This window comes from Papio anubis, chromosome 18 (assembly GCF_008728515.1).
Source record: "Papio anubis isolate 15944 chromosome 18, Panubis1.0, whole genome shotgun sequence".
In the NCBI taxonomy this organism is placed as follows: domain Eukaryota; kingdom Metazoa; phylum Chordata; class Mammalia; order Primates; family Cercopithecidae; genus Papio; species Papio anubis.
In genome coordinates, this window is record NC_044993.1 from 18,852,660 (window position 1) to 18,924,748 (window position 72,089).

The 72,089-nt window shown below is 43.9% G+C and overlaps 1 long non-coding RNA gene across 1 annotated transcript; it reads left to right on the forward strand.

Annotated features, from left to right (window-relative positions):
• The first annotated feature begins 28,605 nt into the window (after positions 1–28,605).
• LOC101016191 lies at positions 28,606–43,353 on the forward strand. Its single transcript, XR_641617.4, has 2 exons — positions 28,606–28,807; positions 41,043–43,353. It is a non-coding gene; the product is annotated as an uncharacterized LOC101016191 (long non-coding RNA).
• Positions 43,354–72,089: the final 28,736 nt, after the last annotated feature.

Here is a 72,089-nt window from a genome sequence, read left to right on the forward strand (position 1 = left end):
AGAATATGGCAAAAGTGAAGGCGTGGTGCCTGCAGGATTAAGTCACAAGGACGGCGGCCTCTCACGCTCGCTTCTCCATCACTTGCTCTGATGTGAGCTGCCCTTTGAAGTGGTTACATGGCAGGAAACCGAGTGCAGCCTCTGGCCAAGAACCCATGAGGAGGTGAATCTTGCCAACGACCTGGTGAGTGAGTTCAGAAGCAGATCCTTCCCCATTCAAGCCTTGAGATGAGGGCAGCCCTGGCTGACACCGAATGCAACCTCATGAGGAACCCAAGCTAAGCTGTGCCCAGATTCCTGCCCTGTAGAAACTAAGATGGTAAACATTTCAAGCCACTAGGTCTTAGGGTAACTTGTTAGGCAGCAATAGATAACTAATGCAGATGACTCCTCATCCATATATGCAGACAGTGTATGCTTTAGGGGACAGTTTTACAACAGGTATGGACTGTAAAACAACTCTGTGTCCAGCTATGGGAGGCACCATGGCCTAGTGGCCAAGAGCAGGGCCTCTGAAGTCAGACCACCAGGATCTGAATTCCAGCCAGAGGACTCTGTCAGTTACGTGCCTTCTGGGATTCAGTTCTTCATCTACAAAACAGAGGTAATAATAAGAGTCACCTTATAAAGTGGTTGCAAGGATTAAACTAGATAACACTTGTACGTTGTTTCAAACAGTACCTGGTCCATAATAAGTATTTAATAAATGCAGCCTATTATCACTCTTAGGAGGATGATAAGAGAGGGTATAATTTTTGGAAATTGAGCATCTTGCTTTCTGCCTAGGGAGATGCCACAGCTCATAAAGGAAGATGATACAAGGTAATAGACAATTAGGTGCTACATCGTGTTCTTTAAGTTCTAAAAGGAGTTTAGAAGAGGGTTTTTGTTTTTGTTTTTGTTTTTTTAACAAAAAGGGCGAGACTCCCCTGGAATGTTTCACAGTGAAGCTTTAACTAGGCAAGAAAGATTATTAGACTCCAAGTGGGCACAAAAGGAAGAAGTAGGGAATGGCATGAGCAGAGAAGCAGAGGTAGGGACACAGGGGTGAATAAGAGGGCAAGAGGCTTGGCTGGAGTAGAAGGTGAGTACTGGGGGAAAATGACATCAATTAGCGTAGAAACTTACACACCATCGGCAAAGGCTCAATCTCAACTCTAGGACTGGGGAACTCTGTGGCTAGCTCAGTATTTGTGAAAAGTGCTGCAAACAGGAGAGTTTTAGAGGCAGAAAAACCCGAAGGCTGAAAGGTGCCATGTTCTTAGGACTGGAGACCAGAGGCTGGCTGGCTGTGTCTGTGAGCCCAGGGGCATTGGGAAGGAAAGGCACCACGTGGGGATGGAGAGGCCACCTCTGCCGGACCAGCTGTAGCAGGGAACGTCTGGAGCTATCTTCTCTCCGGAAATGGGTGAGTCTGAGAGTAGCCCCCATTACCCACAAGCCACTGAAGCCCCGAGGCATGAGTGTCTGCAAGTTGGTGCGTGTTTAAGGTCAAGGGAACATTGATTTCTGCCCTGAGTTGTGGCAGAAGCCGCTAATTTGATAAGACAGAACATTAAAGATTCAGTGTGGATGGGTATTGATCATGGGGGTGGTTCTTGTTAGATGGGATTTTTTTAAATGATCAAATAACTATTGGTAGAAAACTAAGTAAGAATGACCCACCCGAACCTACCTTGTTTGAGGTGCTGTAAACCTGAGTAAGACATAATGCAGTGATTGACTGCACAGTTTTGAAGGCAGAGAGATGTGGGTTTGAGTCTTGAGTTTATCACTTATTAGTTGGGTGGCATTAGATATGTTACCCAAATTCTCTGTGCCTCAGGTTCCTTACAGGGACAATAAGACAGTCAATATCTATAGCACGAAGTCATTGTGACAATTAAACAGCAAGATACAGGTGACAATAATAGTATAATAATAATTGCAACAACATAACAGTGGGTTGTGTATAGACTAATTTAATTATCACAACCACCCAATGAGGAAACTTGCCAAAGCTTACACAGCATAAAGCCGAGATTTGCTTTGTTTTGTTTTATTGTGAGACGAAGACTTGCTCTGTCACCCAGGCTGGAGTGCAGTGGTGCAATCTGGGCTCACTACAGCCTCCGCCTCCAGGGTTCAAGTGATTCTCCTGCCTCAGCCTCCTGAGTAGCTGGGATTACAGGTGCCCACCACCATGCCCAGCTAATTTTTGTATTTTTACTAGAGATGGAGTCTCACCATGTTGGCCAGGCTGGTCTTGAACTGCTGGCCTCAAGTGATCCACCCACCTTGGCCTCCCAAAGTGCTGGGATTACAGGCATGAGCCACTATGCCCGGCCCTATAAAGCCAGGATTTGAAGTTGGGTAGTCTGGGTTCAGAGCTGGCACTGTTAACTCTGGAGAATACAGTTTTAACATAAGACTGCAGTGTCTGGTATATGATGCTAAATAGATACTGAATAATTGACAGCATATATGTTGATAGGAGACCTAGAAGTCCATGCTGTCTCTTACTTTAGGTCTTTACAAGCTGCTGAAATCATAGTTCTGATTCTGGAGGGCCTCACTATTTTTCTGATGGGACAATGCAGGGATCCATGAAAAAGAAAGTAATGAGAGGTCATAAGCCACCCCAGCCTCCATACTGGATGATGGAGACAAGAAGATAAAAAGAAAGATAATGAAAAAGCAAAAACACACATATAAAAGCAAATAAGGAAATGGAGGTAGTTTTGGCATTTTGAGTTTGAGATGTAGGAAAGCTCATCAAAGCTTGGAAAGTGTCAGCAAATGCCACATTGCATGCCTAAGTCCTGTTCCCAAGAGCATCGTTTGGTCTGGAATAACTAAAGGACTCTGGTAGGCTGGCACACTGGTGGCCCCCAGTGAACCACACTTCTTGGGATTCATGCCCTTGTTTGCCTCCTCCCATACCAACTCTGACCTTGGCTGTGTGATTTTCTTTGGCCGATGAGACAGTAGCAAGCTCAAGGCAAGTAGAGGCTTGATAGGTGCTTGCACTTGGGGCTTGCCCTCTTGGAAGCCAGCCACCATCCTGCAAAGATGCTTTGGTTTGAGTGATGAGAGAGGGACCACAGAGCTTCAGCCTAGCTCACAGCTGAATTGCCCAGCAGAAATCATGGAGAATACCACCATTGTGGTTTTAAGTCACTCAATCTTGAGGTGTCTGGTTATGCAGAAACAAACAACAGAATCAATGATTTTTTCTCTCTTAAATATAATTTTCAGTTACACATGATATATAGGAATCTATTCTTTTTTAAAAAATAGAATACTATAGATAAAGGCCGAAGTTCCATCCTCAGTCTTGGTCTCCTTCCCCTCATTGTAAAAGTAAGCAAATTAGGGGTCTGGTGTCCATCAAACAAAGATTTTTAAAGAAACTGTCACATACACAAATATGTACTCATAGATAATACATCAGTTTTTGAGATTACTTCCTACTGCAACTTTGGGGCAATATTGTAAGCGACTGCCTTGATGTACTTGAAGATGAAGGTGACAGTTCTCCCCCATAACATGTGGTACAGTTTGGCCAATAGGAGGGGTTTCTCTTTTTCAACATTGACATTGTCTGAAAAAAAAAATCAACTTGCCCCTAATCATGCTGTCCATCCGTCTGCCCTCATGCTTGTCATGAAACCAAATCAACGAGCCAGGGGATTTAGGAGCCAATTGTCATTTCTCATATCCTCATGGAGGATAAATCCATCCGGGACAACTTATTCCAGCATGATTTGGGAGGATGACAGCTAAGAATGGTTTGGTTTTCCACTCCGGGCCACATGCCTCCTTGCCTTCCTTGCCAACCCCCACCCAGTACCTCTGTTCCCTGCTACATTCCCTACGTAAGGAATATTTGCATCTAGGAAGAGGAATCAGGAGAAGCTCAGGTCTCTGAGAGGCACAATGTTTTGTGTGAGTTTGCAAACGGGACATGGGGGCTTCCAGAGCTCCCCCCCCCATTATCTACTTTGGAGTCTCCTTATCCTGGGGCAGCCAAGATCAGGCTTGCTGCCTGGGGGCTTGGCCACCCATGGGATGGCCCAGGAACCGAGTCAGAGGCCAGAGGAACAGTTGAGAGTGTCTCTATCTAATTCACACCTTGGCACCAGCTCACGGGGGATGGCGCATCCAATTTACAGCAGGAGCGTCTAATGGGTGTTAGGCCTCACCAGACACACACCGCACACTTCACAGAGTGTAAAGAAGGATCAGTGAACATCCTGCAAATGAGTCACAAAGAAACATTCAGAACCACCGATGAGTTCATCTAATATTTCAGTACCTAGAATGTGAGCAGAATGTGCGGCATAATATAAGACAAGGCAGGGCAAACAGGGTACCTGCCCACCAGCCAATGGCACTGTCCTCATGACTGTACAGTTATGAAGCCATCCTTATCTCCTGGAGGTGAAAATGAATCATAACATCACTCTAATATGAAATTAGGGGGAGGGCAGATAGGCTGTCTGAATTAGGAAGCTAAAATAGCAAACAGACTACTGTCAAATAAAACTCCTGGCAGGTTTGTATCTCTTTCATTATCATGCTTAGTTTATATACAAGTAAGAACTACTAAAGTAACCTATAGGACCTAAAACATTTTTGGTAAAGGTGTTGTATTTGATTAAACAAATGATCACGATACTTTGTAACTCATTCCATCAAGAGGTGGAGTCTATTTCTCCACCTGGGATCTGGGCTGGCCTCATGCCTTTCTTTCAGCTGTAGAGGACAGCACAAAGGACACTGTGTGAGTCCCGGTGCCCAGGCCACATGGAATAGAACTGAGGCACCAGGCTGATGGTCAGCCAGTCCCCAGCCAACCTACCAGTTCACAAATAAGCCCAGCTGTGATTAAGTGAGCCTGGCTCAGGGCAGCAGCAGAGCAACTCAGAGGACCCAGATCAAATTGCTGACCCACAGAATCACACATTAAATAAACGGTTGTTGTTTCAAAATAGAGAGTTTTGGGGTGGTTTGTTATGCAGCGAAAGCTAACTGTTACATATCTTTAAAAGACTCCAAATTCTATTGACTTGTTCAGCCAACATCATTTCAACAATGCAATCTATGAAGAAAGACACTTAGCATCGTTTTTCTCTCATTTTATCTCCATCTCCTTACCCTGTGCATACCCCTGAGTATGCACTCAACTATTTGTTGAGTAAAACAATAGTGTGAAATAGACTTCTCTTGCTGGCACTTTAATTTTTTTTTCCCAAATGAGGCAGGGAATAATGATAAATACAAGATAAATGAATAAAATAGAAAGGAAAAACACAATTAGACTATGTCTTAATTATGCAATATTCTTAATTAATGGGGTATGGATTGATGAATTTTAAAGCATCTGTGAGCTCCTTCTATCCACTCTTCAACAAATATTTACTTAGTACATGATTTGTATTTTGCACTATGCTCACCCCCAGGATACAATGGATAAACAAGACGGATAGCATCCTTGGCCTCATGGAGCTGTAGGAATGTACACCATTAATTGTGCCTAACATAGAATTAATTTCATGTTAGGACCGTAGGTAGCTACAGTTCTGGTCGCGGTAGCTCATGCCTGTAATCCCTGCACTTTGGGAGGCCAAGGTGGGTGGATCACTTGAGATTAGGAGGTTGAGACCAGCCTGGCCAATATGGTGAAAGCTTGTCTCTACTAAAAATACAAAACTTAGCCAGGCATGGTGGCACGTGCCTGTCATCCCAGCTACTTGGGAGGCTGACGCACAAGAATTGCTTGAACCCAAGAGGCAGAGGTTGCAATGAGCCAAAATAGTACCACTGCACTCCAGCCTGGGTGACAAGTGAGTGAGACTCTGTTTTAAAAAATGGAAAAAAAAAACCAAAAAACTTTAAGTAGCAACAAGTAAAGTTATGGGTACATATAACCATAACAAATGCTGTCTCATCCTGGTACAGGTATTTTCTTGCCTGTGATTTGATTTCTGACTGGCGTCTTTATTATTTCCTATTTATTTAAATTTTATAATAAATCCAGCCATTCAACCAATATAGTAGTAGGTATACATAATAGAAACTAAATAAAAGTATTTCCTGACCTCGTAGTTCTTTCGGTCTGGTCAGGGAGACAGAGATTATATGTATAATCACTCTACTAAGCAAATAATTACAAATTAACCAAGTTCTACAAAGGAAAGCCCCACAGTGTGGTCACAGGGTAGCAATGGCCTAGTCTAGCCGGGGAACTCAGGCATAGCAAGAGGCTCGGTATAATGGCATCATGACTCTAGCTGGTGAGTTTTAGGACATTCTTGTTATATAAGGTTTTAAGGACTTGGGACTGAGTTTTATGGAGTCCATGGACTTGAACTGTTGGCTTGTAAGCACCCTGGGACTGTGTGGTTCCGTCTCCCTTTGTCTCCCATCTCATAGTTGCCATTTGTGGGCATTTTTTCATTCATGGGAGTGCTATAGCTAAAGTCTAGATATTGGGACAAGATATCATGGATTTGCTTCCTGTGCCCCATTTCACATGGGTAAGCCACTGAAACCTCTCTCTGCCATCGTCTACCTGTAAAGTGAGGACATGTGCCACCTCCACCCCACCCCCTCCTTTTTCATTATCGGCCCTCCTTTGCCATGTGTCCTTAGGGCATCTGGGGTGCCCTGTGGCGCCTCGCCCCCCTCCCAGGCATGTGGCGAAGATCACTGAGACGATGTTTGTGAAGTGCCACGTGTTCCGAGAAGAGAGGCGTTCTCCAGAGGAATTCCATGAGGCATTGTGATGATTACTGAGCCTCTGTGGAGAGACCTCCGGTACTTGGCATGGTGCCACCCCCTTATCTGGAGACAGCTGCTGCCTGGCCGCCCGTGCATTTGCAATCAGAGGCTTTTCTGCTTCACATACAGATTGCCTGGGGCTGCAGCAGGCAACAGGAGGGGATGCAGACGAGAGCTGGTGCCCACACCTCTGAGCTATCGGTCATGTTTATTCATTCAGCAAATATTTATTGAGTGTCTACTATGAGCCCTTACATGAGTCTAGACATTGCTGGGGCATGAAAGCCTATAATGGAGGAGAGAAATTGTTTATGACTTGCTAGCTATGGGGCTCACCACCGAGCCAAATAATATCTCATTAATCCCTTTACAGATGAAGAAACTGCTGTTCAGTGACATATAGAGAGGCACAGAGTTAGCAAATGATGCAGCTGAGACTTGGTTTGATGTCAGCCCAATTCTAAACACTGTGATCTTTCTAGTTTTGCTTCAGGAACTTACAAAGATGACCAAGATCTCCATCTCTACGGAAGCTGAGATCCTGAAACATGGGCACAGATCTGCATCAGCCCTCTGGCCCCCCGCTCACCAAAATAGACACAGCCTGTAGAAAGTCACATTCCTCCCCTCCCGATCCTGGAGCTACCTTCTTAAAAAACATCTTTCTTAGGCTTAGGCTTGATAGAGATTCCCAGGTGCAGGCAAGAGGAAAGGGTGTTCCAGACAAGGAATCAGCGCATACAAATTCATAGCGGCAACAGAGATTTATCTAGAAGAGGGGACTTGGGTCTGCTTGGTCAAAAGGAAGGAACCCAGGAAAGGGAAAAATCAAAGGTACAAGAGAAAACAAAATGGAATAATTGATGGTGGCAGGATGGGATCAAACCAAACATCCAGCGGAGGTGATAAAGAAGATGTTTTCTGCGCAGGCAGGAAGGTTAGATGCAAGAACATTTAAATTAAATAAAGGCAAGTGATGATCACTAGGACACTCCAAGAGAATGGAAAAGGTTTGGCAATGGGAATTATGTTGGCAAATCCTTTGCTGAAATGTTATTTAAAATAGCAAAAGAGTGGAACTACCTCAGTGTCCAGCAATAGGGGAGTACTGAGGAAAATTCTGAGAAGGATACTGGATGGGATACTAAGTAGCTATTAATAGAGATCATTATGAAGATCTTGTAGCACCATTTTTTAAAAGGTTCATGATGTAATACAGTGGGGGAAAACCATAGAAAGTAAAATTCTGCTCTATTTTGATTCCTAAGTGGAAAAAAACAAAGAAATAGATGAAAAGAGAAAGACAGGGGCTGGGCATGGTGGTTCACACTGATAGTCCCAGTACTTTGGGAGGCTGAGGCAGGAGGATTGCTTGAGCCCAGGATTTTGAGACCAGCCTTGGCAACCTAGTGAGACCCTGTCTCTACAAAAATACAAAATCAAAACAAAAAAAAAAAAAAAAAAGAGAGAGAGAGAGAGATAAACAAGTCCACAGAGCAATGGTTCCAGAGTAGCCCACAAATCCCATTAATTACGTGATATTGTCGGCAAAAGTGTGTGTGTGCACATGCGTGTGTGTCTGCATGCAATGCATGGGTCAATTTTTCCTGAGATGAGGTGACAGCTCCAAGATTTCATTACTTCCTAAAAGGGTCTATGATCACATCAAGACTATAGAGGAAAGTTTGAATCATTGTACCACAAAGAGTGTTCATTTTTGGTTGGGATTCTAAAGTTCTTTGAAATAACTAAAAAGTATTTTTGCCTAACATCTAACTCCCAACATTCTGACGACCCACATTACAAATGATTTGTGTGCGGGCCCAGGCATTCCCTCTGCTGGAGTCAATGCTGACACACTCATACACACTCACACACAGGCACACACACACTTTCTCTCGCACAGTGAGTAATTTTCATCTGCTCTCCCAGTTCTTCCCGGTTCTCCCTCACTAGGGAACACTTCTGAGGAGCAAAGGAATCTCTTACGAAAATCATTTCAGGAACTACATAGGGCTTTATGAAACATTAAATCCCGCCCAGTGCATGGTCATGGGAAAATCGAGATCCATGGCTTTGGGAGCAATCTGAGGTACTCAAGGCAGAAAGAGATCCCATGAGGCTGATGAACCAAGATGGCTCACCGCCCAGAAGACCACATGCCCTTATATCAAGGTGGCACACTTCACAGCATGCAGCAGGAAGAACAATATGCAATACAGAAAAGAAACATAACCACTTAGAAAAACAAATGTTCCACGGCTTTTGAATAATTAAAAATGATGGTACATTTGCCTGGGTCTTGTGTTCAAGCCAGCTCACAGAGACATGAAAACATTCTGGTGCTATTCTGGTCCAGTTCATAGTCCTTCAGTCCCCAAATGTTTACTGGCCACCTCCCACATGCTTGGTTTCTCTCCCTTTCCATCAAAGAACAAGAAAATCGTGTGGCTGTGGGTGTGGAAAGAATAAAAGGGATTAAGGATTACAGATGCTGGCCAGCCTACATTGGGCTTGAATACCTCTGCCACCAGGCAAATCAACGGTATCCTCTGAGCCTCATTCCTCTCATCTGTAAAATGGGTGGCCTTACTTATCATGCAAGTCATATGAGAACTCCGTGAGTGAATGTATGTACGGCACCAAACACAAGATACAAGCACGTAGTAGGTCTACTCTGGCGTATACATAGAGGTAATAATTAAGGAAGGTCTTTTTTTTTTTTTTTTTTTTTTGAGACAGAGTCTTACTCTGTTGCCCGGGTTGGAGCGCAGTGGCATGGTCTCAGCTTATTGCAACCTCCACCTCCTGGGTTTTCAAGCGATTCTCATGCCTCAGCCTCCCGAGTAGCTGGGATTACAGGCATGAGCCACCACACCTGGTTAACTATTTTTATTTTCAGTAGAGTCAGGGTTTTACCATGTTGGCTAGGCTGGTCTCGAACTCCTGACCTCAGGTGATCCACCCACCTTGGCCTCCCAAAGTGCTGGGGAAGTACAGGCATGAGCCACGGCGCCCAGCTGCAAAGGTCTTAACACTACATCCCCTTTTATCACCTAGGTTGTTGCGCAGATTAAATGAATTAATGAAGTATGGAAGAGCTGCAAACCAAAAAGCCTCCGTAAAATATGACAGAAATATCATGATATGAGTAAGCTCCTAGCCTGTGTAGGTGTGAAGCCGCCTCGTTTTCCAAAGGTCACAGGCTCCCCATTTTACTTATGGTCTTTTCTTGTGCTTCCAAGGAGTGTGTGAATTCAGTGGCTGTGGTGAGCTTTTTTTCTAGGCTCTAGCTGAGCCTTGGATGAGTTTTATCATGCTAAGGGTCAACATATCCCCAGACAGAATCGTATTTTAATTCAACAGCATTCAGTAGTTATTAAACTATGATAAATGCTAAAGTGGGAAAGATTACACTTAGACGTAAGAAGTGTCACTTGAATCACTTAAAAATATTATAATGTATGGCTAATTGCACCTTGACTATATTATCCAGTGCTGTGAAAACACTTCAGATCCTTAAGTAAGGTACCATTTAAATACCTATTTCGGTCTGTAATGGGTAATATTCTTCAGTGCAAAGGTTGTTAACGGACCCAATATTCATTGAGTATCTATTATGTGCTAGGCACTTTGTCCACATTAATTCATTTAATTCTTGAAACAATTAACTCATGGAGGCAATTATTACCAGCCCCATTTTACTGGTAAGGAAATTGAAATTCAGAGATGTCAAGTGACTTGCCTAAGGTCACACAGCTGATAAATGGCAGAGCTGAGATTGGAATCTGGGAAAACCATCTCCAGAATCCACTGTCACAGACAGATACAATGTGACCTCTGTGACTTCTCTGCCTTGGTGTCCTCACCTATAGTATGGTGACAGTAATTATATTAGGTTTCTGTGAGGACTGAGATGAATAAGAAAAGCTCAGAACACAGTGCTCAATAAATGAAAGCATTATTCTCTATTGTCGTTGTCTCCTGAAATGCCATTCTAGCACACTTAAGCTAACAACTCCAGGGCTGGGGTTCGATTTGGAGAGAAATACTTTCTACTCGCCAGCATGGATTTAGTAGGGTTGAAACAATACAGTGCACAGGTCTAGGCAGCAGAACTGGCTACATAATTTCCATGGTCCATTGCAAAGTAAAATGTGGTGTCCTTGTCAAAAAACATTAAGGACTTCAAGATGGTGACAGCAGAGCATTGAACCGAGCACTGGGTTTGTAAGCACCAGAATCTCTGCAAATGCACAAATCGAATGCCGATGAAGCCAGCACCTGTGGTGGGAATCGAGGCTGCCTTAGCTACAATCTGTGGTCTTGGGGAATGCAGTGGAACTTTCTGAGCCTCTCTGATTGCTCACCAGTAAAATGAAGACCATTCCTGCCTCACAGGTTATAGGAAGAAACAAACAAGCTGTTGGATGAAAAAGTCCGGCTCCACCACAAAACAGCAGGCCAGCGGTTCTCAATCCTAACTATGCACCAGGACCACCTGTGAGCCTGCTAAAACTATAGATTCTGGCGGCTCTTGCTCCTGAAGATTTGGATCAGGAGGGCAAGGCTGTGCTTCTGTGTTATTAAAAAATTCAAGGTGATTCTGATTGTGCTAACAAGCCAAAGATATTCTTTTTTTTTTTTTTTTTTTTTTTGAGACGGAGTCTGGCTCTGTCGCCCAGGCTAGAGTGCAGTGGCCGGATCTCAGTTCACTGCAAGCTCCGCCTCCCGGGTTCACGCCACTCTCCTGCCTCAGCCTCCCGAGTAGCTGGGACTACAGGCGCCCGCCACCACGCCTGGCTAGTTTTTTGTATTTTTTTTGGTAGAGACAGGGTTTCACTGTGTTAGCCAGGATGGTCTCGATCTTCTGACCTCGTGATATGCCCGTCTCGGCCTCCCAAAGTGCTGGGATTACAGGCTTGAGCCACCGTGCCCGGCAAAGATATTCTTTAATACAAGAACACTAAGCTTAATTACTTAGAATTAGGATGGTCCTTTCTCTCATCTCTCTCAAGATTATAGTCAAGGCATATTTGCAGGGCCAATCTTTTGAAACTCACCTATGAAATTGTTTCAATATATCACTTGGTCACACTGTTTGCGATATGGCTCTAGGCACACAAAAGATCCCTTTTATACCACTAGACATGGAACGATTCCTCACTTGCAACTGTGATGTCAAGGCCAAAGTTTTCACACTAAGGTCCGTGCCTCCCGCCCCCAGTCTTCCGGCTTCTTGCTGCCACATAACCAGAACAGACCAGTGCCAGTGAGAATGGGTATACCACAGCAGCCTTTCTTTGGAAACACCTCAATCCACGGAGAAAACTGATCATAAGGTGATGGCTTTCATGCCACCTGGCACATGCCGCTATAACTCAGCTGCACTGTCACCTGGGTGTCAGCTTTGGGAGTGACAGAATGGCCACATCCAACAAGTCACGTGCATCCTCTCATCAAAGTCATTTAATTTTTTTATTTTTTATTTTTTAGCAGACTGTGTCCTCCCTGAACAAAAGTAGTAATGAAGGTTTGAGCATATGGGGAGGTAGGTTTAAGACATTTGAGAGCTTCAGGGCAGTGGTGACAAGGCAAAGCTGGCACATGCATGTGCCATTAATGGGGTGTCATTTGGGTGGCACATAAACATGAATAGGAAGCTCAGCGCTCCCTGGAGTGGCTAGCTGGGGGCCAGTAAAGCCCATGTGCTAACCCCGTAACATGATGCAAGCTCAACTCGAGTTTCCAGGCGGTAATTTTCAACCTACTATATATCCCGGGACTGTCAGTGTGATTACCAGGTTATGACGGTCAACTGCAGAAGGCTTCTGTCCCCATGGTGCCATGCACCACTCACCATCCTGATCCAATCAAACGGCCATCCTGGACTGCCATGGAGGCCGCTGGCTCCTTTCTTTTGGTACTTGACTGCTTAAAAACTCAACCGATATATGCCTCACTGGCCACAGGTCTGTCCTTCACTTTCTCTTTTTCCAGTCATCTCGGACGTAATGGGTTCTTCCCTGTTTTCCGGACAATCTGTGATGGATGTATGGGTGGTTGACAACCCAGAGGTGCAAGATGCTTGGGAATGAAGGGAGCAAAGAAGCTCTTTGAGATGATGCTCTCCTGATTGGAATCCTTTTGGGAAGCCAAGTTTTTCTCTCTTAAGACCTAATCATCGGTCAGGTGTGGTGGCTCATGGCTGTAATCCCAGCACTTTGGGAGGCCAAGGTGGGTGGATCACCCAAGGCCAGGAGTTCAAGACCAGTCTGGCCAACATGGTGAAAACCTGTCTCTACTACAAATACATGGTGGTGAGTGCCTGTAGTCCTAGCTACTCAGGAGGCTGAGGCAGGAGAATCACTTGAACCCAGGAGGTGGAGGTTGCAGTGAGCAGAGATCGCACCACTGCACTCCAGCCTGGGCGAGAGAGCGAGACTCCATCTCAAAACAAAAAGACCTCATCATTGAATTGTAGAATGTTGCATATGCAAGAGTTCTTAAGGTCAGTCATTCCAACCCCAAATTTTTTACTTTTTATTATTATTATTTTTGAGACAGAGTCGCCCTATCACCTAGGCTGGAGGGCAGTGGTGCGAACTCAGCTCACTGCAACCTCTGCCTCCTGCCAACTTCCAATTGTATAGGTAAAGAAACCAAGGCCCAAGTAAGTTAAGTGAGTTGCCCAGTGTTAAACGATAAGAAGTGGCACAGGCAGGGCAGGAAGCTCCCTCCACCAACAGAAACTGGTACACAGTGTGTACCACTCAGCCCATCTTGGTTTGCTGCAGCAAGCACTAGTGAGGCTCACAGAGGCATCATCTATGGAACAGGAGTTATCCTTTATCATGCTTCCTTTAAATATGGTTTCTTCATCCTCATGCTAAGCCCATTTTTCATACCTTTCTCCACTTCCTGGTTTATTGCTGCCTGGTTTGGGGCCCTGAAGTCAATGTCGCTGGTAAATAGTTCAAAGTCTCTCTCGCTGATCGCGATGCCCTTTCCCTCCCATTCAAGGTCTCGGCCCAGCCCCTCTGGGCGAGCAGTTAAGATTTTCAGTGGCTATGAGCCCCCTTCCTGGACCTCTCCACTCTTTTTCAAGCCTAAACATCAGTGCTGCGTTCACATGCACATGTCACGCGAATTTTTCTACTCTTTCCACTTCCAGCATAGCTTCTATTTCCAAGGAGTCAAAGGGCTTTTCAGAGTCCATAAAAGTCTATGTACACAATGGCATTTTATACTCAGCAGTCTTCCCTGGGACTTTTTCATTTTCTGCAGGTGATCCCGAGTTGAGAAATGACTTCTAAATCCTGTCTACTCTCATGGCTGATTAAAGTCCCGAAGTCCCTGTAGTCCGCCTACCAGTACTTTTGTGAAGATTTTGCATAACTACTGAAAACAGTTTAAAAGATCATGTCTGTGATCTATTAAACAAGATTTTTTTTAAGGGCGATAAAGGGTTGAAAAGGAACATGTGAGACAGAAATGTCTGCGCTCTGCTTATTATACATTAGAAATTATAAGAATAACACGTTTACTACTAATTACACAAGTCATTTATCACGAAGCTCTTGCCAGAAAACGTATTTGAATTTCCCCAAATTCAAATAAAGAATTAATGGGTAAATAATTTATACTCAAGTAATTATTTGCAAGACTTTATTCAAACTAGAATTTAGTCAAAGTTAATTCAAAGGTTTTATTCCTTGCATCGTGTAATAAAGTTGTTGTTTAATTAGAATGACAACTTGCTCCTCTAGGTAGAAGGAAGGGAAAATGTAAATTTCAGAGATGATTTTCTCTGGCTGCTCAGAATAACCACCGCCAAAATGGCCCATGATTTTGAAGAAGGACAGGACCTTGGATGATTCCAGTGACATTGGAGAGAAGCACAGAATTTCCAGATGAATCAAAGTCCTGGGGCTTAGGGGGATTTCTTCAGAGGGCCGACACAAAACAAAAATAGTAATGAAACCCTCAAAAAGCTCACACTCATCCATTAACACAAACTCAGTGACACCTACATCCGAAACATACACCCTCGCATGCAGACACCTTCACACACACCTCTTCCTGGCTAAAATAAATAACAGTCCCAATCCCCACCCCTAATGACAAAACACATCCCAGATGCTGTCAAATTGCTTTCACAGAGTTTAACGAGTTGAACATCCAGAGACATACTTGTAGTTGCCACTGGTCCTGAGACTTCTAACTTTTCCAGTGTGAAGAATTAGAGACACCTGGGCCTGGGGACTTAAGTTTGTGGGGTGGTGGTGGTGGGGCGTGGGGGTGGAGTGGTTCCAAAGTCTCCAGATCCATTTTCTTTAAGAGAGAGAAATTGTCAGACTGCTTTTCACCTTCTACTTTCTCACCATTTGGGTAGCTATTCACTCCCTAGCCCTTTGGCTGAATTGCGCTGTGTTTTATGAAACATTGCTCTCAGGTCAGGAGTTTTGGGTGAGATGGATCAGATAGGCAGAGACTAACTGCATTCTCCCCCCACTGACCCCTAGGTCAATGAGCATGCTGTGGCAAATGGTCCTCAGGAAATGGATCTTTGTGGAGGCAATATGGAAGAGCCTCTTGATAGTGTCCTGTCCACGAGAGATTCCTTCAGGAGTGACCCCCAAGAGTCTTAGCAGATCAGGATGTGAAAACTCCCTGGGGTCCTGTTGCCTTCCAGTTCAACTCCTGCTAGCTAGAAAACCGAGCTACCACCAAATGAACTGGATTGCTGAAGAAAACTGAAAGCAGAAAGTATAGGTTCTGCTAAGGACAGGTGCACAAGATTATCTGTGTTCAAAGAACAAAATGAGGCGGTACATGATAAAATTCTCCTTCTGTGCCTCAGGCCATGCCTCTGAATATGTCTTTGGTTTAGAAATTTACAAAGAGGGCTTCACAAACTCCCATCTCTGACATTCCTATGATGTACGATTTCCCTACACAATACAAGAAAATGTAACTGGAAATTTTGAGTTAACCCTTCAGACTATAAATGATTGTGCAAACTTTGGACTCAAATGACTCACAAAGCTATTGAAGAAAGTTATGCTGCTAAAATAAACGCTATGTTATTGCACACGAGATTGACGGGATCTGCAAAAATCAAAGCTACATAGTATGTGCACTCTCGGGATGAGAACGGGGATGGAATGCAGCATGCATGGGGTAAATTGGGATGCAGCAAATTTGCCAGATCCTCCAGCCCTTCTGCAGGTCCATCAATGCAGAGTCAAGAAAAGCAGTTAGCGGAGAAAATAAGGGAGCTGGCAACGGGAAAAATGTGAAGCAAAAGAGAGCAGGTAGGTTATTTCTTAAAGAATGACTTGTTTGGAATTTTTAAACATATATACAAACATATATAATTGTATAGTATAGGAAATTATACAAATTATAACTTAGATTTTTTTCATTATAGAAAATAACAAGCCTCCATGTATTCATCACTTAGCTTCAACAATGATCAAGGCCAGTCTGGTCATTGGCCATTCAAGGCCAGTCTTGGTTCATCTATTCCTCCCACTCTCCTTTACTTTATTATTTTGAAGCAAATCTCAGACTTAAAATTTCATCTGTAACTATTTCAGCATGCATCTCTAAAACACAGCGATACAGTTTAAAAACATAACCAAAATACCATGATTACACCTAAAAAGATTCCCTTAATGTCATCAAACATCCAGGCAGTATTTAAATTTCTCTGATTGTCCTGTACATTTTACTTTTGACGCCTGAATTAGGGTCCAATAAGGCCCATACATTACGATGGTTGATAGGTCTTTTTAAGTCTCTTTAATCAATGTGGTGAACTTTCAATCTCTTTTTGTCCGGGATTTTTTTAAAAACTGTTGTCGAAGAAATTGGGTCATGAGAGCTATAAAGTTTCACACACTGATTTTGCAGATTGCATTCTTACAGTGGTGTTTACATGTTCTGCTGTCTCCTTTCTCTCTGGTAAATTGGTGGTTAGATCCAATGGCTTGACCAGGTTAACTTCTTTGGCAAGATTGTGTCATAGGTGATGGTATGGATCTCTATCAGGGGATTTCATTGCCTGCTTGCATCTCTTTTCTTGATGTGAACAGTTATTTATAATCATTGCTTATACCCGTTAATTATTTAAGGTTCACAAAATGGGCATCTTTTAATTCTATCATTCTTTCTCTTCCTCCTCCTTCTCCTTCTCTTCTTCCCCCTTTTTAATAAAGCTAGAATACTTCTATAAAGAGAAATTTTCCCCTATTTGGTTACCTTGAGGTTTTGGCTTTCGTTTATTCATTCTGAATCATTATAAACTCATGATTGAAACATAGTTGATCTGTGCATTTCAATCCATTGAAATTCATGGTAGTTATTACTTTTGATAATCATTTTGTGTCGTCTTTGGCTAATGGCACTTCAAGTTGACTCATGCATCCTTGCTTTTCGATGTGACAAAATGTTCCAGGCTCATCTTGTGTACTTCCTTCCTGAGATTTGAAACTAGCCATTTCTCCAAAAAGCCCTGGGCCCTTTTAGTGAGAAGTAGCATTTAGAAACCATAATTTAGATGTTAGGGTTGGTCACTACTAATGGGTTAGTCACCCTTTCCAAGCTTTTCAGTGAACACAGCAAAAATTGTAGACACACATACACTCTATGTAATATATAAAATTTTATATAACTATATAGACATTTATAGATATTTAAGATAAAATACATTATAAGTTTATACTGACACTTCTCATTCAAATTCAAATTCAGAGTTACAAGTTTTTATTTAACTTTATTGATCCTTCAGCTGTATCTCCTTTTCTTCATGCTAAAATAATTTCAATTATCCATGACAATAATCTAAATATTTATTTGCTTTATCCCATACTAGACACCCAATAGTCCCAGAAAAACAGAAATCCAACCATCGGACATCATTACTGAAAACAGCTTACTGTTTTTTATAGGTCTTTTTGTCCTTAAGGATGTACACCAAATTACTATGCTTTAAAATAATTTAGATGGGTCCTTCTCTGTGATCATGCCATCCATTGGATATACTGTTGGGTTCATTTATTTCATGTTGATTTTGATTTGAAGGATGGCTTTCTAAATTTTACTTTTGGTTTATATTTCTGTAAATATCTACATATGTCCAAAGTCAAATGTATAAAACAAGGTATATTCAGAGAAGTCTGTCTCCTTGCCATCATGGCTATCTTATTCCTCCTCCTTCCCACTACAGGTAACTTTGAGATAAGTTATGGCTTATTCTTCAATTGGTTTCTTTTAAACAATATAGACAGCTGCCTTTTTATGTTAGATTTTATATAATTTTTTTGTTATAGAATCAGCAGTTTTATATATTATAGAATTAAGTTTTCTAAACTGTTGCTGGATCATAATTGCTGAAGTACAGTTTTAAATCCTAGAACAGTTCAAATTTAAGAAGGTTATTACTGACTTGTTACAATTCTTTAACACTGTAGAAAATGCTTGAAAAATTCTTAAAGGTTCTGGACCATTTTCACTCTCTGACCTTTACTCAGCTCGTCCATAGAATTTTTCAGCCACGTCAGCAAGGCTTCTACCAACTACTTGCTGAACTTTAATTCATTTCATTTTCATGAAAGGAAGGAAATCCCTTGAAATCATTGATTAGTTCTTCTAAAAAGGCACAGCCATCTGGGACTCTTTCATGTTTGTTGTGTGAGCAGCCACGTCGTGCTTTTTGCATCATTGGCTGGAGTCAATGTTGAAATCTTAATTCATGGTGTTTATAAGGGCAACAACTGTAGGAGAAGATTTACGCTTTCCAGGAAGTGTGGTTGAGGGGCGGATGGAATGTGGCAGTTGTGAAGAGGAGGATGTGCATCCTCGGTGTCAATGGACGACATAGATGACCCACCTTACATTTGATGTCCTGCTGAGCAACTGACTTCTCTGTCTTGACAATTATAAAGCTGGTTGGAGAGTTGCTCCATGATCTAAGACATTTTACTAAGCTGCCAATATATTGGGATAAGACCTTCTAATTATTGCCCTTTAATATCCTGGGCTTTGCAAAATAGTAACTCCAATTTTTCCAATTTTTTCAGAAACATTTTCACTACCATGACTACTTTTTTTCTTTTTTTTTTTTTTTCTTTTGAGAGAGAGAGTCACTCTGTTGCCCAGACTGGAGTGCAATGGCACCATCTTGGCTCACTGGAACCTCCATCCCTCACATTCAAGTGATTCTCCTGCCTCAGCCTCCTGAATAGCTGGGATTACAGGTGCACGCCACCATGCCTGGCTAATTTTTGTATTTTTAGTAGAGATGGGGTTTTGCCATGTTGGCCAGGCTGGTCTCGAACTCCTGATCTCAAATGATCCACCCATCTCAGCCTCCCAAAGTGCTATAATTACAGGCATGAGCCACCATGCTCGGTCCATGGCTACTTTTGATTCCTATAGCAGTGCCCCCAGTGGTCTCCCTGCTTTCACTCTGTCCCCCTCGCCCAAATCTGTCCCGCACATAGTGACCATCGAGGAGGACTCAGACCTACCAGGTATTAAGACTTACCATAAAGCCATAGTGATTAAGACAATATCAGCACAGAGATGGACAACTAGATCAATGGAATAGAACGGAGAGACAGAAACAGACCCTTGCACATTTAGATGCCTGCTTCATGACAGAGGTGGTACTGGAAATCAATGTGTAAAGATGAGCACACTGTCTCATGCACATCTTTCCATCTCAGCTGCCATTCACAGACATCACTTTTAGTAGCTACATGGTACTCAGCCATATGAACATACCATCATGGCACCACCATTCATTTCACCAATCCCTATCCCTTAACATTTAAGTGACTCCGGTTTTTTTTTTTTTTTTTTTTCCTATTACAAATAATGCTGCAATGGAGATTTTTGTATTTAAAAATGTTATACACATTCTTATGTCCTTGGTTAGGATTAATTCATCAGATGGAGCTAATAGGTCAAAGGGCTCAGGTATTTTGGGAAAGCATGGTCCACATTTCTTTCCTGAAAGGTCTGCTACTCCCACTAACAGCCTATGAAAGAGTCAACGTGCTTCCTCTGACAACATGGAATATCGTAACTTTAAAATCTTTTGGCATTTCTGGAGTAAGGAAGGGTAACTCGTAGTTGTTTTAATTTGCATTTACTTGATACCACATAAAGCTAATCATTCCTCTCCCGCAAATGATTGACCCTTTAAGGTTTTTCTTTTGTAAAATATTTGTTTTTGTTCCACATGGTTACTAAACTGCTTTTTCTGATACCACGCCAATCCACCAGGTATGCCACTGTGAAATTACTACCTCTAAGCAACTCTTGAGTACCTGGTTTCACTGTTCTAAGAAATTCTAAAGGTTAAATGCTAAAGGTTAAAAAAAAATATAAAAATACGTACAGATAAATTTAAGATAAAAGACATGCTTCTTGCCTCCTGCAAGATAAGGGCCAAAGTCTTTCACCAGAGGTTGATCTGCACCAAACTAACCTCAGTATTCTCTTCCACCATAACCCTCGTCCTTGACCAACTTGGTCTGCTCTCTGTTCCTTCTCCATGTGACATATTCCTCCCCCCATGCTTTGGCTCTCATTGCTCTCATCTCAGAATTTTCTTTTCACTTGCTCAGTTTCTTATCTCCCTTTATGCCAAGCTCAAGTGCGTTATCCCCTTAAATCTTTCCCTGGGAGAATATCACCTCTGACCTTCCGAGATACTTACTGTAGTACCTTCCCATGCTTCATGCCATCTACCTTTTTAAGATTGTTCTTTTGGGGGCACATGTTCTAACTGAAGTGTAAAACTCTCAAGGAAGAAGACAGTACACCTTGAGGTTCTTTTATGCTAGTGTTTCGTACAGTCCCAAGAACTCAGTGTGTGGATGATTCTGATGATCCCATGAAGGAGGATCTGTCAATGGCATGTTGGGGAGGGGGAGATGAGATTTCTATACCTTTATATCTGCATAATCCCAAATATTTTTATGATGTTTTTACTGAATTTTCAGATGTTTAATGATAATACAGTCACGGAGGAGTAAAGGTATTAAGGGCAAGTACAGGTTATAGTGAAGTCTGCTGAAGTTGGTAAGTAGCCATTATTGGGTCATTCTGGAATGCCATGGCTTTCTGCTTCTGTTGACCCACAAGCCCCAATCTCAGCACAGGCCCCAATCTATCACCCCACAAGCCCCAATCTCAGCACTGTATTGTGGGCTGGCAGTCTCTGGACAATGGAAAAGCAGCATACAAGATAAAATGGAATAAAAGCCAAGTTCCACCTCTGCTACTTACGGGCTGTGTCTCCATAGGCAGGCTACCTAACTCTCTTCACTCACATACCAGAGACAGTAATATATTCCCCAGGATTCTTCTGAGAATGAAGTAAGACAATGTGTATAGAGCAGGCAAAGTTATCTCCGCAGAGCCAGAACTCAATGCATGGAAGGTATTAATGTAAGCAGAAAGGAAGAGGACCCTGCTGGTCATTTCTGTCTTGGCATGAAGCAAGAGGTTGGGTCAACATGAGCAAAAATAAAGTCAGGCATGTCCAAGGTAATAAGGGACAAAGGGTGGAGTCTTATTTGGGGTCCACTGCTAAAGTACTTATCCTACTCTGTAGGGCACTAATTCCTGTTCCAATTCAGGGGGTAAATTAGGATGGAAATTGCACAGTGTATGTGCAATGCTTACTTCTGACTGAAGGGAGCATCCAGGGCTACTGAGAGTCACTGGAAACAACAACCAGAAATTTTGGAGACTAAAAACACAGTAACTGTGAAGCTCCTGGAGGAACTCTAGAGTATAGCTACATTAATTGATTCTGCAATGAAAACTGGCAAAGGAGGGTGAAAATGCAAAGTATAGATGAAGCATAACCAAGCAAAAGAGAAAGCAAAAGTAGCAATGTGGACATCAGAAAGAATGAAATTTAAGGTTGAAGGTATACAACAGAATGGAGAATGACATTATATAATGTTAAAAAGCACAGCTGATAAAGGAGATATAATATCCATAAACCTGTATGCACCATACAACACGACAGTTAAATATATAAGGGAAAAAGAGCTTAAAATACAAGATTTTAATGAAAGTAAGAGTTGGAGTATCCATACACATCTCTCAGAATTAGACATATTTACAAGACAAAAATAAGAACAGAGGGAATTCAATATTTTTTAAAGAACTCAGTAGAATAGATAACTTGCTAAAGTTACATTATCTGAGAAACTAGTGAAATGCACTGACGTAACAAAATAAAATCACCGGCATCAATATTGAGAAACGTAGATAAAATTCCCACTTTTGTGTTGATATATCTGAATACCTAGAAAGCCCAAGAGACTCTAATGAAACACTAGCCAAATAAATTAGACAACTCAGTAACGATAGTAAAGATAAATACACAAAAATCAATTGCTTCACTCTCCACTAGCGTTAAGCACCCAGAAATGAGAATGGGAAAAAATGACAAGAGATTAAAAGGTTTTAAAAACTTTAAAAATACTTAGAAATTTAACATAAGAGGAACTTTGGTGGTCAGGTGCAGGGGCTCACACCTGTAATCCCCAACTGTTTGGGAGGCCGAGGTGGGAGGATGACTTGAGCCCAGGAGTTTGAGACCAGACTGGGAAACCTGAGACCCCATCTCTACAAAAGGAACTTGGACCCAGAGTTATATATTCCTGGGGTCACTATATCCTCACCAGTGAGGTCTGAATTTCAATCCTGGGTTCTCTATTCTATCTTTGCTTGCTGTCTTTCAGTCCTAGATATAGTGGCTGCTTTTTGCATTTACTATTCCTATCTTCCTTAGAGTCTTCTTTTTAACTCTTTTAGTAGTTAACCACTATTTTACTAGTTAAAATCTTACATAGATGTTCCCTGTTTAAATTACTGGTGTGGTTTCTTTCTCCAGACCCTGACTGATGCAGACCTATATGAATAAACTATAAAATCTTACTGAAAGATGCCCAAACAAGAACTAAACCAATAGATATTTTCTCAGATAGAAAGACTTACTACTGTAAGATACCTTTTCTTCCCAGAAAACACATATAAACTTAATGATATTCTAATTAGAATTCCAGTAAGATTTTCATTATTTTTGGAAATGGATAAAAATATCTTAGATTCTGATGGTAGGGTAATTTTATGAACAGCTACAAAAAGCATGAAAAATAAAAATTGTGATGAGGGATATGACTACCTGTATATAAAGCCACAGTAATCAAATCTAAGTGGTTTGGGCAGAGAGAGAGAGAAACAAAGAGATGAGGGGAAAAGAATGGAAAAATTCTGGGAAAGATCTTAGGATACATTCAAATTTCATCTATTACAAAGACAGAATTTCATTTCAGAGGGCAGAAAGTGGTTTATTTAAAAAAAAAAATGGGCTGGCACCAATGACTAGTCATCTAGAGTAGAGGTTGGCAAGCTTTTTCTATAAGGAGCCAGATAGTAAATATTGTAGACCAGGGATATCCAATCTTTTGGCTTCCCTGGGCCACATTGGAAGAAGAATTGTCTTGGGACACACATAACATACACTAACAATGACAATAGCTGATGATCTAAAAATAAATAAAAAACGAAAGTCCATGCATAGATCTCATGTTTAAAGAAAGTCTACCAATCTGTGACAGGCCACATTCAAAGCCATCCCCGGCTGCATGCAGCCATGGGCTGCGCGTTGGACAAGCTTGCTTAGACTTTGGTCTAAAACATTACGGTCTCTGCTGCTACTACACAACTCTGCCATTATGGTGTGAGAGCAGAGCTAGACAATACATAAATGAATGGGCATGGCTGTGTTCCAATAAAACTTTATTTACAAACACAGGCAGCTGGCCTGTGGGCCATAGTGTGTCAACCTCTGGTTCAGAGGGAAATAAAGTAGTCCCCCATTTCTGACCAAATACAGAAATAAATTCCCGATGGAACAAGGACTTAAATGTAAAATAGAAACCCCTTAGAAGAAAAATCCAGATGTGATAAGGTGCGATCGTATTACGAAGGGTATCCATCTTAAGTCAGAAAATTCAGAAGCCATAAAGGAAAAGCTGGACCTATTTGAATTTATAAAAATGTAAAACTTTTATACGACAAAGATGTTATATACAAAGTCTGAAGATAACAGATTTGAGAAGAATGTTTGCAGTACGGATGACTGGTATCTCTAATCTACAAAAGGCTCTTACCGATTGGCAAGAAAAAGACAAACAACCCAACCGAAAAATGAACAAAGGGTATGGATTTTAGTTTAAGTGCAATTGGAACCCTTGGAGGTTTCCAGCAAGAGAATGATATGATTTATGTTTTAAAAAGCCCACTCAGGCTTCTGTGTGGGGAATGGATTGTCGGGGGCAGGAGGCAATGAGGAAACCAGGGAGGCTGGCTGGGATGTTTTTGCAGACTACCCCACTTCCCCCAAGAGAAGGCTTAATAGATGTTCAATAAATGTAGGCTGATTTTTGATGAAAATGTCTATGCCGTGCCCCGCTATGGCATCTAGGCCAGGGGTCCCTGAGCTGACTCCTTGACCTTCCCTTGAGGGTGTGTGAGGTTCAGAATGTGGTAGGACTCTTTTCAACTTTCAATAGAAACAAACGTGTGTCTCTGGTTGATGAAACCCAGGAGCCTGGATGAGGGTTACCCCTGAGAAATCCTGCCATTCTTGTCTACGGCTCAGTGCGGTTGCCCCTCTTGGCTCTGGTTATGGAAAGGGGAGGCAAGAAGACCTGTTGCAGTCTGAAGGAACCGGTGAATTCTTAGTCTAACGAGGCAGGACACAGGAGGAAGGGGATGAAACCGACAAGGAAGTGGATCCTAAACTAACACAGGAGATGACAGAGCACATGCCTGGACACTCCCCACATTCCTACATGAGGAGGAGGGGGTTGTACTGAATAATCTCTTCTCTTCTCATAAGGCTTGGGGACCCAATGACTTAACTGCAAGTCATTGGTCCGCACGTGCAGCCAACAGTTTTCAACCGATAAATAGTCAAAACGAAGTAACAACTTGCTTCACCTCAGCTAGGAAGCGGGTTTGGAGACTCTGGCCACCCACCCAGCAGCTGGAACAGGAGCTGGAGTGACAGGCAGCACAAAGAAACGTCCCTCCCTCCCTCTGCAAGGTTTAGGAAGCCCAAGGCAAAAAGCTGAGGCTGTAGAGCAGCACTGGCCCTGGAGCTGGTAACTCAGGCTCGGTGGCTCCGTGCAGAGCCTCTGCTTTTTCAAATGTAAAATAAAAACCATCCTGGACAGGAGGGATCTCTGGAGAAAAATGAAAGAACGCACACAGACGAGAGCTGCCGGGGAGAGGCAGCGGAGCTGACATTTTCTGCAAAGGGAAGAGAATAGCATCGCCGCAGAGGGACCCTGAATCCAGCAACAGAGCTCTTGCGGCTTATCTTTGTGGAGTCCTCTCTGTTGCCCGAAATCCCTTGTGGAGCAAGCACAAGAAAGTGGATCCGAAGGAACTGCGGGGGTGAGGAGTGGGCAGTGTTAGCTCCCCTCCAACTCTGCCCCTCACAGCTGCATCCGGGCAAATTGAGGATGCTCTGTTCTCCATGACCAAGCCTGTGTCTGGTTTCCCAGGGAGATGGGCACAATGGACCCTGCTTGCCAATGATGCTGGTCTTTAACAAAACAGCAGTGCCTCATGCTCTGCACAAACACACATTTCTGCACATCCAGAAGAACGCATGCCTTCCGAAGAGCATCTGCCATGTGGTAGACACTCAGGAAATTCAGGATCCTGCAATCATTTTAAAGGCCTCCCAATGGCGGGTGCTCCATAAACACACTTCGAAGAAATAAATGAATGAATGAGCAGATTATTTTGGAATCATGTTCTAATAATCCATCTAGGTATGTAGACCCCCAAACAGAGGCAACAACCATGTGAATTCGATTCCTGCCATGACGTCAGGTGCTCTTGGCCAGGAATTGGCAAACTGCAGCCCAAGGACCAAATCTGGCCTGCACCCTGTTTTTATAAATAAAGATTTATTGGAACACTGCCACACCTCTGTGTTTACATATAGTCTATGGGCTGTTTTTGAGCTGTTAACAGTAGGCTGACTTGAGTAGTTACAACAGAGATCATATGGGCTGCAAAGTCTGAAATATTTATTACTTGGCTCTTCACAGAAAAATTTGCAGACTCTTGCTCTAGGCAACTTCCTGGATATAGAAGGTCTGAGGTGAGGTCAAGGATTTCATGTTTCTAAGCAGCTTTCACTTGAAGTTGATGCAGTCAGTCTTGGAGCCACCCTTTGTGAAGCAAGGTTTTAGGCACTCTCTTTTTCCAAAACAAACAAAAGTATGATGAACCATTAAACATTAAGTACCAATACCGTACACGGCATGAATTCGGCCCTGCAGTATCACATCACTTGAGTCAGCTGCAATCAAAGAAAGTCTTGGCTATCCCTGTTTCTCACCTCATTGGCCTCACTTACTGATACAAGCCTAGCAGCATACACCAAGGAAGAGACTGGAACATTCCTGTTTAGTTCATCGATAGCCACAAATCTAGACAGACAGCTCAGTGGACATTCATTGCCTTTTGACTTCCAGCATCCATTCATCCCTCTCCCAATGGCAGCAATTTTGACATATTTCTCTCTTCCCATTTCCATTCATGTGCTTTGGGCAGGGCTGACTCCAGCCTCAGCCCAGTCAGCATCTTGCATCCCTCCTAAGTTACCCTGATTGGTTCAGGGGTGAGCATGTGTCCCAGTGTGCTCCTATGGGACCTTTGCAGAGACTTCTGTGAAAACAATGTTCTCTGTTTCCTAGAGCATCTGTCGTGAGACAACATAGAATCTGAGCTGCTGTAGGTATCTCATGACCCTAAGAAGGGACTCTAAGAAGGAAAGGAACAAGTATGGAGGGGACAATTCCAGGCAACACGGGGAGAAGAAACTTGCTGACTTTGTTTAAGCTCCTCATCCAATGATACCCCTAGCCACAGGATGTTCCCTTGGGTTTTTCAGTTATATGAGCCCATATATCCCTTTTTGCTTCTGCCATTTGGAGTTGCAATTTCTGTGCTTTGCAATTGAAAAAAAATTCAGATAGGAAAATTTACCAAAACTTTCCGTCTGACTGTGGCTGAGCAGTTAGGGCCATGAACACTCCTGCATGAGAATCCTGCATGTTTGGACACATTTTGGCACATCTACAGGAGAAGCATGAGTCAACGGCTGCCTGTCTTAGAGCTGAGGCACTTGCTGCCTTGACCATCACCAAGGCTGCTATTGCTTATAGACCCTGGCAGCCCCAGTCTCTCCAACTGTAAACAGCTCCAGTCAAAACAAGAGAAGGGATCCTGGGAAAGGGTTCAGGAATCCTGCTACAAGTCAACTGCTAGGTTTTGAAGGGAAGGTGAGGGTTAAAGAAAGACACAAAGAGAGAGAGAGTGGCAGCTCTACAGCAAATGTAGGCTTTATGTCCAACATAAGACCTCCAGAGGTGGAGGACCAACCTAATGCCAGTGCCCACCACTGCTTACAGGCTGGGGTACTTATAGGTATGGCCAGGAGGGGCCTGGGCAGTATGGCTGGCTGCCCAGGATGATATTGATAAGACATGCCCATGATGAGGCAGTTTGGCCTTTGTTCCCACGGAATGTGATGTTCCTTGCACTTTTTCCCAGCAGGGTGTGATAATGATGTTCCTGTGCCTTGTGGTCGGGTGGTTGGGCAGGATGTGTCTCACGCCCCGAACCCCTGTGGAATGTTTCACTTGACCAAGGTCTATGAAATGGCAGGGGGTGGGGGTGGGGTTACAAAATGATGCAGTTTGGTCTAACACAAAGAACCACTAAAGAACTTACCAAAGGGTAGATCATCTCAGGCGAAACTATACCAGGTAATGTTTTCTTTAGCACCATTCCATGTTCTCTTAGCGTCTTCTTGACCCTAAAGTAACCAACGCTCGCTCTCGCTCTCTTTCTCCCTCTGTTTCTCTCCCTCCGTCTCTCTCTCTGTTTAACTCTCTTACCAAAACAACTTTCAACTAGTAAACAGATAGGAAAGGATCTTATTAACCTACAGGAGTCAGGTTCACCAGTTTTTTAACCAGATAGATCTGGATTTGAATTCCAGGCTCACCCCTTACTAGATGTGCATGTATAAATAAGCAACTTAAATGCTCTGAATCTCAGTTTGCTCATTTTTAAAATACATGCTTTGCTGAGTTATCATAGGGAGATGAGATAAGGCATATAGTGGTTAGGTGTAAGACTATCATCAAACCATAAAAATAATATTACGGACATAACATTAATATAGTTTTAGCCTCCTGGAGGTGTTCGCATTTTCATAACGAGCAATTCCTTTCTTAACCCAACATTAGGAACTGTAATGTCAGAATTTCAGCCTCGGTGACAGACCTGTTGCTAAGTTTATATCTGACAGATGGCTACTTAAAGAAGGTGTTCAAGAACCCTACACAGTCCTTAGACAATGACCCTGAGAATCAGAAACTCAAGCCATATATGTGGAAGCAAAAAAAAAAAAAAAAAAAAAAGATTCCAGAGATTGGAGGGGTCACTGAGCAATAATCAGGCTATAATCACTGAATTCTGATGGGCTACCTGGAACTGGCTTAGGGTGGGATTACATACACCTCCTGCCACATCAGATTTCCTTCTATTTGGTCAGGGGTAGCATCATCCAATGAATAAATCTGTTAGTGATCTTCCTCACATAACCTAGGAATTCTCTCAGGATCCATTTTTCCAGTAGTTTTCAGAAAGGAACCAACGACAGCTAAGAGAGAAGTTCTTCCATTCCAAGAGCAGCCATCTTGCTTAACTGACAAACTAGAGAGAGCTGCAAGGAGTCAGTACATCCCTGGCACAACCCACTCCCTCTTACGACATATTATATGAGACTGTGTGAGCCCCACTTCCACAGTACACTAAAAACCCACGGTCCCTGCATTATTTGAGCAGCTGACAAGCTTCTGAAGTTAAGATTCATGAACGCTGAGAGCGGTACCCAGTGGATTTGTGCCAGGTGAGCAGATCCTTCTCATTTCCCATTTTGGAAATTTCACATTTCATTCTGCTTTGTGGATCCCAAAACTTCATGATAATATAGATTAACATTTTGCAAAAAAATAACAAATAATGTTCTGCTTGAGGGAAAATCAGACATTAGGCTTCTTATAAGAAACAAGGGGTCATGCTGAAGACTTCAGGATAACATATCTTGGAGAAGAAAAAGCCATTCAGTGGGTCACTCCCCAAGTCTGTGGGAGGGTTTTTTGTTTTTGTTTTTTTTAAAGAAAAGGTTATTTTCATAACTTTGAGACTACAATTAATTTCTGCAAAACTCATGGAAAAATTGCCTCTTTTCAATAATTTTTCCCCCATCTTTTTCCCCAAGAGTCTTTAAATTTGACAAAATTTTTCTTTTCAATTAAAATAAAAAAAATTGAACAGATGTGCCTCAAGAGGGTTGGTGGTACTTTGAAAAACTGGTAATAATTTATTTAGAACCATGTATAGTAATATATCTTTACACACAAGTTGCACAGAAACACCCACTGCTTTTGGTGTGGTACTTACTGTTCCTTGTTGGAAACTTCCATATGTCAGAGATCATGTATGACAGTCCTATCTTCTGCGTAAAAGGTCATCTCCCAGCAGAAGAATAGCTCGCCTAGTTAAAGGGATACCAATTTTTAAACGCTCTGCCAAGCTGAAGACGGAGCGAATGAGTGAGAGAGGGAGACGTCAGATTTCAAATGCAGGGCACGCTCATTGTGCCCTCGGATGCTGAGCTGGGAGGAGGGGGAGAGAAACCTCTATTTAGAGATGATTGGAAAAAATCAGTGCTACACAGTGCACTTGAGAAGCAACGCAGGAGGCTGTTCTTGCCCTCTCCTTGGATATGACAAAATGGCCGCCATGGAAACAGGAAGCAGCAGCAAATGGCTGCCACAGGTCTTCTTAGATGCTTGAGGAAGTGTCTACGTGTGTCCAGGCCTGTGTGGGGTATTCCTAGGGTAGCAGGCTTTTAAAGTCAGGGTGAAGAAAAGGGAGGCATTTAGAAGGAATGGACAATTGACAAGGAAAGTGGTCAGACAGCACCAAAGGGTAATGATCTGGGAAAAACCAAGGCTCCAAGAAAGTACAATGGCCCCAAGAAACAGAATTTACAGTGTTTTAGCCACCCTGAGACTATATAACCATGCCAGCTCAAGTAATCAAAAATATCCTAGTCCCTGTAAACGCTCACTAGCCGCTTTTTAAATATCCCCTTTAAAATGACCCCTTCACTACCCCGGGTAAGTTGGCAGGGGATTGGAGGCTCCATGGAGGGCTATCCCTGAGCCAACCTGCCAGGCAGGCAGGCAAGTTTCTGCCTTTCCCAACCTCCCGCTGCTAGCTCCCTTCCCCCTGAGAATTGAAGACTTCCTAATGCTCCTGGCTGCATCAGACACCAATCTGGCCCTACTTCCCTATTGGAAGGCCTCTATGACAACCAGCCAATCTGATGCACCAATCTGAGTAACTGTGTTTTCCCTCCTTCAGGACATGGTTACATTTAGCTCGGTTTTTTCCTTCCCAAGGCAGATGCCCAAAGCAAAGAGACTGAAGCAGTCAGAATTTCAGACACTGTGAACAACTCCCCTTGGGGTACCTCTGGGGCTGGCGTCTTTACATCACAACGACAGAGAACTGGCCCTCACGGACTACGGCCACCGCGTCTTAGAGGTTTTGTTTCTCTGTGGGCGTCCATGTGCTCTGTTTCTTTCTCTCCTCACCACTCTCCAAACCACACTCACACCAATATACATCCCCATATGCAAAGATGCGCATATGTATATTGTACATCAGTGTGACACTCACACGCGCGTGGGGTATTAGCATAGCCTTTCCCCCCTCCCCGCCGAGTCCCTCTTGTGTTTCCCAGCACCCAGCATCCTCCAAAGCGGGCAGTGGCACACTATGGCTCATAAGCTAAATCCCGTCACTGCCTGCTTTGTAAATAAAGTTTTGCTGGAACACACACCTGCTGATTCGTTTGTGTATCATCTGGCTGCTTTTGCACTAGAACAGGACTGAGTAGTCACAAAAAAAGACCACACGGTCTGAAATATTTGCTCACTGGCCCATTAAGAAAAAGTTTGCTGCTCCCCTAGTCTAAAGCAGCATCTTGTATCTAGAAAATCTATTTATTAAAAATTGTCAAAAGGTCTTTCTCTCATCTTAAAAGTGATTCATAAACCTGTACCTCTTAGAGTTATGGAGCCATGTAATTAGAAGGTGTATTTTAGATTATGAGTCCTACTTATGGCCTAGTGCCTGATTCTCTGATAGGATACCTATGGACGTCTCATTTCTCTTGATGGCTCCTGTACAAGGCAGCACACAGCTGTTCACAGGGAAGCTGTGATGCTTCCCAAGAGCTCTACTGGAAAGTTCTTTTTTATCTGCAGTGAAAATTTGATTTCCTATCATTTCCACCCACTGGTTCCCATTCTACCCTTTGGGGCCAGTCAGGAAAAGGAGGACAATCCTCTTTGAAAAATCGGCCAGGCATGGTGGCTTGTGCCTGTAATCCCAACACTTTAGGAGGCAGAGGCAGGTGGATCAGCTGAGGTCAGGAGTTCGAGACCAGCCTGGCCAACATGGTGAAACACCATCTCTACTGAAAATACAAAAATTAGCCCAGCATGGTGGTGCACGCCTGTAGTCCCAGCTACTAAGGAGGCTGAGGCAGGAGAATCACTTGAACTTGGGAGGTGAAGGTTGCAGTAAGCCGTGACTACATCACTGCACTCCAGCCTGGGTGACAGAGCGAGACTACATCTCAAATAAATAAATAAATAATAAAAAAATAAAGCATCGAGTATCTGGAGGTAACTCACGTGCCTCACCTTTATGTTTTGCTTCTCCAGGTTAAAAAATAACCCCAGTCCCTTTACCTGTTCCTGGGGTGGTATGGTCTCAAGGCCCCACCACCTCTGTACTTTCTCTTGGTGGCCAATATCCCTCTTAAACTTAGAAAGCCATGAGTACTGTGAAGACATCACGTGCTTTCTCAAGATGAGCATTCATTCCTGGTCACCATGGTGCTGAGAGTTCACCAACCAAGTGTGAGAAGCCTCTGGAGGGCAGGAGCAGAGGCTTGCTGCTCTCTTTCTGAAGCAGCGGCACAGGGTAGCACCATCATCTAATCGGGTCCTAAGAGACCCTCTGAAGCTGGATATGCCAAGCCTTTGCATCGGTGACTGGAGGCCTAGCGGGGATTCCACCGGAAAGCTGGTTCTAGAGAATGGTATATTTTGAATTAACCACTCAACAAATCATAAAGCAGGATTGTCAGACTCATTACGGGAAAAGCCGCCCTGAAAATAATGCCTTAAGGACGTGTTGTTGCTGCTGGGGATACAACTGGTATTAGTGGCTTAAGGGGCTCAGGAAATTTCCACGAGACCGTAACCGTAACAAAGGAACAGCCAGCATTTGGTGGGAACAATGGAGGATGGACCCTTTTTTTTTTTTTCATCGATGAAAGGAGATCTTTCTTATTATTTAAAAATTTGCTACTCCAAACACCCACTTCTCCCCCTGGTGTACCATGTCAGAGTTACTGAGGAGGAGGTTTAAAAAAATAAAATCATTGAACAACCCCCCCGCCCCCCGCAAAAGAGGGCTCAATGAGGTCTCATTCCGTGGTAATGAGCTCCAATTTAACGCCATCATTATTTCTGACATTAAAGGCCTGAGAATAGTGTCACATGCCCAGAAGCTATTTTTTTTTCTTTTTTAAACCAGCTAATCCCAGAAATAAGAAATTGCCATGAGGGACAGTGAGTCAGGGCCTGTAAAAGTGCTTTAGGAGAGGACTGTGGCAACAGACTGACCTGAAAGTGGGAGGCACAGCCTGCACAAGGCCCTTAGTCACCTGGGGCGGACAGGGCCCAGCTTCTGCAGTGACTGCCCAGTGAGTAATTAAGAGCCTAGGTTTTGGCCGGATGCAGCAGCTCATGCCTGTAATTCCAGCACTTTGGGAGGCCAAGGTGTGCGGATGAATTCGAGACTAGCCTGGCCAACGTGGTGAAACCCTGTGTCTACTAAAAATTAGCCAGCCATGGTAACAGGCACCTGTAATCCCAGCTACTCAGGAGGCTCAGGCAGGAGAATTGCTTGAACCCAGGAGGCAGAGGTTGCAGTGAGCCAAGATCACACTACTGCACTCCAGGCTGGGTGACAAAGTAAAACTCTGCCTCGAAAAAAAAAAAAAGTCTAGGTTTGGTGTTGGATTCTAAGTTTGAGGCTTAGCTGCATTGCTTGTGCCAAAACCTTAAGACTTTAGGGAATTTTACTTAAGTTCCTCATGCCTTGGTTTGGCTCATCTGTGAAATGGATCCCATAATAGTACCTACTACCAGGTGGAGACAAAATGAAATAGGAAGCAGGAAACAGACTCTAACATATCAAAGAGAAGAAAGGAATCTACAGGATGATGGACAGGGAGGGACATCTGGAAGCAACAGCTGGGCTCCGGGCTTAGAAATCAACCAGTGCCAAGCGGGGCAGATCAGAAGGCTCTAGAAGAACTTTCATAAGATGAAATTGGTAGAATACCCAATATATTTGGATACCTTGAGAGACAATGCACACAACTGGGGAAGACTTCAGGTATATGTCAATGACAGAAGACTAAGAAAAGCAAAAACAGAACCACTGAAAACAGAGTTCTTCAGGAAAGGAGAGTAAATGGAATACACTACATGGCTCGGGTAGGCTAAATATTGATCTGATAAAAATGACAATACCACGATATTGGCAAGATGGGAATTTTACGAGGGTTTTTTGAAGGGGAATTTAAAAGAGAGCTGGGCCCTCATTTTTCACAGTGGGAAGTCAGCAGATAATTCCTAGAAATAAAAATCAAGAAATAGCAACAAGGCCAGGTGCAGTGGCTCACACCTGTAATCCCAGCACTTTGGGAGGCTGAGGCGGGCGGATCACTTGAGGCCAGGAGTTCGATACCAGCCTGGTCAACATGGTAAAACCCCATCTCTACTCAAAAACACACAAAAAATGAACTGGATGTGGTGGCATGTGCCTACAGTCCCAGTTATTCAGGAGGCTGAGGCACGGGACCCTTGAACCCTGGAGGTGGAGGTTGCAGTAAGCCGAGATCACACCACGGTACTCCAGCCTGGGTGACAGAATGAGACTCTGTCTCAAAAAAAAAAAAAAGCATTTTATTGAGCGATATGGAGGTAAAGTTCTAAGGAATCAGTTTAAAGCATTAAAAGAGTTTATCCATAAGGGAGTAGGAGTTGGATGGGGGATTTTGGTGTATTTCTGCAACAAAGCTGGAAGGACTGTATCAATCTACAAACTGTGTATATAAGTAACTTCGATAAAAGTAAAACGAAATAAAATTCCTATTGAAATGGGTCCCATCAATTGATTTCGCCACCAGTTCCTCTGGATTTATCAGATTTAGCAGTTTCTCTGCTCCTTCTAACAGATGAAATGTTGAATAAGGCAGGTCAAGAGTGTTTTCAGAAGTGTATCTTTGGTTTTTTGTTTTTTTTTTTTTTGAGACAGAGTCTCACTCTGTTGCCCAGGCTGGAGTGTAGTGGCGTGATCTCAGCTCAATGCAACCTCCACTTCCTAGGTTCAAGAGATTCTCCTGCCTCAGCCTCCTGAGTAGCTGGGGCTATAGGCACCTGCCATGACCCCCAGTTAATTTTTGTATTTTTAGTAGATATGGGGTTTCACCACATTGGCCAGGCTCGTCTTGAACTCCTGACCTCCGGTGATCTGCCCACCTCAGCCTCCCAAAGTGCTGGAGTTACAGGTGTGAGCCACCATGCCTGACCAGGAAAGAAGTTTCATTGGCTCACAGGTCAGCATGACTGGCTGGTCTCAAGCAATCCTTCCACCTCAGCCTCCCCAAATGTTGGGATTACAGATGGGAGCCATTGTACCCGGTCCTTCCCTCCAATTTAAGCTGAACATTTCTTTGATCAAGTCAGTATGTTGCTTATCAGTACGTTCTTGTCAGTCTCAGTGGGCTGACGATTGGGCCCATGACATCCCCCGTGATCACTGACAGTGTTTTACCATTCCTGAAACTGCAGTTCCTGATCCTCCCCTTTCCTCCATACAAACGTCACATTCAGTACTCTCAATCTAGACAGCTGTTCATATGCTAGTTCCTTTGAGATCAAAATTATGAACTCAAATTTGAAGCAGAGATGATAACATACCAAAGGTATTTGGTGCTGTTCACGACTTTAAAGTCGCTGGCGAGAAAATCGAGTTGCTACTGGTCACGTGCATTCCTTCTCACATGAATCTTCCTTCTGATACTGTGTGCTGTTTCCTAGCTCTGATCACATTGAATAAACTATGAAAGTTGGGACCTAATCTCCAAAACGAAAGGACAATGATTCTTGCAGGAAAACACATTCTCTTGAGAGTTACCATAGTATCCAGTGGGTCAAAGCACTGTTTCAAAAGGAAAAGTACTAGAAAATACTGAATTGTTCAATTAAGAACATTGATTCTTTAGTGGTTTTCTACCTATATGCCAACACTACAGACATCCTATTATGATATATATGATACACACACACACACACACACACACACACATATATACACACACATATTTTTCTTTTTGAGACAGAGTCTTGCTCTGTTGTCCCGGCTGGAGTGCAGTGGTGCGATCTTGACTCACTGCAACTTCCATCTCCTGGGTTCGACTGATTTTTGTGCGTCAACCTCCCAAGTAGCTAAGATTACAGGCACCCCCCACCACATCCAGCTAATTTTTTTTGTATTTTCAGTAGAGATGGGGTTTCACCATGTTGGCCAGGCTGCACTTGAACTCCTGGCCACAAGTGATCCACCCACCTCGGCCTCCCAAATTGCTGAGATTATGGGTGTGAGCAACTGCACCCAGCCCTATTTAATATTTTAAAATAATACTTTACATGAACAGAGACAAAAGGACCCAGATATACTTGTAATGGTACAGAAAACCCTGTTGAAATCATAAAAACTGGTATGGTAAATAACTTTCTAGATTTTATATTAATTGAGGCTTTGACATGGTCCCAAAGTAAATTGAACTCTGTACCCCTTAGATAACATTTTCAGTGTACTACGTGCCAGACACTGACCTAAGCATCTTATATTCATCGTATTATGTCACACTCTTATGAACCCATTTGATAGATAAGGAAACCAAGGCCCAGAAGGGTAAAGACATTTGCCTTGGGATTGAAAGTTCCCGTTAGTAAAGCCAGGACTACAAAGTGCCTGTAATCCCAGCACTTTGGGAGCCCGAAGCAGGTGGATCACCACTGTCAGAAGTTTGAGACCAGCCTGGCCAAGACGGTGAAACACTTTCTCTACTAAAAATAGAAAAATTAGCCAGGTGTGGAGGTGCTTGCTTGTAGTCCCAACTCAGAAAGCTGAGGTAGGAGAATCGCTTGAACTTGGGAGGCGGAGGTTTCAGTGAGCCAAGATCACACCACTGCACTCCAGCCTGGGTAACAAAGCGAGGGTCCATCTCCAAAAACCCCCCAAAAAACCAATCATCTGGCCCCCATGCCCACAGGGTCACTTTGCACTGTGCTCTGCTTGTTTTTTCTTTAAGAAATTCTGAACTAATTGCCCATCATCCTATCCACAGCATCTAGACTTGTGGCTGGCACATAGTAGGCTGTTGTCTCCTAACTATTAGCAAATTATTTTTCTGAAATTATTAAGACCCTATGTGGCTACATAAAAAGACACCAATTGTTTTTCTTTCATAAGTGATTATGTGCCTAATACTTTAAAAAGGCCTATAGACTTGAACCTTACCACAGGTGCTTGGAACAGGGGCCCTGATAAGTAAAATTCCCCAGGGATGCTATAGAAGTCCCAGGAATAGACCCTAATTACTTACCTTAAGTGCAGATATATAAGACATCTACCAATTTGTTTCACTACACATCAGTTGTCCCACAGGACTTTGTTAAGTATGCTTATATGTACATCTTAGAGTTACACTTTCAACAAGGTTTAGAAGAAAACAATGCTTACTATACACTTCTCGGGTTTTCTTTTCCCTTTGTTATTTCATAATCATCACCCTACCTGGAATAAATAGGCCAGGGCCTTAGAGGAATGTAGCAATTCTGTTGAAGTTATGGGAAAGTGGCCGAAGGGCCTAAATGGAAGACGGGGAGTTAGAAAATGGAAAGACACAATATTCCCTGTTAGCCTCCCAGCGGGCATCTTTCTCCACGCCTTTCTAGTTTGTATGATGGGAAGAGGCTTATGCGGAGGAGGGGATGGAGAATTAGGTCACACCCATGATAACTGAAGATTGGCTTATTTATGAATGTCTTGCACAGTGCAAGTGTACCATGTAGGCTCAAACTGGAGAAGGCTGTATTTTACCTTCCTAACCTCCTTTTGCAGCTTTAATGAAAATTTTCAAAGGGGAATTGACATGTTTAATTGTTAACTGGAAGACTCATTTATTTTTTTTTCCATTCATTCATTCAACACATACTAAGTGTATTAATCTGTTTCCATGCTGCTATGAAGAACTGCCTGAGACTGGGTAATTTATAAAGGAAAGAGATTTAACTGGCTCACAGTTCTACATGGCTGGAAAGGAAACTTACAATCATGGCAGACGGCAAAGGGGACGCAAGTACGTCTTACACGGCAGCAGGAGAGAGAGAAAGAAGGGGGCAGTGCACCAGACTTATCAAACCACCAGACCTTATGAGAACTCCCTCACTATCGCCAGAACAGCATGGGGAAACCACCGCCATGATCCAATCACCTCCCACCATGTCCCTCCCTCGACCCATAGGGATTACAATTAAAGATGAGAGTTGGGTGGGGACACAGGGCCAAACCATATCACTAAGCACCAGGGTATCCTCCTGAGTACACAGATGGCCTACATTTCCCAACCTCCTTTGTGGTGAGGTGTGGCCACGTGGATGAGTTCTTACCAGTGCAGATGAGCCTAAGCGATGCCAGCTACTTCTCTGCCCAGACCTCAACACTGATGTTGTAGGTGGTGGCAATGCCCCCTGCAGTGTGGAAGCAGCATAAGAAAATGAACCTAAGCGGCTCTCTTGTGAGCAAGAAATTCACTTCTTTGCTCATCCAGCTGCTCTATTTGGGGGCATCTTTGTCAGCAGCCTTTGTACTTACACGAGTGTCTAATAGCAGTCTATGCACTCATGGACTTCATAATCTAGACAGACAGTAAATACCAAAGATAATCAGGGAGGCCTCTCTGAGGAGGTGACATTTATGATGAGACCTGAACAGTAAGGATTATCAGTCATGCAAAGATCTGGGCGCTCAGGCAGACAGAAAATCAAATGCAAAGGCAGAAATTAACTTGTGTCTGAGGAATAGAAGAGTGATGTGGCTGCAATGCAGTGATGGGGTCAGAGCGTCACTGGGTGAGGTTGAGAGGAGGCAGACGAAGAGTAAGTGGAGGCAGTTCTAAGTGTGACGTGAAGCCACTAGAGTGTCTTAAAGTGAGTATAGGCGTGTGTGTAGAGAGAGAGAAAGGGAGAGAAGGAAAGAGATAGCATTTGATTTGCATGTTGAAGATCACCTTTGGCAATGGCATAGAAAACAGATTGCAAGGATCAAGAATAGAAATGAGAAAAGCAAAGACAGAATTGTAGTGGTTCAGTGAGCAATGACGGTGGCTTGGACCAGGCTATTAGTAGTGGGGATGTGGGAAAAGGCTGGATTCAGGGATGTGTTTGAAGAGAAAGTCAATGGGTCTGGCTGACAGATTGGAAGTGGATGGTGAAAAACAGTTCTTATCTTGAGCATGTGGGTAGTGGTGGTATTTATTAAGCTGGGCAAGACTTTGGGAGGTCTTGGAAATGGGGGGACATCAAAAGACCTGTTTTGTGTGTGTGTTTTTTTTGTTTTTTTTTTTTTTTGGAGATGGAGTCTCCCTCTGCCACCCAGGCTGGAGTGCAATGGCACAATATTGGTTCACCGCAACCTCTGCCTCCCAGTTCAAGTGATGCTCCTGCCTCAGCCTCCTGAGTAGCTGGGATTATAGGTGTCGGCCACCATGCCTGGCTAATTTTTATATGTTTAGTCAAGACAGGATTTCACCATGTTGGCCAGGGTGGTCTCAAACTCCTGACCTCAGGTGATCCAACCGCCTTGGCCTCCCATAGTGCTGGGATTACAGGTGTGAGCCACTGCACCTGGCCAGGAGGCCTGTTTTAATAGTGCTAAGCTTAAGATGCTTGTTAGAGGTTGACATGGAGAGTCTGGGGTTCAGGAGAGATTACTGAGGAGTCTTCGGCAAATCAATAGAATTTAAAGCCATAGACCTAGATGTGTGCTCTTAGGGAAAGGGAAATGGGAGAAAAAGAGGAGAAGACCTGGGAAAAAGTGTCTAGCAGACATTTAGGCATCTTCTCACCAGTGTCTAGGATAAACAACACATCAGCATTTCTAGGGAAGCAGGGAAGAGCCTGCACTGTTGGTAATTCCAATTGGTACCATGAGAATTTCTTTCTGTGAGCGCTGGTGTTGGCCTGCATTGGCTCATGAGAGCTGTTTGTTAAATTTTCAGGAGTCGTGTGAGCCAGTTATTAAATACAGCTATTATTGTGGAAGTCAGGTGGAGCATTTATAACACAGAAATCAGCAAATTATCCATAGGACGATCTTTAAAAATTTTTGAGAGCCTATTTATTAGCACACCACTGGTGCCCTCCATACTTTGTGTCCAGACTTATCAGAGAAATGGCATGGGACGCCCAGATACCATCTGACTCACTTCTTACATAAGCTGACCCGTAAGCACACCATTTGTAGTACATGATGGCACGATCCCATTGGCTAGGAACTCCTATAACACTGAGACCGCCATTCAGCATTGCTCTCTTGCCAGCACAAGTCCACGGTAAGTAGCAGTGGGTTTTTTGTTTGTTTGTTTGTTTGATTTTTTTTGAGATAGAGTCTCACTCTGTTGCCTAGGCTGGAATGTAGTGGCACCATCTCAGCTCACTGCAACCTCTGCCTCCTGGGTTCAAGCAATTTTCCTGCCTAAGCCTCCCAGGTAGCTGGGATTACAGGCCCGCACTACCATGCCCCGCTAATTTTTTTTTTTTTGTATTTTTAGTAGAATCAGGGTTTCGCCACGTTGGCAAGGCCAGTCTCAAACTCCTGGCCTCAGGTGATCCACTCATCTCGGCCCCCCCAAAGTGCTAGGATTACAGGTGTGAGCCACTGTGCCCGGCTGGCAGTGGATCTTAAGCAGCCTTAGAAAAAAGTTAAAGGGAAGGATTGGGAACCTGAGTATCCGGATGTTTGTGGAATTCTTAGAAAGGTAGAATATTCTCTTCACTAAACAATTGTTACAAACAATCTGGGAACTTGGGGAGTTCCCTTCCTCTGAGGCATGGGTGGAAACACTGAGGTAAATACTTTGCCCCGTGAAAGCAAGCAGAAGGGACTCCAGTTTTTTGGATATTAAGACATCTCTCCGACCCTGGGGACACACAGCACCCCATGATAGCAAGTTTGTTTTTTATAATCCTTCTTTCTTTTTCCTCCACTCAGTCTTGGCATTGTCTCTACCACACCTATTTCATTGACTCTAAGATGCGTTTTCACAAAGGTGCAAATGGGTTGATTAGTTTATTCAGGAGGATCGACATGCTGCAGTGCACTGGAGCATGCTGCAGTGCACTGGAGCATGCAGCCAATCCCCCGACACGCTTGAGCGGGCCGTGGTTACCTCCACTGCCTCCAACAGGAATCGAGTGCTGTTTTGTCTCCGTGCTGGGGGACTGGAGAGATGTGTCATTCCAGCATCACCCTAATCATGATTTTCAGAAGATGTAGCTGTCTGGATACAACAGGACCATCACAAGTGTGTGCAAAGTGTGTGGTGTGTGTGTGTGTGTGTGTGTGTGTGTGTGTGTGTAGACAGTGGAGGGTACACCCCCAGAGGCTGGACTTGCAGAAGGAATGAAATGGATTACTGCATTATTGCATTACTGCCTGTGCAAAGCTGAGGCTGCACACACAATAACAGACATACAGACATAGGTGTTCACATACGTGTGTACAAAACCCATGAGCTTTCCTGAGTGAGGCTTTTCTTTACAGATGAATTTAGTGAATCAGAGAAAGTCAAATCTGTAAAAAAAAAAAAAAAAAAAATCACTAAGGTTATCAAATCCAAAGCTTTGTTGTTTTTTCAGATGAGGAAACTGAGGCCCAGAGAGGGTAAGTGATTGCCCTGACGCCACACAGCTAACCGGAGAAGATACAAGTTCCTGCCTTCCTTATTTTCAATTCTCACAAGCGAGTTTCCGCATGAACAAGGTGGCAGGTCTGAGCAAAATGCTAAAACCGTGGCCCCGTTTTGTTTGTGCATGTGTGTGTGTGTACATGAGCTGTTGGTGTGTGACGGGAGTTTGCGGGGATATTCTCTCCCTGTTTCATGTTTTCATTTCTCCCACAAGACGGGAATGAAAAGGAAGGAAGAGCTGAACCATTCCCTCAGGCAAGCAGATCTGTGGCAAACAAAGAGCCCGCAGCTTGGTCTCCACGGGGTCAGTCTGACTTCCTTCTCTCAGAAGCATCCCGGGCTACATTTTCATCTTCGCTATCTTCCAATCTGGCATCATCTATAATAATGTGATTCCGAATGCATTTTAGCAAATGCAAGATGGAATGGGACTCCCCCGGCTGCTCCCGAACATCTGATCTATGAAAGCCGTAAGGTGCCGCAGCGAAAAGTTCACTGATAGAAAAAAAAAAAAAAAAAAAAAAAAAAAAAAAAACCAGACAGTTGCTTGTGTCCCCAGTTAGGGGTGAGGTTCTTCCGAGTTGGTGGCTCTTGGTCATCTTTGTTTTCCTTAAAAAAGGGATAATGCTGAGGAGTTGGAGGTTCACCTTTGCTCTTGTGTTTAATTGCTGCAAAAGCCATTTATTACCTTTTGTTCTACTGCAGAGGGGACACTGTCTCTCCCAGTCACCAGGCCTGCTTGGTGTTTGGCTTCTCTATCTGCCCCAGAAGCCATCCCCGTCACCTCCGAGTAATTCTGGGTCACTTCCGTGGCCAGGTTTGTCTGGCTCCGGTACAGGAAGGCCCTCATGAAAGGAAGAGGAGCGGAACTGGGATTTTTTTTTTCTTTCTTTGAATTTTGCGTAAAATTCCATCCCCAGCCACCTAATGAGGAAACATCCATCATCTGTCTTTCCCTGGGAATGTCGGTGGCCATCTCGAGCCGGTCTGTGGTCCCGCTCATCTGTATGCAGGCAGGGCTTGTGAAATTGCTTTCCCCTCAGAAAAATATATTCATTTCCACCTTCCTCAGATGGCCCTCACAAATGAAAGTGCTTTGTCATTTTTAATGCCCGGTGTTCCCTTTTTCCCTGCACTGCCTCCAGTCACGATCCAGCTGATAAAGCCCACAGGTAATTTAAAAAAAAAAAAAAAAAAAAACCACACACACCTCAAAAGCCCAGAGGACTGTCAGATTCCACCGGTGTCCCCTTGTGGGTTTTCCTTGCACACAGAGCAAAAATGATTGCAAGGGGAGGTTCTTTCTGTTCCCTGGGAATCTCCTTGGGCCTTGTGCAGCATTTGGATGGCTAAGTTCTAGGTAACAGACGCCTGCCTTAAAATGAAGGCACGAAGCCCAGCCCTGTCCCCTTGGCTGGCTGGCTCTGAGCATCCTGAGAGTTAGGATGTACGGAGGTACACGTGCTTTGTAAAAACTGGAAGGTGCACTAAAAATTCAGTTATTATTATTTCTAAAATGTCTCCAACCTACGATTTGTCATAGACACCTATCATTCTGCTTAGATAATTGGGTAATTGTTCCTCATGCCGGAGGGAACAAACGTCTGTCTTTGAAATGTGCATGGAGGCTTACACACAGAGAGCCCTGTTACAACAAGGGTCTGACTCCACAGAGACCTGTAAATGCCAAAAGACTAACAATAACGTCCTCCGAAAAACAACTGCATCCAGCTTTTCATAGGCAAGTTAGCAGGATCACCTGACTCCAGCATTTTAAGAGAGTCACCTTCTTTATGGAAATGGAGCCAAAATACTAGTCCAGGAAAGGAACATGATAGATTTATTGGCCAAAACTTATTTCAAAGCAGAATCTTTGCAAAATATGATCGTTTCCCACATATCTGCATTTCAAGACTGGGTTATCTTTGTTTCTTGTGATCGTTATTTACATACATATTAGTTTTAACTTTTTCTGCATTTTCTTGATCACACCAACCACTCAGTTACGGATCTGTAAACAAAGACTGAATTGAGCCAAAATGATCCAACTTCCAAAGGGACCCCTTGTTTCCTCGGGTAAACTTGAACGTCTTCATTGATGATGGAGAACCTTGCTTCTCAAATAACCTGGCATGAAGGGCAACTTGGTTGTTGTTTTTGTTGCTAATATCCAATTTCCCATGGCCTGAGACTTTTGTAAAATACATACAAGTTGAATTACTAGAAAAATAAAATGTCGCTTGAATGTTGCAGTCATGTCAGATGGCTATAAGAGTCTTTCAACTCTTACTCTGAATTTCTGTACTTGTTGAGAATCCCTATCAAATGGTTCACAGACCAGGAACGACCTGTGGACCCGCTTTGAGTAGCACTGAGGTTGAGAAAACTGTCCTGCCATCTTACCCATGGTGGCTCATGTTCCAGCTGTGAAACTGCTCACTCCTTAACTTATAAAAATTTGTCAATCCAATGTTTTAATGCCTTTTTTAAAGCAGGGACAGGTCTGTATACAAAGCCTCCAAGCTAAGTAATCAATTGATAACGAGAGGGAGGGCTGTTAATGTCAATATGAGTTACACAAGGCATTGTCCAAGAATAAATCAGGAAGTTACCCTAAGGTATGGCAGACGGAGGGGAGGGCTTGGGGGTGGCTGTCGTACATATGGAAAATAAAAACAAAAAATTACAGAGAAGTAATTCTTAACCTGTATTCCGTAAGACAGTAGATTGAGAGGTAATAGAGCTAACACCAGGCTGGACTAAAGAACTGGATGCAGAGAACATACATAAGAGTGTAAATAGGCACACACATGTGTGTGCATGTGTGTGCATGTGTGTGCATGTGTGGGCACACGGTCCACCTGGTGGGCTGGCTGATTGGAACTGAGTAAGGAAGGGTGGAAAAAAGGTTGAGGGAGCATTTTCAGAAAGGGGGTCCAATTTATATCCGTTGCAGTAATTGGTTTGTTTGTGTAGAGCAGGAAGAAGGGGCAGTGGGGGACGTGATGGAGTGAAACACGGAGGGCTGTGACTCCCCTGCTTGATGAGTTGGAGAGAAATTGTTAGTAACCAAGACTGGTCCCGCAGGGGTTCATTAAGTGACTGGTCCTCCACCATATCCTGTCATTCCCAACCTGGATGCATCAACATTAGCCAGCTTTGCGGTATGCAATTGTGCATCTGTAAGGGTGTGTGAAGGCGCAGGAGTGTCTGCGGGCTGGGTCTGTGTGCACATTTGTACCTTTTCTTGTGGATACAGTTAAGTTTTCCGTGGGAATTAGAATCATGAAGGCCACATGCAATTTTTTTTTTTTTTAAAGGCAAAAAGCAAAAGGTGCTTTCTTACTGGAAACACAAATTTGCTTTGACACTTAAAAAGTACCGTGGAATAGAACAATAGGGAAACTAAGAAAGGGTCTGAACTGGGCGGGCTGGAGGGAGCTGAGCACTGAAAGGCTGGCCGGTGGCAAACACATCCAACTGGTAACTTCTTAAATCAGCCCTGAAAGGGACAGCGAGCAGTGTTTGTCTCTGGATTGTGAGGCCTGTCAGCCCCTGGGAGGCAGGGGCCCAGAAACTGGAGTTCAGGCCAAGAGCCAGGAAGGAAGGCTCGGCAAATTTGCCAAACGTGCAGACTGCCCACAATGTCTGGGCACTGGTGGCATTTGGAGTCACGGTTGCTCTGCCTTTGGATCTTGGGATTTTTTTTTTTTCCAGGCAAAAATGGAAGACAGACTCTTGTGGGGAGTTTTAAGGGCAGGAGTCCCCTTGGGAACGCCATAAATTCAGATCTTAGAGAAGTACTAGGAAAAAAACCAAAAATACTTTTTGCACCAGTGAGAACTCTCTGCCTGTCTGGGTTAGCCAAGAATCCAGCTTCAGGGGCTGGGGGAAAGCTAATGCCATCTAAAGGAGGCCAGCCCCTCCCACCTCCTCAACCCACTCAGCTCAGTCCTGGACAAGGCTGGCCTGTAGCCTCTGGACAGAGGATCCCCCTTAAGGCACAGAAGAGGGCTGGACTTCAACCTCTATTCTGTGGTTTGTAATGGTTTCCTGGAATGAACAATCAAAATGTAAAACCTGCAAGACATGAAAGTGACCATCTCTGAGTGCTTTTTCTACTTCCTAAAACTGGGATGCACTCTATCTGCACAGAGAAAAACTCATAGGACCTCCTAGGATACATCTTGGCTCCAAGTTCGTGCCATGTTATTAGGAAATTGCAAGTGGAAGCAGCCACAAACAGACCATTAAATCACATCACCTGCAGGTTTGCAAATCTATGAAGACAGGCAGCGCTAATTGCCGTTATTGTTGTTGGTATCATTATTGTTAATAGACGCCATCCGTTGATACTTCACATCTTACACATGTCTCATTTTCATCTTCATTATAAGCATATAATAGAGAAAGGCAAGTACTATTATTATCCCCATTTTACACGTAAGGACACCAAGTCTCTGAGTTCAGGATGTCCCCGCGAGCCCAGACCACCTGAGTCCACAGCCGTGCTCTTAGCAGCTCGTTTTGCTGCCCCTCCAAGTCCTGTTACCATTTCCAAAGTGTTTCCCAGGTGGAAGGCCCATTCGAAGCACTTTACATACATTATCTAATTATCTCATTCAGTCCTCAGAGCCACAAATCAAGGTAAGCAGACTGCCCAACCTCCAAGCACTTATGAGCTTGTTGTTCCCACAGAGTCACATCATCCTCAGACCATTTGCAATGGTCCAAGGTGGCAGAGAAATCACTTCTGGGCACAAATGTGGTCATTACCAATGGCCGTGATGAGACCTGGGGCTGTTGCTCTTCAAGGCTGATATGAGCCTCTAGATAACTCAGGAAGGAAACTTTTAATCCTCATCATTACCACCATCCGTGTTGTTCTCAGCATCAGCGACCAAAGCCAGAAAGGAAATAAAGAAGGACTTTGAGAGTCATCTGTGTTTTGCAATGAACCAAAAACAAATGAGGCTTTCCTGAATTTTTAAAATTTAGGGGCCAGAATGGAAATTATTCTGTTTTTTTTTTTTTTTTTCCCCACATCTACCAAGAAAGACTAAGGCTTAGCTGTACTGCTTTCTACGATCCTGGCTGATTTTTCTTTTTCAATAGAATAACATAAAAAAAGAAGGCCAGGGTGCTCTCCAAACAGAACCCAGATCTAATGAGGGGATTTTGGAGTTGTTTATATAGCATGTCTCTTTATCTGTATAAAGCAAAGAACATCTCCAGGTATTTTCAGTGGATTGATCTCATCAAGACACAGATTTATTAAAAAGAAACACAGATAGAGGGAAACAGGCCACTGTAATTTATACATTAGTTTTTTTTTTTGTTTTGTTTTGTTTTTTTTTAAGAAATAAAAACTAACTCCAAGTTTTTAGTCATTGTAACGGGGCCCTGCACATCATGTATGTGATGTAATGACAGCTTCAGACTAGGGATGCTTTTGATGCATTATTAACCATAAAAAAAAGACATTAAATACCAGGCTTGAATGCCATGGGGATGCATATTTCACTAGGAATTATTTTTCAATGTGTGCTTAAAGTTTATTTTGGTAAACAGATGACTGGAGGCTGTCAGAGCCGGAGTAAGATTTATGTTCATTTGGAATCTTCTTGAAAGGAGCGGAAATGCCTGGGACTTGTGGAACACCCACAGCAAAATGTAAATCTTTTCTTGGCCCCAGGGAAGGTTGGAGAGTGCCACACAAACAATTCCTCCTAGGGATGTGTGGTTTCCAAGCAGCATCAGCGTAGATGCCCGTAGGGGCACACGCCAAGGGGAGGGGTAGAGGGAACACACATTCCATTGTCTCTAGGAGGAGGGAGCAGAGCAAAAACATCTGGACTGGGAAGCCGGCCTCAGGATGCCCCATCAGATGCCTGTGCATCAGCTACAAAGAACGCCCCGAACTAATTCCTCCGTTTCACAGGCACCCCCATGTTGGCACCAGGAGCTGTTTCCTTCTGTGCTGACACATTTCTAAAGCATTTCTGGTTGTGGACATAGAACTTATTGACCATGTGGGTTTTCCTATCCTTTGTAAATGATGGAGGCATCACTACATCCATCTGCAAAGTCCTTCCTTGGAGCTTCTACAGCCCCAGGAGCTATCACAGAGTTATAGTCCAGGCAGGACCAATGGGTACCTTTCTGAAGACAACTTCAGATGATCACAGTGTCCACCTTTAGGGCCTGCTTCTGCCTTTTTTCTATTTGATACTTAATAAGTCTCATTTTTGGCAGATACGGATAACTTCATGTAGCTGCTCCAGGCTCAACAATTCATATGGAATGCGATAAAGTCTGTTTAACATTTGTTACGTAGATACTTAGCTACAGATTCAGAGCCAAATAGGCACACCTAACCCATGTGCATCTGTAAAATACTCTCCTGCCCAAATCCTGCCTGTACCTGGAACACTCTTGAGTGCTCAGAAGATGTTACTACAATTTTAGGGCCGAAGGATGGTCTATTTCAGGTCAATGATCTGTGATTTGCACTAATGGGATATTAGTGGCATGAAGATGTCTGCAAAAGAACAGAGAGAAGGACTTGGGAATGTATCTAACGGGATATTAATGGCATGAAGATGTCTGCAAAAGAACAGAGAGAAGGACTTGGGAATGTATTTTCTTTTTGCAGTCTTATCATCTTGAGCCTTGGCTGGGGCTGGTTTATATTATCAGGCGACATTCCCGTTTCTAAATATGGCACCAAATTAGCCTATGCATTCATGTTTCAGTTTCTTAGAGTAACAATTAATTGAATCAGTGTTTTGGTGATGCCTTCCTCCAAGGATGGCTGATTCTGTAGCAGCAGTTCTCAGCAGAAAGGGTGATTTTGTCCTGCAGGGCGTATTTGGCAATGTTTAAATGTATTTTTGGTTGTTACAACTTGGGAGTGCTAGAAATATTCAGTGGGTAGAGGCCAAGGATGCTGCTAAACATCCTACAATGCACAGGACCTCCCTACCTCCAACCACCAAGGAGAACGATCCAGCCTCAAATGTCAGTCGTGCAGAGGTTAGAAGCCTTGTTCTAAGGGACCGTAAATGTGGCTGCTATGCTTTGTGACTAAAAGCAGCTGGAATGACAGTTCAGCTGTGTACAATCCAAAACCGATTGCATTGGAAAATGAGGGAGGGGCCCGAATGCTGGTTTTCCACTGAATGGTGTTTCACCCCTAGGGTCCTTTGTTCCATGGCCTGTGGTATGATGTCATCAATGCTCTGAGATCCACACAGCTTGGTAGAGGACACATCAGTAGTCCAAGAAGGTGTCACTGTGCTCATTCCATGGTTCAAGAAATGGAGGTAGAGTCCAGGTCAATGACTTGCAAGAGACCACAGCATGAGGGAGTGGCAGGGTCAGGAAAAGACCTCTGATCCTTCCACCCTTAGTCTCCCATCTCCTAGTCTGGTGTTAGAACCAGGAGATCACGCTGAACACTTGCTCCCTCCCTTCCTCTCCTGCATATAGAGATATAGCAAAATGCAGGTTAAGTTGACTTTAATCTTTAATTCATACACAAGGATGTGCAGCACAGAGTGAAATAGAGAGTAAACTCCAGAGGCAGCAAGTTCTGTAGGTTTGGCCAGATCTTCCTTTTCAAAGACAGACAGCCTGGGGAATCGTGCGAATGGCCTTCCATTGCCCTCTTAGATTCCTTTTATGGCAAAATGCTGGCTTTTATCAATTCCTACCCCAACCTCTGATTCCCACAGGCTGGGAAAAGCAAACAGCAGTTGGGGGAAGTGCACCCACCTTCTCTTGTGATGGAAACAGGAGACTTGGACCCCTGGGGAGGCCAAGAAGGACGGGAGTGAAAAGGGGTGAGCTGCAGGAGTGGATGGGGGTGGGTGAGGAAGAAGATCTGGTTGCAGATGCCTATGAAGCTCTTTTTTTTTTTTTTTTTTTTTTTTTGAGGCCGGTCACCGCTCATCGCCCAGGCTGGAGTGCAGTGGCGGGATCTCAGCTCACTGCAAGCTCCGCCTCGGGTTCCGCCATTCTCCTGCCTCAGCCTCCCGAGTAGCTGGGACTACGAAAGCGTGCCCACCTCACCCGGCTAATTTTTTTTATTTTTTAGTAGAGACGGGGTTTCACCGTGTTAGCAGGATGGTCGATCTCCTGACCTAAATTGATCCCAGCCATCTCGGCCTCCCAAAAGTGCTGGGATTACAGGAGAAAAGCGGAGGACACCTGGCGCCCGACCTTTTTGCTTAGGTGGAGGGATTTGGCCTGGGACCTAAACAGATGGTTGTTCATTCTGACCTCCCAATAGGCATTTCTGCATTAAATGATATCAGGGTGGACACAGGAGAAAGAAAAGTCTATTGTTGTATCCACCATAAAAATAGATGTGTGGAGGAAATGATCTTGGTGCAGAATTGACTAGAGAGGGTGAACTCGGGCAGAAGAAATCAACTCGGACAAGCCAGAGTCCCTGACAAGGTCTTGAGGTCTCAAGCCAATGGGGTGACATAAAAAGGGATTTGGAAGGCCAAAAACTGAAACCAGCAGCAGATGCAGCTGCTACTGGTTCCTCATTGACACATCCGCCCTTCCTTTTCATCCCCAGGGCAGTCCAGCCAAGAAATAAAGGCAACTCGGGATCCCAACAGCTGGAAGTGCTGTGGTTCCATATGTTTCAATTGTCTGGAACCCTCTGGTCTGGGAATACTTAGTCCTTTGGGAATGAGAGGAAGACGTGCAGAGCGGGGCTTTGGAAATGCGGTTCCCAGCTAGCCAAACTTGGGGCCCTCCAGGCTTGAAGTCAGGACAGCGGTGGCCTGGACATTTCCAGGGAGTGGCCCAGAGGGTTGGGTCATTGGCCAGATGCTGCTGTGTGCTGGGGTCCGAGCCCATGCTCAGAAGGGAGACAGGCATGGCCTTGCATGGGACTCAGGTGTTGTGGTCCTCTCCCATTCTGGCGAGGCAACCAAAGTTGTCCTCATCTGCCAGACCTGCTCAAACTTTATAGACATCAACACCAGAGATTACCCCACCATCCCGAAAAAATGTTGGCTTTCTCACCATTCATTTCAGGATGGCCTCGTGCAAGGGACTCCCACTGTTAAACACTTCTTTCTCTGCATTCAATACAGGGATTCATTCATTTGGTCAAGGCCAGCCACAGTAAAGTAGAAGTGTTAGCTTATCTGCTACATGAGCATTCACCCAAATGAGCAGCTTACTTGCTACCAAGCCAACTATTAATACCTTTTGGTTTACAGTGCCAAGATACAGCATTGCAGGCAGTAAGCCAGGAGAACATCTCCTGACCTTTAAAAGCTTAGGGTTCCCTGGAGACCCCGGTGATATATCTCAGCAAGGAGAAGACATATCCTGGCTGAGTCATCCACCCTGGATATGGCCAAAGACAAGAAAAAAATGGTTTCATTTGGTCTTGGGGACAGCCATGCCTCGGATACATGGTAAAAAATCTTGACTCCTGGAACATGCTTGCACCTCTCGTTTTAAGAACTGTCTTCGTGGCCCAGTTATAATGGCTTTTATTCAAAAGACAGGCAATAACAAATGCTGACAAGGATGTAGAGAAAAGGGAAGCATCGTATACCACTGGTGGGAATGTAAATTATCACAACCACTATCGAGAACAGTTTGGAGGTTCCTCAAAACACTAAAAATAGAGTTACCATATGATCCAGCAATCCTACTGCTGGGTATAATCCCCAAAGAAGGGAAATCAGTATGTCAAAGAAATAACTGCACTTTCGTGTTTATTGCAGCACTGTTCTCAACAGCCAAGATTTGGAAGTGACCTAAGGGTCCGTGATGAATGGATAAAGAAAATGTGGTACATGACACACTGGAGTACTATTCAACCATAAAAAGAATGAGATCCTATAATTTGCAACAACATAGATGGAACTGGAGGACATTATGTTAAGCAAAATAAACCAGGAACAGAAAGACAAACTTCACATGTTCTCACCTACTTGTGGGAGCTAAAAATGAACAGCAATTGAACTCATGGAGACAGAGAGAGAAAGAGAGTAAGATGATGGTTACCAGAGGCTGGGAAGGGTCGTGGGCTGGGGGATGGGCAGGTGGGAAGTGGGGATGGTTAATGGCTACAAAATTTAACCATAAAAAGAATGAGATCCTATAATTTGCAACAACATAGATGGAACTGGAGGACATTATGTTAAGTGAAATAAGCCAGGAACAGAAAGACAAACTTCACATGTGGGAGCTGAAAATGAACAACAATTGAACTCAGGGAGACAGAGAGAGAAAGAGAGTGGGATGATGGTTACCAGAGACTGGGAAGGGTAGCGGGCAGGGGGCAGGGGTGGGGGAGGTAGGCAGGTGGGAAGTAGGGATGGTTAATGGCTACAAAAATGTAGTTAGATAGAATAAATAAGATCTAGTGTTTGACAGCACCGTAAGGTGATGAAAGTCAACAATAATTTATTGTACATTTAAAAATAACTGCAAGAGTCCAGGCATGGTGACTCACACCTGTAATCCCAGTACTTCAGGAGGCCCAGGTGGGTGGATCACTTGAGGTCAGGAGTTTGAGACCAGCCTGACCAACATGGTGAAATCCCATCTCTACTAAAAATACAAAAATTAGCTGGGCATGGTAGCAGCTGTCTGTAATGCCAGCTACTCAGGAGGCTGAGGCAGGAGAATCACTTGAACCCAGGAGACAGAAGCTGCAGTGAGCCGAGATCGTGCCATTGCACTCCAGCCTGGGCAACAGAGAGAGACTCTGTCTCAAAACAAAACAAAACAAAGCAAACAAAACTATAAGAGTATGACTGAATTGTTTGTAATACAAAGAAAGGCCAAATGCATGAGATGATGGGTACCCCATTTACCCTGATGTAGTTATTATGCATTGTATGCCTGTAGAAAAGCATCTTATGTAACCCCCAAAAATATATATACCTACTATGTACCTACAATTAAAAAAAAATGTCTTCAGTTTGTAGCCACAGCCCAGATGAGTGCTGTCCCATCTCCTGCTCCTGGACCAGTGTGATCTGAAAGGATAATATCCAGTAGATGGAGGAAGGACCCAACAAGAGAGGCTGCATCCTCTGATCATACTAATGATATTCCTAAGAACGAAGATTCACAGTGTTTACTGTCTACCGAGTATAAAACGTGTGTGCTACACACACAAGCACGATTCCATGTCCTTCCCAGAACAACTCATGGGTGATGGGAAACTAAAGCACACAGACTCGAAGTGACTTGCCCAGGTTCCCAGTGGCAGGCCCAGAACTACAGTCCAGCATCGAATAATCAAAATGCCAGACTGTAAATATCCAGTTGTCATCCCGACATAGCACAGAGCTCTGATACATAAGATGGATATGGGTTGCTCTCCTAGAGCTGCCGGTGGCATTGAGCACTTCTGAATATGTCACGGATGGCCACCAACTGGACAGCTTTCATGCTGCTGGAATTTTAAAGACAGGGCCCTGTGATAGAGAATCCGAAGAGACTAGGAATAGCCACATGCTACAGTTGACTTCAGAAATGCTGATGTGAATTTCCGTCTTTAGAATCTCAGTCCTTGGCCAAAACTGTCCTCAATTTTTTGACTTCTTGTACAGTGGGATTTAAAGAGGTTAGCAATTAAATTTAATAGGAGATTGGTGCATTATTGTTAAAATTTCATCAGAAATTGGCACCTGCCCTTTGAAATACGTACATAAACTATTCCCTGAAGTATGATTTTTCAAGAGTGTTGTTGAACAAAAAATCTTTATCTGTGGGAATACCTTTCTGAAATTTTAATGGCCATCAAATGGGAATATATGATTCTCTCCACAAAAATTCCATTTATACTTCTTTATTTTTTTTTTCAGGACCACATTAAGTGAAATATGACCATATACAGCAAAGATGTCATGGGTAGGATCCAAAAGTGTATCTGTATGCCTGTGAGGGGGTTGGGGTGTGTGTCAGTTTACCTTGTTTTAAAATTTTAAATTTAACTATCAGCATATAAAATCTAGGAGATAGTACATAAAAATTCAGATCGATGGCTTCTCTTGAAAACATGATATATTTTGAACCCTGGGTGCACCTGTGACTGAAGCTTAGTTCAAGCTGGTCCTTTATACGCGACATGTACCCTGCAGGTTACCACCACACTCAGCATCCTTACTCCTGTTCTGTTTCATGAATTTTCATGGCCTGCCTGCCCCCTTAGACATTTGAGTTTGTGATCTCCAGTCTACATGATAGCAGGTGCCTCCTTGTGTTGAAATAAGTCTTTCTTGGTTTCTTTGTTGATGTATTTAGTTTCTACTGGGGCTAAAACTTAAGGAAGAGCAATTAAAAACCTCTAAGACAGGCATAGATAGGCAGTCTTCCAAAGACATTCCAATAAAAATAAGTATCAGCCAGGATCTGTGGCTCATGTCTATAATCCCAGCACTTGGGAGAGCGAGGCAGGTGGATCACTTGAGCCCAGGAGTTTGAGACCAGCCTGGGTAACATGACAAAACCCAGTCTCTACAAAAAATGTAAAAATTAGCCAGGCACAGTGGCGCACACCTGTAGTCCCAGCTACTTCAGGAGGCTGAGAAGGGAGGATCATCTGAGCCTGGGAGGTCAAGGCTACAGTGAGCCATAATCACGCCACTGCACTCCACCCTGGCAACAGAGTGAGAGACTGTTTAAAAAAAAAAAAAGTAAATGTCAACGTGTTTGTCCCCTGAAGTCCCTGCACTAGTGCACTGTACCCATTCCACCTGAATTGCCATGGCAGACTGGACGGACTCCCTTGCTCACTTTGTCATGGCCATGTTATTTGTGCTTACCTCATTCTTGCTTACAGTAGACGACTCCCTCCCCTCCCCTTCCTTTCCCGCCATCATCCACCTTTTCCTCTTCCATCCCGGCCTCGTACTTTGCCTCAGGGCAAGGTCTGTAGTGTTAAGACTGCTGATGGCCTGAGAGAAGAGGCTGATGAACCCCTGGGGCTGCTATTAGTATTGGACTTTAGACACATTACAAGTTAAATAGGCTTTTGTGGGCTGGCGGGAGGCACAACCAGCACGTGTGATGCTGTTTCTAGAGGAGTATTTCACCCAGGTGCCGAACAACAGACTTAAAATGAACTTCTGCAACATCGTAGCCTATTAGTACATTTGACTCTTCCAAATTCTAGAAGATAATTGGGCTTTCTTATTTGCAACGTGTTTTCTTAGGGCAAGATCTATGTCTGTCTCTCTGTGCTATGCTATTGAAGAGCAATAATACAGATGCATTTATGGATCTTAACAGGAGTGCTCAGCTCACCAACTATTAGCCGAGGGCCCACGGTGTGCAAAGTACTGGGGAAAAAAGTAGAGAATGCTGCCTTGCAGGAGTTCACAATACAGTGTCCGTGGTGGGCAGGAAGGTGGAAACGGGGCAAACAGATGGATTACTGGCGATTATGAGTGATATCAGAGAAGGCCACAGAGATTCAGAAAATAGCAGGACTGGAGACATTCTTATGAAGAAGATGGTTTGGAACGAAAGTGAAAAAAATAGGTAATAGTTCAAGAGGCCCTTGCCATCAATGACGCAGGATTCCCCAGGTATTCCAGACAGAAAACAGAGCAAGGAACAGCACAGGAGTGAGAAAGTTCACAGGAAACTTGAGAAACAGAGGGGAGGTTGGTTTGGGTGAAACGTGACCTGTACATAAGGGAGTAAAGGAGGATGAGGCTGGAAGAATGAGATGGGACTGTGTTGGAGAGGGCTCTGGGCACCCTGTGGAAAGACTGCCATGTAAATGACCCCGAGACATAGCAAGCCTGGGTGTGGACAGATTTGAAGGCAGTTAGACCAGATGTGGAAACAGCACTTAGAAGCTCCTGCAATTAGCAAAAGGCAATGAGTAGCTCTAGGCCGGGGGCTGGGGTGGAGGAGAGAGGCAATCGAAGTGAGAACACTGTGGTTTTGGAGAAATCTCAACAACTCTCCCAGATCTTGGTGCTGATGATGTCATTTATCTAACAATATTACTCTGCTAGAGTCACTAAACCATCCATCCATCTATCCAACCACTGAACAAGTATTTGTGTACCTAGGGGCATTGTTCACATTATGCATTTGATTTGGAAATTTTTCTACACGTATATAATGAGTTCAAGGTCAAAGACTGGAGAAACCAAATGTTCTAGGATGACTTACCAAGTAAAAATGATCTGCATATTATAAACAATGTTTCCCAAATTGTGATCATCGGATTATTAGAATGAAGGATACTTTAAGAAAACAAAGAATCAATATTCAAAGTGTTTTTACCTCCCTCGGTAAATCCCAACACCCATGCAAATGATCAAAGGCCCTGACAAGTCCTGCAGTTAAAAACAAAAGTAAACAAAAAACTGTTTAACCTTTCGGAGTTCACACTTTGACCACAGGACTCTGTTACTGAATAGTATCTACTAACCTTCCAATAAACACATTATGAAAAAATATTGTTACAAAGTAGTATATGAATTTAAGGCACAGACCTTTGAGTGTAGATACTCCTTTTAGGTTACCTCTAGCTCCAACCATTATCTGAAAGGTAAATGAGAGGGACCATAATTCAGGGTCTAACCCACACAGAGATAATTTCTACCTTTAACCATTTATTGATGCATCACGGATTATTGATTACCTACTATGTGCCAGGCACTATATATGGAATTCACAGTACAGCAGTCACTGAGAGATGGACGTCCTTGTCTGCAAAGAACTAAACTTACAGTTTAATCAATAACACAATCTTCACTACAAGTTGTGACAAACTGGCCACTCGTTCTCCTACCCTCACTTTCCCTGTGATTCTCCAACTTATATTTACCAAAGCAGTTTTATGACAGTGATATTTCAAAAGTTCTCTATTTAAAAAGGATCATTAAGAGGTAGGATCCCACTGGGGGAAGTGGGAGGCCAAGATGAGAGAAGTGCTTGAGTCCAGAAGTTTGAGACCAGCCTGGGCAATATAGGGAGACCCCCATCTCTACAAAAATTTAAAAAGATCCACCAGGCATGGGGGCACGTGCCCGTGGTCCCAGCTGCTTGGGAGGCTGAGGTGGGAAGAACTTGAGCCTGGGAGGTCGAGGCTGCAGTGAGCTGTGACTGTGCCACTGCATTTTAGCCTGGGTGACAGAGTGAGATCCCATCTCAAACAAAACCAAACCAAACAAGAGGCTGGATCCCAAACCAGTACATTCCTCTATTAGCCAGCAGATGTGAGAACAGACTAGCTAGGAAAGGAGTTTCACAAGAACTGGCTTAAATAACCCCAGCTGGGGACAAATTGTAATTTTCCTCATCTCTGAGGAAGAGATGGAAGACCAAAGACCTCTCTTTGACAAAGACCTGTATCCATGATCAACTCCTGGGTGTTCAGCCCAGTCCACCATTCACAGCTCACCCCTGGGAGCCAAACTTCCCTCCCTTTTATAGTTCCAAATGTTTCTCTCCCAGTTTTTTTTTTTTTTAAATAATGACTGATGTTCTAAAATCAGCTAGCAAGATAGGCAAAATAATCGGTAATTTCTAATTGTATATTTAAAATATCAATACAAATTGGCTCTGAGCTGCAAACCAGAAAAAACAGACTTGGCTTATAAGACATTAAGAAAATTTTTAGTCTTGAGGTCTGCATGTTTTGTGAGCTTTATAAAGAGGATAAAAGTGAAACTTCAGCTTTTAAGCCACACTGTTAAAAACTATATTTACATCCAGTATAATTCTGCAATCATTAAGCCTTAAATGGGTATTAAGCCTGATTCAAAGTAATGAAACAGATGGTGAAAACACACACTATGGATTCTTCAATCTGGGGAGAAAAGGGCTGATTCGTATGTTTCAAGGGCCAGGCAAAGATAAAAGACCTCATCCCAAACGGAGCTGCTTCCTCCTCAAACCTTAGCATTCCCTCCAACGTATTTCTCCGTGTGGAAAGTATTATTAATGTCAGTATCCCTAGTGCTTGTAAAAGATTCATAGACCATTTCCTCCCCTTCCTGAATTCCCCTGTCTGTCCTGTCGCCGCCCCATGTTCGTTCATCTCACTGTTGGGCAGTTTGGTGACGCCAGCTGCAGATTCCATCACAACCCAGCTGCCTGTCATAGGATCACAGCATTTTAGAGCTGGAAGGGGCTTAGAGATGGCATTTTCAGAAGTGAAAATGAGGCTGGGCATGGTGGCTCATGCCTGTAATCCCAGCACTTCGGGAGGCCAAGGTGGGTGGATCACCTGAGGTCAGGAGTTCAAGACCAGCCTGGCCGACATGGTGAAACTCTATCTCCACTAAAAATACAAAAATTAGTTAGGCGAGGTGATGGGCACCTGTAATCCCAGCTACTCGGGAGGCTGAGGCAGGAGAATTGCTTGAACCTGGGAGGTGGAGGTTGCAGTGAGCTGAGAAATCGTGCCATTGCACTCTAGCCTAGGCAACAAGAGCGAGAATCCATCTCAAAAAAAAAAAAAAAAAAGAGAAAACAGAAGCTCACAGGACAGTGACTTGTTCAAAGTTACACAGTGAGCACAAATTGGGATCACTGTAGGCACTTTTATTACTTTGCTTTTCTCCTCTTCTTTTCCACTTCTGAAAATATTTACAGAATCCTTTATAGGGACCACGGTGGGAGATTAGGAGAAATTCTACAAGGTGAAAATAAAAATGTTGTGTACAGTCAGCCCAAAGGTTGTGGGAGGCTGATGAATAAACATAGATGGAATGGGAGGACTGGAAAACCAGTATTGGACTCATTCATTAAGAAAATTTATTTCTTAACTTTAGGGAGAACGTGGAAAAGTCCCTGTGAGGATACCACCGTCATAAATGTCATAGGCAAGACCAGTGCTGCCAAGGGTACTCAATGTAGCAGACGAAAGTTTGGGAAGTAGGATATTATCATCATCTCAATGTATCTCCCAAAACATATTTAACAGTTACAAAGGGAAAAACAGTAACTTTACAGCATGAAAACCTGGCAGACACCACCTTACAAAGTGACTATCAGTTATAAGCCACACTGACATCACGCACCCCCCATATAACACCCTGAGAAGGGCATGTCACCTCTGGTATTCCTGCCCAAAACACATGCATGTCTTCAATCAAATCATGAGAAGCTTCAGACACATTCTATCCAGCCATGGAACAATACTTTTCAAAAGTGTCCAGGTATGAAAAACAAGAGAAGACTGAGAGCCTGTCAAAGATTGAGGGAGAGGAAGGAAGCACAGCTAAGAGCTGTCCTGCATTTAGGATTGTGGATAGGATCCAAGAAATAGGACGTGAGTGAAAACACTGGTGAAATCCAAATACAATCTGTACTTTGGCATTAGTACTGTACCCATTAATTAAGAAAAGCAATTTCTTTTTCTTTTTTTTTTTTGGAGACAGGGTCTTGCTATGTTGCCCAGTTTGTCTTCAAACTCCTGGTCTCAAGTGATCCTCCTGCCTCAGCCTCCTGAGTACCTGAGATTACAAGCATGCACCACCATGCCCAGCTGATTTCTTAATTTTGATAGTTGCACCACAGTTATCTAGGATTGTTACCATTGGGGAAGTTGGGTGAGGAATACGCAGAAACTCTCTGAACAATTTTTGCCAACTTTGTTGTCTAAAATAATTTCAAAATAATTTTTTAAAAAGGAAAAAGAGGTGCGGTGGCTCACGCCTGTAATCCCAGTACTTTTGGAGGACAAGGCAGGTGGATCACGAGGTCAGGAGATGGAGACCATCCTGGCTAACACGGTGAAACCCTGTCTCAACTAAAAATACAAAAAAAAAAAAAAAAAATTAGCCAGGTGTGGTGGCGGGTGCCTGTAGTACCAGCTCCTCAGGAGGCTGAGGCAGAAGAATGGCGTGAACCCGGGAGGCAGAGCTTGCAGTGAGCTGAGATGGTGCCACTACACTCCAGCCTGGGCAACACAGCAAGACTCCGTCTCCAAAAAAAAAAAAAAAAAAAAAAAAAGGAAAAAAGAAAAGGCTATGTGATGCAAGGAAAGACAGTAGGTCATGGGATGGAGCTATAAAGCACAGCAGCTGACCATTCCTTCTAGAACCGTCTAAATCCTAAAAGATGGACAGAGGCCACTGGGAATTCGCCATTTCCCTTTTGGGTTAATCTGAACTTGTACATTATTATAGCCATTACATTCACAAGTTAGATAAACTTCTGAGAATTAACCCCAGGGTGTGGAAGGGATTAAGGAAGAGTCCGATTTCCTCATCAGTTGCAGCTGGTAGACGGTGGTAACAGGACTGCTGTTGAGTGACTTCAGGGCAGCCACCCTACAGGCTCAACTCCCAGAAGCTACCTGGCCCGATTACCTGGAATGGGGAGTCCCACTGTCACAGTAAAGGATGAGAAGTGGGTACCCAGGGAAGGAGTGGTTGGGGGAAGAGGACATCTTTGTTCAGGCTGTGTTTGTTCTACATGATGTGTATATATTTCTGACAATGAAATGTGTTCTTGGAAATGTCCCCTTCATTTATAGATGTATCACTGCAGAGTGTGTGTGAGAAAAAGAAAGAGACATGTCAGAATCCCACACAAAACAGCTTAGCCCTTCATTCCATTATATATACAAAGCATTGTGTACGTTAGTGATACATTTGCAGAAGGGGTGGGAATGTGGCTTTGTTGGTATTTCCAAATGTAAAGCAGGTCTCCCATCCCCTCTGTTTGCTTGTCGCTGTTTCCTTACAGCACGAAAATACCGGCATTGGAGGCACTCTTGCCAGAAACTTGCTTGGCAAAACATTTACATTCCTTTGTATATTAAAAAAAAATCACTTCTTCCAACGGGTACTTTTCCACGTCCTCCCTGATTTCTGTGGTAATAATGACCACATTTGGCTCCAAACCTGGGTATGCGGTAGAGAAAGCCACCTCCAGATTGCAGATCCTAAAATCTCGTGGAAGATTAACATGGACGTCAAACTGACGTTACCAATTTAAGGGATTTAAACACTCAGCTCTAGAGTAAACAAAATCCAGTGGCAAAGTTTTGGACAACTTCAGTGACGTTTGACAACACAACCCAGATGTTGGGGAGTGCAAACCTTGGAAACACAGGCTTTCCATTGTGTTCTGTACGAGCAAGATGTTGAGTGGGACAGACCGGCTAATGAAGGAAAGAAGCACTGATAATTGTTGAGTGACTTTTATGGGGCAGAGAGTATGCTAAATGCTCCATGGACACTGTCTCACTCACCGTGTGCAGTGAGGTAGCTATTATTTATTGATACGGACATGAGGCTCAGAAATCTGCAATTTGCCTCACTTGGCAAGTGACAACATCAGTATTTAACTCATGTGAGTATGACTTTAAAACCTTTGCTATTTCCAGAAGTCAACACTGACTGTATGTAACATTCCTTTGCTTAAAGCCTCCCAATTTCTCTCATTGCCACTAGATCAGTGAACGTCTTAGCTCAGGCTTTGATGCCTTGGTGGTGACCCCTGCTGCCACACAGAACTAAAAGCTATTTACCTAAGGCTGGGGCTCTCTTAAAAATGTGGCTCCCTCGGTCTTCCCACCTTTGCCAGCATTTACTATATGCCATGTGATTTTTTTTTTGTTTTGAGATGGGGTCTTGCTATGTTGCCCAGGCTGGACTTGAACTGCTGAGCTCAAGCCATCCTCCCTCCCACCTCAGCCTCCCAAATAGCTGGGATCATAGCTGTGCCCCTCTGTGCTCAGCTTTGGCTATGTGATTTCCTCATCCACAAGTCTGCCTGGAACTCCTTGTCCATGAGGGTGTTGATACTTTTTGAATCTAACGATACTGTGTGCTTAGTGGTTAATACCTGCTTCTTGCCAAATGAATGAATGAGAATTAATATATAAATATATAATTTTTTTTCTTTTTTTTCTGGAGACAGGGTCTCCACCCAGGCTGGAGTCCAGAGGCATGATCACAGCTGACTGAAGTCTCAACCTCCTGAGCTCAAGTAATCCTCCCACCCTCAGTCTCCCAAGTACCTGGGACTAAAGGTACTCCTGGCTAATTTTTTGTACTGTATATAGGGACAGGGTTTTGCTGTGTTGTCCAGGCTTGTTTCAAACTCCTGGGGCTCGAGCCATCTGCCTGCCTCAACCTCCTAAAGTGCTGACATTACAGGCATGAGCCACTATGCCCAGCCCGGAAATGTTTCAAATACTTGAGGTAATAAATATTTTCAAATTTTATGTAAGATTCTATGTAGGTGCTATGAATGTTACAACTCACTGTGAATAATTTACTAAAGCTGAATTCCTCACGATTCATATTAGATAGTATTCAATGGTTTTATCTCAGAGGTTCTGAACCAGGGTTATTTTGACACCCCCGCCCAGGGGACATCTGGCAATGTCTTGAGACATCTGGATTATCACCACCGCAGGGAAGGTGGGCTCACTGGCATTATCAGGTAGATGCCAGGGGTGCTGCTAAGCATCCTGCAGTGCCCTGGAAACTCCCTCCAATGCCTGTCCTCCCAAACAATGCCCATATTGCCGAGATTGAATACCCCTGCTTTGTTTGATTTAATGGCATGGCATATACTTGAAGGCCGTCAAACCACAGTTCATTTGTTTTTTTGTTTTAATTCAGATTTTTGATTAGCCAAGCTGGCTGGCATTGCCTCAGTTTGTCTAAATTACCAAGGACCGCTGGAATTTTCCCGGGAATATGTTTCGGGAAAGGTCAGAAACACTTCGGTCGTCTTCACGCTTCCACTCAGTAGCAATGTTTTTGCACATTCATTGACTATCAACTGGTTGTCTACGACTCAAATTACATAATGAATCCAGCACATAAATTATTTACCCAGATTTAATTCCAGCAACTGTTATCTTTGTGTTTTTTTCCCCTCTGCCAGCTAGTCTGGCTCATTTCATTGGAATTTTGGTCATGCCCGTTCTCCTTCTGTACTAAATTATCTCCATAACGTGGTAGAAACAGAACAAGCTTGTGTGTGATATGCTTAACTGTTAATTTACCTAATTAAACTAATTCAATTAAATCATTTACATCTTTTTGGTAACGTGCCAGTTGATACCATGGCAGAAGTGGGATGTTTCAGAAGATGATTGTTCAGCAAATGAATGGGGGGAGAAAAGAGGAAAACAAAATGAGACAACCATCCAAATCTCTTGGCTTGAAACATTAAATGATACTGAAAAAATGCAGCTTTCACGGGGTACTGTGATTAGCTATTTTTCGTAAATCAATTTTCTCTAGAAACTGGTATTTTAACAGAGTGGTCACAATTGATTGTATAAAATATTTTAAACACTATTTGTGCATTCACATATTTGGTATGTTGAAGTAATGTGTACTTGTTCCCACATTAAGGTGTGATTTGTGAAATGTTTTGTGATGCTAGCAAGATGTGAACTGAGCAGATTCTTTTGAATGAATTTGCAAAATAATTTTGCTAAATTACATAAATATCTTTAGGATACATCCATATTTCATTTACAGTCATCCTCGAAACATCATGCCATAGTGATAAATGTACAAAATGTACAACATTTTATGCCAGTAAAAATCAACAGAAAAAAAGACAAGAAATTCTAGGCAGGAGAACTTAAATAGTCATCTCTGTGGATCTGCATCAACTCCCTGTATCATTTGACTGATATAGAATCTGCACTTGTGGTGGAACCTAGGCTTGTTGATGGATGGGCCACCCTGGTTTCATCTCTCCAGGGCTTCTGTCTGGGTGGGGACAGGTTTGTTGGTCAGGATTTTGTTCTCTCTTCAGGAGCACACATGCTCAGGGCAAAACCTGAGGCAAAGCCCTATCTTGACTTATAATGAGGGAATAAAGCCCTAGATTTCATAGAACTTCAGAAAAGCCTGCATGAAACCCATCTACATTCCTCCATCTGAGCAACCTCCTGATGTTTCCTGGTAAGGCCTATAAGATTCCAGGACAAATCACAACATACAATAAGACTTGGCACCTGCTTGGAGCTTCCTCATCAGAAAGGTACATTTCCTCTACCACGCTTCAGGGACAAACAGGCAGCATAGTTTATCTTCTGGATGTTCTTGCTTTCTACCTATCTTTACTTAAATCTAAGCATCTTTTTATTTTCTTCTGCCATTTAAGAAGCCCAAGAAGATAATCCGTGGAAATCAAACAGGATGTTTTCAGAACATTTTTTTTTTTTTCTATTTGGGAGGCCACCTCTGCAGATACTTTCCTCTACTCAACCCTTGGATGGGATCATTTGTCTTTACAAATCAATGGCTCCAGCACATCCTAAACTTCCCGACAACAGAGCTTTGGAGGTTGGCAATCAAATGTCTGAAACTAACCTTCCTCCCACCACTCATGCTAAACTTACTCTCTTTTAGTAAATACCAATTCCCTGAAGTCAGGGACCGCCCCGTCTATCCATTTCACAGCCCAAGCACAGTGACTGGCACACAGAAAACACATAAATTATTGATTTCATAGTTAACAGAGAATAAAAAGAATTTTCCCCAAATCAAAGTCATTTTTCTGCCCAAAGCAACTTTCCCTTTCAACTTCCCAGAGGTCAGCGGCCTCATGACTTCCTGGCACCCAGATTTATGTCCAGATTTACAGTCCAATGGGCCAGATTTCCAAAGGCATTCACATTTCCTCTCCAATACTCATGTGCCCTCTTTCCTCTGCCTCTTTGCTGTATTCCTTCCTCTTGATAATGTGCAGTCATCCTCCCAACTCCCTCTACCATCTCTGTCATTCCCAATCTCCAGTGAGTATTATGGATTTGAAGGAAACTGTGAAACAGACAATCCTCCTGGGTTCGTTTGCTTGGGTTTCCATAACAAAGTAGCCTGAGTTACATTTGCTCTGTGAGGAAGCCTCCCAGGCTCTGGGAGGGTAGACATCGAGATCTGGGTGTTGGCAGGGTTGGTTTTGTGTGAGGCCTCTCTCCTTGGCTGTCTTCTCATTGTGTCTTCAAATGGTCTTCCCTCTGAGTCCTACTCTCCCCTTCTTTCTTATAGGAATCCCAGTCAAACTGGATTAGGGCTCACCATTTTAACTTAATTACCTCTTCAAAGACTCTATCCCCAAATCCAGTCCCATTCTGAGATACTGAGGGTTAGGACTTCAACACAGGATTTTTTGCAGGGGCTGGGGTGGGACAAAATTCATCCCATAACACCACCCTTTGTTGTTATTCAAGAGCTATTAGGGGAAAAAAAATCAGAATTCCTTCAATTTTGCTGAGTATTGGATAGACATAGTTTTATAGCTAGAAGACTAACATTTCCTCTTTTCCTATCAGAGAGTGTTGGAGTCTTGGCTATGGCTGACAATGGCAACTACTGCCTCAACTTCCAGTTCTCCTTCATCCTTTTTCAACTTACCCAAGTCTTATCCTCCACCTTCCACCACACTGGGTGCTGGTGAGACTGAGTAAACTGTGATCTCATCCATTTGTCAGTGATGTGTTTAGGTCTGGTCATATGTCCCAATGGAAGGAAGGCCTGCTGAAGGATTCTGGGGAAAAGTTTGCTGTTAAGAGGTTTAGAAATTGGCTGGGCACAGTGGCTCATGCTTGTAATCCCAGCACTTTGGGAGGCTGAGGCAGGTAGATCACCTGAGGTCCGGAGTTCAAGACCAGCCTGGCCAACATGGGAAAATCCTGTCTCTACTAAGAATACAAAAATTAGCCAGGCGTGGTGGTGCACACCTGTAATCCCAGCTACTTGGGGGCGCTGAGGCAGGAGAATTGCTTGAACCTGGAGGCGGAGGTTGCAGTGAGCTGAGATCACACCACTGCACTCTAGCCTGGGAGACAGAGCGAGACTCCACCTCAAAAAAAAAAAAAAAAAAAAAAAAAAAATGGTGAGAGAGATCTAGAAATTGATGCTTCCTTTGTATCTCTGGACAATATTGGGTCTCTGTGAGATGTTAATTTCTGTGCCAATATTACCATTCAAAGGGGACCTGAAGGAAGGGCCAGCTAACACATCAAGAGGAGCATTATCCGCAAGAAATGGAAAAATTTCTTGATGACACCAATGAGCCACTGAATCCACCCATCTGAGAGCCCACGCTACCACTACGTTTGTTGTTTGGTGAGACAAAACTGTTTCATATTATTTAAGCCACTTTGAAACAGATGTTTACTACTTTCACCCCAAAAGCATACTAACAAATAGAAAGGCTTCAGACCACTTCTTAGTAGTCACCCACCAGTCATGCTTCCCGACTCAGTTGTCCCATTTGTAAAACAGAGGTAATGACACTCTGTGGCATCACTGTGTAGCTTGAGTGAAATCTGTCATGCAAGGTGCCCAACTCAGTGCCTCATAAGGAGGAAGAGTCTGATACACAGAGGCCATTTCTAGCTTTTGCTCTTCCAGGGGCTTCTGGTAGCTTGAACGTGGCTCTCCTTGCACCTCCTGCGTATGCAACTTTGCAGAGCAGCTCAACAATTTGGGCTACTGATCGTTTTGTTCACAGCACTTTGGGAGGCCCAGGTGGGAGGTTCATTTGAGTCCAGGAGTTTGAGACTGGCCTGGGCAACATAGCGAGACCCTGTCTGTATAAAAAATGAAAAATTAGCGGGGCATGGCGGTGCATGCTTACAGTCTCAGCTACTTGGGAGGCTGAGATGGGAGGAGCACTGGAGTCCAGGAGGTTGAGGTTGCAGTGAGCCATGATTGCACCACTGCACTTGAGTCTGGGAGACAGAGTGATACTCTGTCTCAAAAAAAAGAAAAAAACAAAAAAAACCAAAAAAACCCCCCAAAAAAACAGAACTAGTATGAACTACTGACTTAAAAGTAATCACCATCTTTCACCACCTTTTTTTTTTTAAAGCAAAAAGAGTTCGCTATTCTATAGAAATCTCCCTTTCCTGAAATTGTTCACTGGGTTGGACTTTCTTATCTGGAGCTTTCTAAAGCAGGACATGTCCACGAGGGGGTCTCATAACTGGGCCAAAGACCAGCAGCGGGAGTGTGTCTTGACTGTCCCCACCCTCTCTTCTGCTGTGTTTCTGTCACTGCCCTTGTCCCACCTCCTGCCCTCTCTGCCCTGACCAGTGCATAACACCTGATACAGTGCTTTCCAATGGAATGATCAGCAAGTTCTTCTTGAGCAAATGCTTGGCTGTAGGAACCACTGTAGCAGGAGGATGGAGAGGGAGAAGCTGGGGAAGTATATTCCTGGGAAGTACTTTGGAGACATCTATCTCTTTGGTTATCTCTCTCCCCAGTCTTGTGCCTTGGGATGCGTGCTGATGCTGGGGCCACTTGCGGGTGCCCAGACAGCCTGGCCCTTACAGAATGATTACAGAAATACATACGTAGGTACCTTACACACCTAGCAATTTACGAATTGCTTAATCTATGCCAAGCATAATACCGCAGGTTTTATAATCTCGTATAACCGTCACAATTCTAAGGGCATGAAACCTATTTTATAGATGAAAACACTAAGGATCCAAGCGCTAAAGTGACTTGTCCAAGGCCTTATGGCTGGTGTGTCAAAAAAGCAAAAAGTGAAACCAGAGCCTAGGTGTTTACATCCAGGAGTTAATGGGTTTCATGGCTGTTCTGTAGTCAGGGCACTGCAGGAGGACTCAAGGGGATGGCAGGTGGGTCAGTCTGATGGACCCCTCTCGTGTGTGATGGAACAAAAGAAGCTCTAGGGGAGGAGGTATAATCACCTGGCCATGGGCAAATCACAGAGATCCTGGCACTGTTTATCCATCTGAAAAATCAGCATACAGATATCAGCCATATCCTTCTCTTGAGAGCATTGCAAAAATCAGATGGGTCAAATCTATCAAACCACTACCAGATTAAGGGACGATATCTTGTTCACTCTTCGAACACAGTAGGTGCTCAATACATGAGAAACCCATGAAAGCAAAACAAAGTCTATTTTCTTACCATAAAAAAAAAAATGCTTTGGCTTCTCATCCGTCAACCGTGATCCTTTTTTTTTCACTTTTTCTTCCCTTTGCGTCCCCCTTCTTCCTTCCAGCCAACCAATAGCACTCACCCTTGGGCCCCGGCTGGCCACACCTCAGTGGGTACTAACTGGTGAGTCCCAGCTGGTGTGCACTGGGCCGCCCATGAGCCCTGGACAGCCTGGTTGTGATGGCCAGAGCTCACTGGTGACAAATGGGCTCTCTGTGCCTGTGACCTGGTGGGGCCAATTAATCACTGGGAGGTGCTCTTTCTGCATTATATATGGCCAAGAGCACCCCTTGGAGTCAGGGAGGACAAAGCTTTAGGAGGGCTTGTTTGTTTGTTTGTTTGTTTGTAAACTAGAGGGACAAAAAGGAGGTTGCAGGGGTAGGGGGAGGTTTGAGAAAGAAAAAGAAAAGGTCAAAAACTGAAATAGAGCAAGAAAGGTGATAAATGGCCTGGGCTGAAGGGTGCCTATCCTGTCTGGCCTCAGGAAATCACATTCATGGGGATTAATACAGAACTGGTCAGAATTAGGAAAACCATTCTAATAATGACAGAGTTTGAATGCAGTTCTGTAGCCAGAGTACCCAAGAATGTATTCAAATTTATAATCATAGGGTGTGTGTGTGCATGTGTGTGTGTGTGTGTGTGTGAGAGAGAGAGAGAGAGAGAGAGAGACAGCCATTCATGTGTACGTGCACTGATGAAGAACTATGTGTATATGGGAGGTTTGCAGGAAAAAATATGACGGCTGCATGAGCTGCATATAAACCAACATGCTATTGAGAGATACTCATTATATCTGTTTTTAATCACAACATGTAAACGTGGGGAAAGCAGTCACTGCATACTCAAAAGATACACCTTGAAGATTCTGTTTGCATCCTCAGAAAGTGCCAGAATCTGCTGTAAGCAAAATCTCGGAGCAATCCAAGTCAGCGCCTTTTCCTTCCCCGAGTTCTGCCCACATGCATAAAGATGTCAGCGTGTTGATTATTCTGATTAGACTTTTAGTGTAATTTACGGGGTCCAGTCATTGTGCCTGGGTGTCTGGCCTGCACTTGCTACCCTGACGATGCCATTTTAAAAATGTCAGCTCGGCCATGATTCATGGCTGATGCTGGTGACATTGCTGCTGACCTGAAAGAGTTAGGCAGCAATATTTAATTAAAGCAAAAAAAGAGAGAAGAAGAACAAGCCAAAGGAAAGTAGAGGGCAAAACCTAAAAAGAACTAAATTTTGTTGCTGGAAAGATCAGCATCTCCAAACAAGGAAAAGGCACTGCAAATGCAATGTAGTGTCACTTATTTGGGGCTCTGTGTCTACCTGTCATTTGTGAGTGGTAAGGTCATCCATAATGAGTGAGACAGTTGCTTGCATCCCATTCACCATCATTCTGGGGCTCTCATTCCCTCTCTCTGTGGGGATTCGCTGGGAGATGGAGCTGTCACTGCCTCTGGCTTCTGTCCTCACTGTGTATTGTTGGCCTGCCTGCCACCCAGCTTGCTAATGGCAGCAGTACCTGGGCACCAGCTACCTGCTCCCACCCGGATGGCCTCTTCCCAGCTTGCAAAAGGCCACGCTCATTTCCAAGCTCCTAGCACCAGGATGCTGTGCAAGACCTGGGGTAAAATGAGTCCTGTGCCCTGCGTGTTGGTGGTACAAATCCAGCCCTATCAGCAGCAACAGTAGCCACTGACTAGCATTAAAATAGGTACTTGGCTGGGCAAAGTGGCTCATGCCTATAATCCTAGCACTTTGGGAGGTCGCGGTGGGCGGATCACGAGGTCACGAGTTCAAGACCAGCCTGGCCAATATGGTGAAACCCCATCTCTACTAAAAAATATAAAAATTAGCTGGGCATGGTGGCGCATGCCTGGAGTCCCAGCTACTTGGGAGGCTGAGGCAGAAGAATCACTGGAACCTGGGAGGTGGAGGTTGCAGTGAGCCGAGATTGTGCCACTACACTCCCGCTTGGGCGACAAAGCGAGACTCTGTCTTGAAAAAAAAAAAAAAAGAAAAGAAACAGGTACTCCCCTAGGCCTCGTGAATTTATTTAAGTGGGAGAAAAATTACCCCTTAAAACACACACACACACACAAGCATGCACAAACATAGACACACACATATTATTTGGGAGGTCTACTAAGCCGGGTCCCTTTGCCAGGAGTGAAAGGACAGAATTTCTCGTTAATGGGAAGGCCACAGTGAGCTGAGGTTTGAGAACTAGAGTCAGCCTTTGTCCAGGCCTGCGGGAGCCAGGCTATTGTCTTCTAGGTTCCCCTTCCCCAGTGACCCCAGGGTCGGGGGCACACATGCCGGCCTTGAACTCTCCGTCTGTCTCTCCCACCATATTAATTACCATTCCCTTTGGTCAGGCTAAGAAAACAGCCTCGACTGCATTAGGACTAATTAAGAAGAGTGAGCTTCCCATGCTGGCAGCCTGCATCGGTCCCTGCAATGCACGGGCCAGGAAGGCGCCCTGACAATCTTATTACCACAGAAGAAAACACCTCCCCGCACTCCCTCGAACCCCCAACAGTGAGTTCACCTCTTCCATTACGAATGCATCTGCCCCCAGCCACCAGTGAGGATAGCCTGGGTCAGCCAGGCATGCAAGGCCGAGGAATAGCCACGTTTCCTTAAACCAAGGGGAGTTAGCAGAGCAAATGCAAGGTCATGTCCATTTCTAACTCCATCTGTTGCCTCCCTCCTCCCTCCCCATCATAAATAAATTAATAGACAGAGAGATAGAATAAGTATGGATCACTACATGTCATTATCCCTTAAACCTACCATGCTCCCCATTGAAATTCACACATTTACAACCTGCTCAGGAGTAGAATCCAATCCTCTGGATTCCAGAGGCTCTGAGGCCCTTCTACAAGGATCTGAAGACAGTAGTTACGGGAACTGTCTTCTCCATTGCGTTCTCCCTGTCAGCCTCACCATGTTAAATATCCAGTGAATACTGGGGGGCCTCCAACAGACTCTAGTCACTGCCTGCTCCCATCCGTCTTTCATGAGGCCACCAGAGTCATATTCTAAAGGACATCCGGGTATGCCACTGGCCTGGTTTACACAACTCCCTGTGGATCCCTCCATGTCTAGAGGAAAACCCTTAGCATGGTTTACGGGCTCTTCACACCCATGGCAGGGCCTTCCTTTCTTTTTCATCTTTTGTCAATTTTATAGACCATATCTAGCAACTCTCCCAATCACCCTACTCTGGGATAACAGCACAGAAGTTCTATGGTTCAAGAGAACAAAGTAGGTAAAGTAAGTTATAGGAGAGTGAAGCCAATAGAGTCCAGCCTCCCCCCACACCCAAGGGGATGGCTGCTACTTACCTCCCATCAAATGTCATTTGGAAATAAAGACCTTCAGAATTTTTTTTTTTTTTTTTTTTTTAATGAGTTGGAGGCTCCCTTTGCTGCCCAGGCTGGAGTGAAATGGTGCAATCTCGACTCACTGCAACCTCTGCCTCCAGGGTTCAGGCAATTCTCCTGCCTTAGCCTCCTGAGTAGCTGGGATTACAGATGCCCACCACCATGACCAGCTAAGTTTTGGATTTTTAGTAGAGACAGGATTTCACCACGTTGGCCAGACTCGTCTCGAACTCCTGGCCTCCCAAAGTGCTAGGATTACAGGCATGAGCCACTGCGCCTGGCCAAGACCTTCAGATTTTTTTAAGCCAAATTTTAAAAATGTAGAATTGCCAGATTTTAAGCATTGAGAACTAATTAAAATTTGAAGATGGAACAAAACATGTCGACCCACAGGCCCCCAGTGGGAGCTCTGCTCTCTAGTCTGGTTGCCCGTAGCAGGCTGCTCACAGCTTCCTGGGAAAACCGAGCGTCCTCACCCCTCCACAGCTGGCTTGGGGCTGTGCCTTCCATGACTTGTGTAATTCATGAGAGCCTTCTCTTCTACTCTTTTTTGTTTGAGACAGGGCCTTGCTCTGCCACCCAGGCTGGAGCACAGTAGTGTGATCTCTGCTCACTGCAGCCTTGACCTGCTGGGCTCAAGCAATCCTCCCGCCTCAGCCTCCCAAGTAGCCGGGATACAGCATGCACCACCACACTTGGCTAATTTTTTAATTTTTTTTTTTAGAGACAGGGTCTTGCTATGTTGCCCAGGCTGGTCTCCAACTCCTGGCCTCAAGTGATCCTCCCTCTTTGGCCTCTCAAAGCACTGGGATTACAGGCACGGGTCACCCTGCTGGCCCTCCTCCACTCAACTCAGTACAACCTGCCATCCACTGCCTTGACTTGGGGTTGCCAGATATCCTAGAATGCCCAGTGCCATCTGAATTTCAGTCAACAATGAATCCATTTAATTAAAGTATGCCCTAAATATTGCATCAGACATCCTTAGACGAAAAATGACGCATTGTTTATCTAAAATTTAAATGTAAGTGGGTGTCCTTTATTTCCTCTGCTAAATCTGGCAAACCTACCTCAGCTACACCACATCCACCTTGCATTCTTTCCGGACACTGTTCTAGGTGCTGGGGATACAGCAAGAATAAAACAGATCAGAAGAAAATCCCTTTGCACATGGTGCTTCTGTGCTGCAGGCAGAAGAGAGGAAGTTTCCTCTTCTATTCCAACATCATTTTGGCTCAAGGGTTTATAACAGGAGTAAGGACGAGTATCGCTGGGTCAGAGCCCTGGCTCTACCACCTGTCAGTTGTGCTGCTGAGCCTGTGGGCCATTAACGAGCCCATCACTGAAATGGGGCAACAGTGCCTTTGCTGCAGGTCATGAACCAGAGGTGACACATACATACTTAGGACAATGTCTGGCATGAAGTAAGTGGCCGGTGCATTGAACCAGGTGACACATGGCACTGTTTCTTGTTTCCATTTCTGTGCCCCCCTTACCCCCAAAAGTCCCTCAGAGGAAGGGATGTTGCACTAATTACCTTGTGCTTCCAGTGCTCAAAAGGTTGTTGGCACATGGTGGGGACAAAATGGGTCAGCTAGTGGGTCACAATTGTGGCTGCTCTAGAACATAAGGTGTGGATTTTCACTGTCTTGATAGAAGCAAAGAGAAATGGAAATTTGAAGT